Here is a 60,442-nt window from a genome sequence, read left to right as displayed (position 1 = left end):
TAAACATTTAAAATATTTATGTATTTAGGCTTAAATTGGAATGGAATACCCCAGACACTTCTAGTTATTCACAGTGACTCCTGGGAGAAAGTGGGACCAAAAATGTCTTAAACAAATATACGTATCTCAAAAATTAATAAGAGTTTCCCATTTTGCATTATCTTACCTTTTGCTTTGGTTGTGTCTCAGATTCATACAAAAGAAAGACCCATAGATAACAGTGACAGGTAGGGGTGGAAGGATGGAAGAGCTACTGGTAACCATTCAGTGCACAAAATGAATTACAAATATCATCTAGTAATCAAAATGAACCAATGCATCAATTGGTTTTCAAAATGCATTGATTGGCATTCAACCTTTGCATTCCGTCAGATCCAGCCAGCTTTTTCACTCGGACATGCCCAGTTTCCATTCTTATCATGTCACCCCTCCCACATGGCTGTTATCTGTATGGGTCTCATCATTTTCAGTATAGCCTTTTTCACCAGGGGACAAACTGACTGGATCTAAGCCATTGGGTGCTGCCCTCTTGCATGCTGATATGGGGATGAAGAAGCAGAACTAAGGAAGAGAAGATTTATCAGGAACCATTATATTCAGTTGTGCCAGTGCCTCAGTAGAAAAAAAAAGAAAGGAAATTAAGCGATACCCTGGGGATCCTACATGACTTCAAAGGAAGCCTAATCCCAGCAGAAAACATGATAAAGAAGCAGAGGTAGATTTTCTTTTTATAAAATATAGTATTAGAGCCATAAGCGATTGGTTACAACAAGAAAGGTGGTTAAATGTTTAGCATATTAATGTTTTAGGACAGCCAAACATTTCTTTAGTGAATTTATTAAATGACCAATGGAAACACATTTGTCTATTAACTTAAAATCAAATCCTACTAGGACAACTGAAGAGCTGTAAAATGAGCTCTCCTTTAAAAGCTCCCATCCATTGTTAGGAATGGGGAAAAATAATATCAACAAGACAAGACCCAGCTGAAATGTTATGGGAGAGATCCTAAGCAGGTCTGCTCAAAGGTCAGTCCTATTTTATTCAATAGGGTATAGACACCAGACAAGGAACGTGCTTTTAGATGTGAAGTGTGCATGTGCCACTAGGCATTTATATACTTATTTGTTAGACTTATATCATACTACTCCCAGAACAGTTTGTGGTGGGTAACAAAGGTCACATAAAATTCCCAATAAAACCCACATTAAAATCAAGCATATAAAAACTGCAAGATCGGTGGTGAAAAATAAACTTTCCCCCACCCCAGTCCAGCACTCTGCCACTTGTCATGGGGAAGGTGTGGCAACTTGCCTGATGGACTGACATAGTCTGTTGGACTAGTCCACCCTGAGGAGGGACCTCTGATTTCACTTTATCTGGCCTCAACTAAAGATACAGCGGATGAGCTCCATCTTACAGGCCCTACAGAAATGTGCAAGCTCTATCAGGGCCTTCAGCTCACCTGGGAGCTCGTTCCACCAGGTCAGGGCCTTTTTGTTCAAGGCCAGGCAAACAACTCTGGGGCCAGGGATTTCCATCAAATTAGCATCCACAGTATCATCCCTGTGGGGGGGGGGGCTTAAAGAGGCAAGCAGTCCCTCAGATAAGTGAAGCCCAATTCATGGATGGCCTTAAAGGTTATTACCAGAACTTTGAACCTGATCCGTGCAGTAACCACCAATGCAACTATCTCAGCACTGGCTGTATATGAGCCCTCCAAGGTGTACCTGTGAGGCTCCTAGCAGCTGCATTCCTCACTAGCTACTGTTTCCAGCTGAAGGACAAGGGTTGGCCTGTGTAGAGCACATTACAGAAATACAGTCTGGAGGTGATTGTTGCTTTAATAACTATAGCCAAGCAGCCCAAGGACAGATTGGTTGCTAGTAGCCTCGCCAGACAAAGATGGTAAAATGCCATGCAGGTTACTCCCCTAACCTGAGCCTCCATTGAAAGGGAAAAAATCCAAGAACATGCCAAGATTCTTGGCTGAGGCCAAGGTGGCAGGCATGCTTCCTAATCTGCCACTTTTCTGCCTAGCCACAGGACTTGCATCTTGGAAGGGTTGAGTTTCAAATGACTCTGTTCTAATCACCCAGCAAATGATTTGAAACATCTGGCAATTGTATTTGGGTAGAGATAGAGCTGTGTGTCTCTACACATATTGGTGACAGCCCATGCTCATTTGTCCCATGATCATGTGATAAGGCTGAGAACAAGGGAAAGAGAGACTTGCCAAAAGTCTATAAACAAAATGGCTCATTTATTTATTTATATTTTATTTTATTACATTTTTATACTTCCCTTCCTTGCAGCTCTGTTGGACATAACTTGTGGGGAAAGCTTCTGGTGCTGTACTTGTTTCATTGGCCTCAACCAAAAGCCTGGTGGAAGAGCTGCATTTTGCAGATCCTGCAGGATTGTTTTAACTCTGGCAGGGCCCTGATCTCTCTTAGGAACTCATTCCATCAATTGGGGGCCACACCCGAGAATAGCCCAGCTCTGGTCAAGAGAAGATGAGCCTATCCTAACCATGTTAACAATAAAGAAATGTTTTTTTTCAAAACTTGCAATATCCTTATTCAATGTCCATATTTATTATATATAATAATGGACTCAGCCAAAATGGTGTCCATGTAAATATCATTTTCAAACAAGACTTTTAATCAGTGGCGAGTGTTACCCGAATCACATACTACAACACGTGCATTAAGCCCTCTAAGTAGCAAGAGCTTTTACAGCAGTTGTTTTGGTTTCCGGAGATAAGAGCTGTGATTGGGAAGATCTCGGGAGAACTCTACTCCAGGATGAAACTATTGACTTCACTGACTTCAAAACATCATTTAATGGTGACAGGAAATTCTGATATGCAACCAGCTCTTAAAGGACACCTTTTTTGGCTATACTAAATTCACCTTGCTGAAAAGTTTCTGTTCAAGTGCTTTAGTTCTGAACTGCCCTGTTTTTAATCTTTGTGCTGTTTTTTGGTCTTCTGTTTGTTTTTCATTCTACACTGAAGAACATTGGAGGACTAAACAGACTTTAACTTTTGCCTAGGACTGTATAGGACTTCTCCTGGCTATTTGCAATATTGTCTGAGCTTGGCTGCTGACTTATAAGCCTAAAACATGTCTATGTTTTAAAAAAATGCCCCATCTAATAGAGAAACAAACCCAAGATTTTAAAGCATTTACAGAAGGTTTGCTTAAGAATATTTTCAAGGAGATCCAAGATGGCAAGGAAGAAGTTTTTAACAGGATTGATGGACCGATAACAGTGGCTGATGACAGCTCTAAACAAGGTTGGAAATCATCAGCAGAAGAGAAATCTGAAATTTTGGAGATGGAAAAGGGGGTGTTGGAGCCTCGCAGAAAACATGACTTCCCAGATAAGGACAGCCTTTTTAAAAAGGCATACAGCTATTTCAAAGCAACAGTACACAAGAATCAACCAAAAGATACATGGATCTGTTTTGAAAGTAATCAATTTAAAGGAGCTTCTCAGGAAAAAAAAGGTGCAACTGCTTCAAGATCCATCGGTCAATATTCTGCAGAAAAGAGTACAATTGCACTTTCTATGCCAAAGCCTAACTGGACAGAATATAAGTCTATGAGAACAACAAGGTGCAGTAAGCCTTGATATGAGACCCCCTTAAGAAGATTGGGGAAGGGAAAGGAGAAGCAAAGAGAAGGGGGAACAAGGTGTTTGAAATCTTTTCTTTATTCTTCTTCTGTACACTTTTAAAGCAATATAATTGTAAGTGCTGGAAATGTCATGATAAAGTGGGGCTCCCCCCCTCTCTTTTTTCTTTATTAGTGTATTGTTATAGGGCCAAAGTTCATACTGTTCTACAAGAAATGTTCAATGTTAAGTATTTAATTCAAACCTGAAAATATGGTGTTGAATACCTGTCTTCTACTGTGTTAAAAACCTAATTTTCTATGCAATCACTACAAAAAGGTTACATTTATAGCCAACAGAAAATTAGTTGAAGAATCCCAAGAACTGTGGAAGTATAAAATGTTTTATAGGTGGTATGTGACACCAAAAGTTATTGCTAAAATTGCTAAAAACTATGATCAAAATGTTGGAAATGTGGTGATAAGGTAGGTTTCTTTTTTCATATGTGGTGGAAACGTGAAAAGTTTATAAGTTTTGGGCAAAAGTTCATACCATTGTGCAGTAAATGTGGGGTCTTAGATTTCCTATGTAAGCTGAGTCTACGTTATTAAGTATATCTCTGCAGTGCCTCCCAGCCCAAACTCAAAGCTTAACTAAAAGGGGACACTTAATGGAGGGGGTTTAAGTGTAACAAATGAAGACTATATTTTATTGTTCTTTGTATTAACAACTTATACTCTGTCTTATTTCTATATTTCTATCTTTACGAAATAGATAGATAGATAGATAGATAGATAGATAGATAGATAGATAGATAGATAGATAGATAGATAGATAGATAGATAGATAGATAGATAGATAGATAGATAGATAGATAGATAGATAGATAGATAGATAGATAGATAGATAGATAGATAGATAGATAGATATGGAAGCATCTAAATAGAACAAAACATGACTTTCAGTAGTTGTAAAGTACTTGGTAAATGTAAACAGAAATTAACAGAAAAACATAAGGTCACCACAACATTAATATCTCATCCCCTGGTTAGCAACAAAGCATTCTGTGCCTTATATTCATTGGAACAGACACATTTATCCAAAGCCCTTTTTATAGAGTCCTTCACTTCTTTGTTTCTCAGACTGTATATAAGGGGATTCACCATGGGGGTCAGAACTGTGTATGGGACAGAAAACACCTTTTTAAGGTCTCTGAGTGTGCTGGTGTTTGGCAAGATATAGACAATCATTAGTGTTCCGTAGAAAATGGTGACCACTATTAAGTGAGAGGAGCAAGTGGCAAACGCTTTTTCTCTGCCAGTAGTGGATGAAATTCTAAAGATGGCCCTGATTATGAACAAATAAGAGGTGATGGTCAGTATGAATGGGGGTAAGATATCAATTGACCCAAATATGAGAGCAGATATTGTGATGTGGCTTGTGTCACTGCAGGAGAGCTGAAGCAATGGGCTGAAATCACAAAAGAAGTGGTCAATTTCATTGGGGCCACAGAACGATAACTGTGAAACCATAGATATGATAATAATTAATATGGATGCCGCACACAGCCAAGACACTACTACCAGGTGCAGGATGACCCTGCCATTCATAATAGTTGCATAATGAAGTGGTTTACATATGGCGACATACCTATCGAGAGACATCACTGAGAGGAGGTAGCATTCCACAATGACAAGACAACCAAAGCAAAACAGTTGTGTGAAACAGCCTGAGACAGAAATGGATTTGTCCCCAGTTTGGAAACCTGCCAGCATCTTAGGTAGAATGGTTGAGCTATAGCAGACCTCCAAGAAGGATAAATTCCCCAGGAAATAGTACATGGGAGTGTGAAGGTGCTGATCTGACACAACCAAAATGACAATGAGGATATTCCCTGTCATGGTAAGAATATAGTTCACCCCAAACACCAGGAAAAGAAGAATACGGAACTCTTCAGCTTCTCCAAATCCCAACAGAATGAATCCTGTGTGATTCCATTGCTTAGAAGTGGTGATCTCCATCTGGGAGGAAAGGAATTAAATTAATGTATTAACATGGAAAAAGTGATCTTTTGAAAGCAAGTGAGACCATTATGATATTTGATACTCCAGGTGAGCTACGTGGAAGAATGATTGCATGCAAGAGTGACCAAAACAATTAATAAAGATTAGAGCATGCTGGACCCCTTTCAAGAAATCATTGAATTAACTTAAAAAAAATATCTTGACTACCCTTAGCAGATCCATTCAGAATCCCAGTATTCTCAATGGGGCCTACAGTAAATGTTCTAAGGATTGTGTTCCCAGAGTCTTGGAGACAATTCTGTAGTCTACTGAAGCTACTCTGTACATATTCCTTCTTCCAATAAAAGAAATTATTTAGAAGCCTCTTGAGTTTACATAAACTACATCATTCATGGGGTTTTTGCAAGTATTAGGCACGGTGGCTTAGATCAGTATGTAGAGGTTGAAGTCTAATGTGTGAAGAATTTAAAAGGGGTAAAATCCTGCAGAGAAATCTTGCTTAGTGAGGAACTATTTATTTTCTGGCCAGCAAACATGGCATCAACTCCAGATTTGTTCTTTGGACCAGGCTCCTCCCTTGTTCATTGATCAGATTATAGTACAGCTATAGCCTGAAAATGGGGTGGATGTTGCTGACTCATATCTCTGCAAAACTCCTGTAATACTGCTGAGGCTCAATAGTACTGGTGTGATAATCTGTCATTAAGAATGAAGTCACACTTCTTTCCTTATACTGCAGTGAACTCTCTTTGGTCTATAAACATTGCCTGATACTACTTCTCATTTCATCCTGCAGGGAGAAAAACAGAAAACCAATCAATGGTCAAGAATAGATTTACCTTAAGCAAAGAATCCTCAGGATTTTAGCCTCTTTGACCAGAGTTGCTAACGCTGCTAGGTTTTTTCATTAGCCTCATTTCCAGCTTAGAGACTCTGAACCATTCAACAAGTTTTTCAACATAGTGAATCTGCTCTGCTCTCAGTCTTGCAAACATGTTGCCCGCCAAATTGAAGCAGCTAAGATCCCCAACCTGGAATGAGCATTTACAATGAACAAGAATTCATTTTTATATTAAGAGTTCAGCTTTCCCCTGTGACTTTTCTTTTTAATATTGTGGCCTTCCTAAATGAGAGCTGCTAAGAACTTTAGGGCATTTTTAATGGCATGTCCCTCTTCTCAAAATAAAAAAAAAATAAACCAAGAGAAAAACGCCTAAACTCCTGAGATTAATTACCAGAGAAGCAATATGTTGCTCAATTTCTCTTGAAAGGAAAAGGAAGGAACAGCATGTTATGGTGATGCAGAGCTGAATGGGCCTTTTTTTCCTAATTTGCAGGATGGTGGGATTGCAATCCTGCAAAAAAAATATATCAGCCCACCACGCACGGCAGAACTATTCCACCTCAGCTGCTTTGTAGGGACACACAAATCCAGGGCACACTGAGTGTGCCACAAAAACTTGTTCCCCAGGGGGCACAGAAAGTGGCAGAGCATGCAGCTCCACGGCAGCATACCAGAGGCAGCTTGGAGTGGCACTGCTGGTGTGGAAACACCTTGCGCTATATTTTATTGTGCGAAATTCTTGTGAATGTGTGTTAGAAGGAAGAAGTGTAAGCTGATGACCAAGGTTATAGCACTATGGACTGTTCAGTTCCAGTATGACAGCCACGATGGGCTAGGTGACCTCTTGATGCCAGTAATCCAACCATCACCACTACCAGCACTACAAGATAAGGGGAAGCATTAGAAGTGATTGGGGCCTCGTCAGCTTGGCCTGAATGCATAAGGCTGCCGACAAGACATATCTGGGTGCTAGAGTTATCAAACACGGCATGGCAAGTGGTAGAGAGATTAAATTGTTGTGGGGACCCTTCCTATTACTATGCACTGAATCACTCTTGTGTACTTGGAAATGACATCACCATTTCGCAGAGTTCCTCTACTAGCGTGTCAGCAGAGTCCCCCATGCTGACATCTTTTCTGGTGCACAGAGAATGATGTCATGACCCACACCATTTCCTGCAAGTTTTTCTTCCATTGGCCAGCTGAGCAGAAATGGAGAAGTGCTTACTGGGGGTGGGAGTAGTTCACCTGCCTTTGGAGGCTGAGGGGAAAGAGTAAAGATAAAGGTAAAGGTATCCCCTGTGCAAGCACCGAGTCATGTCTGACCCTTGGGGTGACGCCCTCTAGCGTTTTCATGGCAGACTCAATACGGGGTGGTTTGCCAGTGCCTTCCCCAGTCATTACCGTTTACCCCCCAGCAATCTAGGTACTCATTTTACCGACCTCGGAAGGATGGAATGCTGAGTCAACCTTGAGCCGACTGCTGGGATTGAACTCCCAGCCTCATGGGCAAAGCTTTCAGACAGCTGCCTTGCCACTCTGCGCCACAAGAGGCTCTAGGGGAAAGAGTATAAAGAGGTAAAGAAAAGGCAGAGAAAGTCCTAGCATACCATGATATCATCAGCTCTTCAAAGGAGGGGGCAAAGACAGGCTGGGTCAAAGTTCTACTTTCCATCATGAACTGAGGGGTCCTGCTTCATCAGCCAGTACATCCCATTGACAATGGAAGCAGACTCTGATAGGCATGATGTAAGAATTTCTCTGCCCTCTGATACTGGTGTAGTGCTGAAAGGCCACGGGTAGAACTGGGGCAAACATTGATGAATTATATAACACGTCTCCAACACATTGCACTCATGTATTAATCCAACTTGAATTAGGAGAAACGCAGCAATATCTTACACTGTTGTGTAAGAACACAGCAGTGTTGTGTAATCATATACCCTAATAACCTGAAACTTTTTTTATCAGTAATTTGTTTTATTTAATTCATTTATAATCCATTTTCATCACTGAGACTCAAGGTGGATTATATACTATAAAATGGAGGGGGTGTTGACTTGCAGGAGGGCATTATATGTTGGAATAAGTTGCGACACCAATGTTGGGATAAACAAGGCCACAGCTTTATTATCTCCCCATGGGAGGGTTGGCACAGCATGGGAGAGAGAGCCTGACCTAGCAGTCAGCAGACCGCACCAACAACCCACGGAGTCCAGAGGCGCCCTGGGGACCCACACCGTTCCCCGCTGGGAGAGCAGATCCCCTTGCCTACTGAAGTCCACCACTAAGGGATTGTGACCTATGCGGGGGAGCCACCAGGTACCAACCTGCTTTGAATGCCCCCAGGCCACCTGGCAAACGAGCTCCTGGCCTCCCAGCTGGGTAAGCCGCGCTCGTATACGCGCCACCTCAAGAGAGGCCCCAAACCCCAGGGAGTCCAATCGCACACCGGAGTCCCTGCCAACATAGTATTGGTAAATATATTGGTAAATATATTGCAGTATAATGTCTTGTGGCTATGAGCCCATCTTGTCAGAGGCAGTGGGTTGTATTGATGCTCTGAGGTCTGACTTACATCGAATAGCAAAGACAGTTGTTCTTATTTAGACCATAGAATCATAGAGCTCTAAGTGACCTCTATCTCAGTTTCTGAGAGCAGAAATGTTCAGGACACATGCTGTAGTCTCATGCCCTTATGTGTGGCCATGGGGTAATCAGTTACCAAAAATGGCACTTCAGCTATCACATTTATTAGACTAAAAGGCCTGCTGGAAAATGAAAGTCTTATTTTTTACTCCCTCCTCCTTCAACCTTCAATACTCCCATGAGAAGAAGCCAGTAAAGCAGATATCTCTTGGAAGAACTAAATATTGTCTTCTTTGTGTTCACTTCGTCATGGGAATTTGCATGGGTTTTAGTAGATGAAACTGCTTATATAAACAATCCCTAAATGGTCTGCTGAGTATTGTTGAACAGGAGGTACCCTCTCAGTTTCTAAGAGCAAGAATGTTTAGGTATCTGAACTGAGATTTTTAGCTAGAAAATCTTATTAATAATGGGACATTGAAAGTATGGGGGAAATCATGGCAGCAATGGTGCAGTGGAAACCTGAAAATTCATTTTATGTGAGCCTTTTGATACAACATTTTCTTGAGAAATGCCAAAACAAAACATCAGATGTTAATGTATTCAGGATATAAGGTAAGGATACTTGTTTATTGGCAATTTAGTTTATTTAGTTTATTGATAGCCAGACTTCATCACTGAAATGCAAGTGGGACTGGAGTGTACGGAACAAAAAATGTAATCATCAAAAAACATGTAATCATCCAATAGATAATGTAACAGGACTAGAAAATAAAATGGAATGATGATGTCTACAGCATACAGTACCCATTCCCATTTCAAGGTGCTCTAAACCAGGCAAACAATACGGTGTCACAGTTATGGTGATTCTAATCCTACTCTGAATCTGGGCAAATCACCCTCCATTAAATCTGTCTCTCCTTTCTTCCCCCATCTGACACACATTCCATCCCAAGAACAGGAGCTGCTGTGTTTGTCCTTGGCAACAATAATGGAAGAAAAGACCTGCATGACACCATGACAACTAGCAAACTAGCTGTAATGTAAGATTTTGTGGAATTGACCTGAAGCAGTGGAACATATGAATGCAGTGAGTTCTGAGCTCTGTTGAATAGCAAAGTCGGATTGTTCTCAAACCCTCTCAGTTTCTAAGAGCAAGAATGTTTAGGTATCTGAACTGATTTCTTTCTGATGATAGCATGTCTTACTTCCGGGGTCTCATGGTTCTTGTGCTGTACTTAAGCCAAAAGTGAACCAGAGTCCCGAGAGCTTCTGGTCCTCTTCTACTCTCTCATTCCCCCATTCACTTTGTCCTTCCTGTTGGGTTCTTGGCCTGCCCATAGCCTGTTCCCGGGATATGCAGAGTATCATTCACAGTGCTATCTGGAGTTGACATGTTTTGTCTCTGATGCTTAGGCCTGAGCACCTTTTGGCCATTGGTGTAAAAACTGTAACTTTCATTTGTTCTAACTGTCCTTTGAAGATAAAAGCCTTTCAGCTGTGGAAAGTATAAATGGTAGGAATTTGAAATGCAAATGGAGGCTGCAGAATGCCTATATCTAGCCTTGTAGTGGATTAGCTACCCAATCTCAGCAAAATATCTTTTCCTATCATGAGATTTCCAGAAGTACTTAATAAAACTCTGATCCTTTTTCTATGAAGAACATCTCATTTTTTGACTTGTCCTCCAAAAGGAGTAGCTTTGGGTCATCACAATTCATCACAAAACAGCCCTCTCTCCTCCCACAGAGCATGTATAAATGAAACAGCTCTGACTTTATCTTCATCTTGGCATATTTTTTAATGTATGGGGAGATCTTTCAAAATAAAAAGTACAGGAAACATTCAAACATTTACTTCTTCATCTGAAGACAGAAATGACAGCAGCCCAACAAAAGAATTAGGAATGTTCTTTTCTGTCCTTCGTCCTCTCCCTCTGTATGAAAGTGGTTTTATTCTCACCTTTGACCAGAGAAAGGGTTGGATCGACCCAATCAGAATTGTTAATCCTTTTGATGTTTTCAATTAAAGTTATACCAGCATTATGGAAAATCTAATCCAATACTTCCTAATTTTTCCTTTTATTCCAGAGGAACTTGAGCATGAATTCAGAAGAAGGAAACCAAACAACCCCTGTAGAATTCATCCTCCTAGATTTCAATATTAAAGAGCTACAAATTCTACTTTTTATGCTGTTCCTCCCTATCTATCTTTCAACCATGATGGGAAACATCCTTCTTGTGGTGCTTGTGTCCATGGATCAGCACCTTCACACCCCCATGTACTTCTTCCTGGGCAATTTGTCCTTCTTAGAGACCTGTTACAGCTCAACCATTCTGCCGAGAATGCTGATCAGATTTTTAACTGGGATTCAAAGCATTTCTATAAGTGGGTGCATTGCCCAAATGTATTTCTTTGGGTTTCTTGCAACCACTGAATGTTACCTTCTAGCAGTAATGTCTTATGACCGTTATTTGGCAATATGCAGACCATTGTATTATGCAATACTCATGAATGACAGAATTTGTGTCCTCTTGATTGCTGTTTCCTGGATACTTGGAGCACTGAAACTGGGTTTTGTAATATTTTTGGTGTCTCAGTTGACTTTCTGCGGACCCAACCAAATTAATCATTTCTTCTGTGATTTCACTCCAGTGGTAAGACTCTCTTGTGATGATACCTATTTAGTCAAAATGGCAGTCATGATATTGTCCTCTATAGGTACTCTGGTCCCACTGTTTATAATTGTAACATCTTACTTTAGCATCATTAAGAGTATATGGAGAATCCCATCCACTATCGGGAAACAGAAGGCCTTCTCCACTTGCTCATCGCACATCATTGTGGTGTCTTGTTTCTATGGGTCTTTGATGATAGTCTATGTCTTACCAAACAACAACTCCATGAGAGAGGTGAAGAAAGTATTCTCTATGTTCTACACACTTCTTACCCCACTGGTCAATCCACTTATATATAGCTTGAGGAACAAAGAAGTAAAGGAAGCCATGCAGAAAACTTTCAAGATTCTTCCTATCAGAAAATGAAATGCAGGAGGGAATTTGATTTTCCCCAAGTGTCCGTAATGGAGTCACGAAATTAGAATGCTTTCTGCCATGCTATAAATCAGGACTGTTCATTCCAGGCAATCCAGTTAGAGGGATTTCGAAAAACAATACAACTATCAGTAGACATTTCTCCTAACTACATACATGCTGTGTAATAGAACACACATGTGTGAAAGCTGAGCTTGGATGCAGGCCAAGGCCCTGTCCATCCAGTGCATCCGGCCCTGTCCGTCCGGTACGTCCCTCCTGATTAGCCAGCGATCATATGGCCCACCCCCCACAAAGTCCACAAGGCCAGTAGCCACCATTTGGCCACTGGACATCACCAGAGACAGAGGTCACAGTCAGGGGCACTGGTCTGGAGAGTCGGTGACTGAGGGGCCTTCCTGCTGTTGCCCATAAAACCTCTGCTGCTTGGGAGTGGGTGCTGAGGCAATGACTGCTGCTCTGGGTCGGGGGCCGAGTGACTGCTTGCTGCCCCTCAGAGCTCTCACCCCACTTCTCTCACAGGGTGTCTGTTATGGGGAGAGGAAGGGAAGGCAATTTTAAACTGCTTAGAGACACCTGAGGCCAGCTGGGTGATTGTGGGCCATTCCTGTTTTCTCGGAGCTCTCAGCCCCACTTCTCTCATGGGGTGCCTGTTATGGGGAAAGGGAGAAAAGGTGATTTTAAACTGCTTAGAGACACCTGAGGCCTGCTGGGTGACTGTGGGCCATTCCAGTTCCCACAGACCTCTCAGCCCCACTTCTCTCATGGGGTGCCTGTTATGGGGAAAGGGAGAAAAGGTGATTTTAAACTGCTTAGAGACACCTGAGGCCTGCTGGGTGACTGTGGGCCATTCCAGTCCTCACAGACCTCTCAGCCCCACTTCTCTCATGGGGTGTCTGTTATGGGGAGAGGAAGAACAGGCGATTTTAAACTGCTTACAGACACCTGAGGTCTGCTGGGTGACTTTGGGCTATTCCAGTTGTCTCAGGACTCTCAGCCCCACTTCTTTTATAGGGTGTATGTTATGGGGAGAGGAAGAAAAGGTGATTTAAAACTGTTTAGAGACATCTGAGGCCTGTTGGGTGACTCAGGGCCATTCCCAATTCTCTCAGAGCTCTCACAGCCCCACATTCCTCACAGGTTGTCTATTGTGGGGAGATGAAGGGAAAATGTATTTGTAAACTGCTTTGTGATTCCTTTTGGTAGTAAACAACAGTGTACACAAATCTATCTTCAAAGGGGCAACAGTGAAAGAAGCATGTGGGGACAGAACATTACATCAACAGTAAAAAAAAATGCAGACACAAGGAGTAGGGCCACAGAACTGGGAGGAATTGGTTGCTATGTAATATCCCCCTAAGAAGAGTCTCCAGTCTGATTTTCCCTTCACATATCTGAAGACATGGCTCTTGAAAGCTAATCTTTAACCACTATGCTACAATTCCCAAAGGTCAGTCCTCTCTCAAACTAACATTCCAAACCACAGGTTCTTGACACCAATATCTGCACACCCACACCCTCATTTGTCACCGCACCATCACAACCCTCCACACTATGCATATATTCAGCTTCATGCCCTTACAGACTGGACAACCCCTCCTCTTCCTCTTCCCAATGCCAAGCTCTCTCTATCTTAATCACTCTACCCTCTCTCTCTTTGCTATTTCACCCCCCCTTCTAGCACCCGTTGTATCCGCTACAATGGGCTTTTATTCTAGTTTATTAATAATACAATATAAATAAAAAACACCCAAAGGTGTTATATGCAGCCTTAGAGAAAATCTGATCCTATGAATATACTGGTGCCTCAAGGCCACTGACCGAAGGCATTTCAGCTATGTATAATGCCTTTGTGTATTTTTAATTTATATTTTATTATTAATAAATAACTACATATTTTTGAAACACTATGGGGCACCTTCAGTAGACCTACTGTTTGTTAACTTTTTTTGGTTCCTGAACTCTAGTTTGAGTTAAGAGTTTTCTCCTTTTTGTTGTGAAAAATAAAATGGTAACCAACAACTCTAAACCAAAATCCTTGGCTTCAGGAGGCTGGAACTGTTGGCAGATTTTGAATATGCAAGAGAGGATACAAAGCACCAAGGTGCTTAAATGAATCAAATAGTTTTATTAGAAAGTGAAACAACTTTGCATAGAAATAGGGGGAGAGGGAGAGAGAGTCCTCATAGTCTAAATATCTGTTGTCTTCAGAAGAAAAGTCAGTTCTTATATGCCGCTTTTCTCTACCTGAACGTTTCTCAAAGCAGCTTAAATTTGCCTTCACTTTCCTCTCCCCACAACAGACACCCTGTGAGGTAGGTAAGGCTGAGAGAATCCTGATATTACTGCTCAGTCAGAACAGCTTTATCAGTGCTGTGGCGAGCCCAAGGTCACCCAGCTGGCTGCATGTGAGGGAGTGCGGAATCAAACCCAGCTTTCCAGATTAGAAGTCTTCATTCCTAACCACTACACCAAGCTGGCTCTGTCTGTTCAGGAAGCAAGCAGGGAAATTTGCAGTGACTGTAAACTACTTTGAGACTTCTTTGGATAGAGATAAGCAGCATGTAAGAACCAAATCTTCTTCTTCTCTGTCTATATGCACTGAATAGGTCAGATGCTTTCATTCTTCCTGCTCATTAGCTGCTCCTTTTTATTCAGTTCAGGCTTCAATAGGATAATATAGCATTTGGGATAAAAGATACAAGCCAGTAACCCGGCACTGGAGGCCAATATTGAGAAGATCTCCACAGCTACCATGTGTTTCCCTTTGGCGCTCAGGTAGGTTGGAAGAAAAGACAACCAAACACTGCAAAACACAAGCATGCTGAAGGTAATAAACTTGGCCTCATTGAAACTGTCTGGCAACTTCCTTGCAATGAAAGCTACCATCAAGCTTATGAGGGACAGAAATCCCATGTAGCCCAGGACAATATAAAACATGATGGTAGACCCTTCATTGCATTCTGCCACAATCTCAGTAGTCAGTGTCTGCAAGTCAAAATCTGGAAAGGGGGGAGAGGTTCCTAGCCAAAATACACAAACTGTTGCTTGAACAAAAGAGGAAGAGATGACAATGGAGTTGGCAAGTTTTTTCCCCACCCACTTCCTTATGCTGGACCCTGGTTTGGTGGCCATGAAGGCTACAACCACAGTGATGGTCTTGGCCAAAACACAAGAAACAGCCACTGAGAAGATGATGCCAAAAGCAGACTGGCGAAGGAGGCAGGTGACATCCCTTGGTTGTCCAAGGAACAGCAAAGAACTGAGGAAGCAGTGGAAAAGTGATATGAGGAGAGCAAAGGAGATATCCTGGTTGTTAGCTTTGACAATGGGTGTGTGTCTGTGTTTAATGAAAACCCCTAGCACAAAAGCTGCAGTCAGGGATAAAGAAACAGCCACAGATGCCAAGCTAATTCCCAACAATTCTCCAAAACAAAGGAATGTTATCACTTTGAGGACACATCCATCTTGGTTCTTGCTTGGATAGTGATCTTCTGGGCATTTGATACAATAATCCATGTCTGAAGGGGAAAGTGTGGGGGGAAGGTCATCAATATAGTAAATCAGGTGACTTTTTCCCTAGCACCAAAACTACAATCAGGGATAAAGAAGCAGCCACAGAAGCCAAGCTGATTCCCAACAGTTCTCCAAAACACAGGAATGTTATCACCTTGAGGACACATCCATCAAATTTATTGCTTTGATAGTTCTCTTCTGGGCATTTGTTGCAATCATCCATGTCTGAGGGAGAAAGGTGGGGAAGGTCATCAATGTGCTAAATCAGGTGACTTTTTCTGATTGCCTATGATGGATTTGGGGGATTTTATTTCTGATGAATGTTTCCCTCTAGTTATGTGTGTGGAGTATAGATTTAGTATTTCAGAAATATTGAAACATTGTGAGATAGCTGTCTTGTGCAGGAATACTTCTTCAGATACATTCCTAAAGATGAGAGGGTTGATTGAGGACCAAAAGCTATATATATGTATGAGAAACTTGTAAATACTCTTTCTGAATACTTTCTTAAGGTTAATATTAGCAAGAATGAATTAATTGTTTAAATCTATATAGATATTTCAAGTATAGATGACAGTGTATACACTTGTAAGATTTATGAGTTTTTCAAGATAGTGTGAGATAGTCAGTTGTTGTTAGGAGATAATTTAAAAATCCTGTATCTATGAGAAGCTGTACTGATATTTTCCTCAGGAAGGGATCCTTGCCTATGACCTTATTTTTGGGGTAGGAGACTTTTGTAAACAGACGTAATCACTCTCCTTTTTATCTCTATAAAAATCATTGATGAATGTGTGGTATTGATTGTATCTGTACTAGAGATGCAATGATGATGTTTTGAAAGGGTTTAAAATGGAAGCAAAGATATTCTAATACCATTTACTTATGCATTTTATAATGAACCTAGAGTGTTACTGAAACATATCTCTGACTGAGAGAAATGTCCTGATATAGCTTAGCAACACTTGACAGACACCTAGGTTTTCTTAATTACATGTCTATATCTGAATCAGGACTGAGTCCTGAGTCAACCAGAAAAGGATAAAACATTTAAATAAAAAATCAAAACCATGACTTTTTGGTGAATTCCCTACCTTAAGAATTCATAAAGTGACTTACAATCACCCTCCCTTCCTTTGCCCACAATGGGCACTTCGTGAAGCAGGAGGAATGAATAACTTTCTGAAAAATAATTAATGGTGTCATGTGGAGAAGAGGGAAAACAAACCCAGTTCTCCACATTACAATTTACTTCTCTTAACCACTACAGTACACTGCCCCAAAAGCCTTTGACATACAAGATCACTCTATTCTAGTAGGATTTGGGCATTACCTACCCTCCTGATGTGAAATCTTTCCTTCTGGGCATGGAACACAATCATAGCAGCAAAACTTTGCTCCTTCCTTCTGTTTCTTCCGATAACCAGGAAGGCAGTAATCATTACACATGGAAAGAGGCAGGGCCTGTTCAGAGATTGGAAACACATGGAAATTATTTCATTTTCCATTATCTGTTGTATAAAACAAAAATGTGAACATTTAAAATGGAATAACGGTAAATATTGCAAGGTGGAGCAAGGTGGCTGACCATTGGGATGGCCAAAAGTCTTCCTCTTACACTGGATTTGGGCCAATCATCTTCAGTGACTGATAGTAAAGGGGGAATCATGTTAGATCCCCCATGCCTACTCTGATAACTCCATAGGTACTAAGGAGATAAAGAAGGATGTTCCAAAGTATAAAAAATAATTATCTGCATGTATTGCTGATTTGAAGAAGAGTGTGGTTGCAAATGCACAACAGATTGATGAGATACAAATTCAATTTAAGGAAACAGCTAAAGTAATAAAAAATATAGAATTCTATGGAATAAAAACTGGAATTATTGGATGTACAAGGAAGAAATTGCAACCTCAGGCTCTGTGGGGTTCCAGAAGAGTCTGGTAAATAAGATCTGGAACAAGAGTTCAAGAAATCAATAAAAATATATAGAGAAAACAAATTTGGAATTGAGAAGATTTTTAGAATTAATTCTAAGATAGCTGAAAGGATAAAGCAACCAAGGGACATCTGAAGAAGTTCTGACAACAAGAAAGTCAGAGATTTCATTTTATGATGAAGGATTCAAAGATAAGTAACAAGAATTTTTCAGGATTTGTCTGCTGACTTATTGTGCAAAAGGCCTGCTTTCTACTACCTACAAGAAATATTAATCCAAAAAGAAATCAGCTCTTATGGGAAAATTACATTCACATTGGAGATTATTTCTTCTTTAGAAGCTTAATTTTTAACAACAAAACATTTATGAATTATCTAATAAACCTGGAAAATAATGAATCAAAAAATTATAATACAAGAAGTTAATGATTCTAGATATAAATGTAAATTTTCACTGGATCCAAAATACATGTTGTTGAGTATTTTGCCTAAAGGTCTATCAAAACAAAGAAAAGAGAAAAACAATTCTCTCATACAACAACCACGGCAAGACATATTACATCATTTTGGAAGTACATGAAGATTCATGGATTAAAAAAAAAACGTAGAGAATTTGCTGTCATGACTAAATTGGCAAACTTGGTTAATCATAGTCCATTAGAAGAATTTCAAGAACATTGGGATGAGTACCTGAATCTTTTGAAACTTTTCATTCTTTGTAATTTCTACTACACTGAAAAAAAAACAACCTTTATAATGGCAAAAAAAAATATTGCAAAACACAAGTGCAGCTCTTTGGTTTTGTTATTTTCTTTCTGTGATAAGGAAGAATTAGGGACAAACTGGATATTTGGAACAGTATTTCATTCCAAAATATACTTATTTTACAAGAATCCCTTACAAACTTACCTAAACCCAAATTAAGGCATGCATGATGATTCACAAGACCTATAAAATAAAGTTAGACCTAGATCCAAAATTGCTATTCTTGGACTTATTTGGCACTTTATTGTGTCATTTTTTCAATGAATGAGAAAACGGGTCCTGTTTTAATTTTGAAGCCAGAGCAAACTCAAAAGGATCAAAATGTATCAACAAGCCAGAGAATTGAGTGGCCTCTAGATAGATCCATGATTACAAACCTGGTTAAAAATGAATTGCCATGTGATCAGGTCATCATCGATGGAGAATTCTTTTCCTTCCTCAGCATTGGGATCCACCTTTCCAACTTTCACCCTGAGGAAGGATTTGTTAGGGAATGTGACCAGGTTCCTTATTTCAAAGCCAGACTCCAATTCACCACGAGTATTAAAAGACACACTTTCTCCAGCTGAGTTGTTAAATGAAATGTCCTGAAGAAATGGGTGGATCTATTTGAAAGAGGGAAGAGACACTGACATGTAGACCTAGCCAAATAATTCAGTTCTTTTGTAATAGGATCTAATATTCCCCCCTCCCAAGATTCAAATAAAGGGGTAGATGAGAATACATGAAACTAGGTGGACGTACATGATCTACCCAGTTATTAATGGTGTCTGGTCTTGAATGATTGTGTTCAGGCCAAAAAAGACATTTCAATGAAAGATCAATACCTGCCAAGGCTGGACATCTCGAATTTCAAATCTTTTGCCACCTATTGTTCTGTGCCTGGATCTTGATGACTGCAGGGCGTGCAAAGCATGTGCTACGGCATAGACAGCATTGTAAATGCTATAGCTGTGGCCACTCATGTGCATTTCAAAAAAAGGATCTGGAAGGCTCTCTAGCTTTTCCTCCCCAGTACAGGCTTCTTCAGGATCTATAAGCTGTAACGGATTTGGCAATATACAGTCAAATGCTTGCTCCCAGAAGTCCCAAAGAAAACCATCTCCTTCTGTCCCAGCAGGCCTCATGTGCTGAAGAAATTTCTGGAATTTTAGAAATTCCTTTGTGTGAATTGTGAAGGAAATAGCACCATGAAAGAACTGAAAATCAAAGCCCTTTTGATGGCCTGACAATACAAAATCAATTTGGGCTGTCATAATCCACACCTTTCTGAATGCTGAATCATCCTTATATTCAGGAATTCCAAAGCATAAAAATGGCATGACTGTTATTAGGGCCATTGAGTCTCCATAGAAGATAAACGTGTTGCTTTGCTTATCTGCAAATGATCGATAAAAACTGAAGCCAAAACCATTAAGGTCACCCAAAGTGTCCCAAACGAATCGTTTATGGATGCGTTCTGTGAAGGCCAAACAGATGGCATTCTGGGAGACCAAGGATTCCATAGCCTTTATGAAATGTTCACCACTCTCATCATTCACAGCAAGAAGTCCAACCCATGTCCATTTGAAGTGGAGAAGCAACCGAACAATCCCCATGTACTGATGGTCTTCATTTGGAACCAGGCGGTAAAAGTCAGAGAATTTTCTTGCATCTGCATTCTCATGGGCAAAAGACCCATATGTGAGCTAAAAAAGGACAAACATTTCAGAAAAGAGATGCAAAGATCTCATGGCCATCACTCACCATACTAGTTTAAGTCCCTGACATCTTCCCTTAAGAGATGCCAAGAAGCATGTCCTGATAGAATTCCCCTCAGCCTGAGACCCTGGAAATCCAATTAGCTCATGGATGGCTTGATGGCCTAATCTGAGCCCATTCCATGCATGTTGGACTGTGCTTTTGGTGCACTTTAAAAGTAGCTTTTTTTCTGTTTCACACAGGAAAATCCAGCTGCAAAAATGTATTGAGAATGAATTATCCAACATGACGCAGAATGGGCCTTATAAGGACTTCTGACACGTTTAGTTTATGCAGTTGCTATTTGCTGAGGGACTTCAAAGCTTTGGCATTAAGTGAATGCCACAATTTTATCCCATAAAATAAGTAAGAGTCTCTTTTAGATGTTAGACTTCTGAGCCACTGTGTTCGAAATCCCAGCCTCATGGGCAGAGCTTCAGACAGCATGTCGCCTGTTTTACCACCCTTCACCACAAGAGGTGCAGAGTCTAATCAAAGAGTATAATCACTCTAATGCACACTTCCTACCTGTGGAATCTTGTAAAGACTTACAAAGTCTGCAATAAGGAAGGAAGTCTCGGAATCAAGCCCCCCAATGACAGCAATAAGGTTTTCCCATCTGTCACACTTATAGTTAGGGACAAATCTCTGAGATTTGAAGAGCAGGTCCAGGGTAGTACGATAGATCATTTTCACATCGTAGTAGCTGTCATAGATGTGGGAACCCAGAGTGACATTCGGCAAGATCTTGGGATTCTCGTTGATCTCATTGATGGCAAAAACCAAAGCAAGAATATGCTGGTAAAACTTTGTCACAACTCTGTAAATAAATTTAAATATCATTTAATGGGAGAAATCTACAGTTACCACTTTTCTGAACTATAATTCAAACTTATTTTCATTAGGTTCTGCTTGACTAATCATGATTCAAATGGGCAGCCATGTTGTTCTGAAATAGCACAATAAAATCGGAGTCCAGTAGCACCTTTAAGACCAACAAAGATTTATTCAAGGAGTGAGCTTTCAAGTGCAAGCAATCTTCCTCAGACTACGAACTCCCACCCTAGATGATGTACATCCTAGATGTCTGAGGAAGAGCGCTTGCACTCGAAAGCTCACACCTTGAATAAATCTTTCTTGGTCTTAAAGGTGCTACTGGACTCTGATTTTATTGTGCTAATCATTATTCATCATTGATACATCTCAGCTAATAGGTATCAATGACAAATAAGGACATTCTTTCGATTAAGTAGCAATGGTGATCCATTACAACATTTGTCATACATGGAATACTGGCATCTGAGCTGCTGGATATACTCCCATATCATGATTAGAAGAAGAAGAAGAGTTGTTTCTTATATGCCGCTTTTCTGTACCCGAAGGAGTCTCAAAGTGCCTTACAATTGCTGTCCCTTCCTCTCCTGATGACACCCTGTGAGGCTGAGAGAGCTCTGAGAGGACTGCTTGATCAGAACAGCTCTATCAGGGCAGTGACAAGTTCAAGGTTACGTAGTTGGCTGCATATGGAGAAGTGGGGAATCAAACTTGCCTCACCAGATTAGAAGCTGACAGTCTTAACTACTATACCACCATGGCTCTCAACATAAAGAATCCTTACTTGACAGTACCTGCAGTTGTCATATCTCAGAGTTGTATACTCATGGGGGAAAACATGTGATTCAATAAATCTTAAACAGATTTAAGATCTGTCTTCCTGCTAGAGGTTATATTAAACACAAAGAGAACTCCTTGTCTTCAGTGTCTTTAATATCATCAAAACAATAACAGACTCCCAGGTAATGCCTAATTTCATTGTGAAAATTCTTCAGCTTTGTAATAATGATTGCACATGACCAAAACATTCAAACAGAGCACACTGTCTTTTGGAAATAGAATAGAGGTCTAGCATTCTCTTCCCAGATTTGGAAACAGGATCCCTCAATGAGAGAATAACCTGCTCTTTGTTGTACACTCATACGGTGGCAGTAAGAAGAACACTCTGCAGACATGGAAAGTACAGATTCTATGGAAATATAATGTGAGCATGAGATAATATGTTTCCCAGTGAAAAATGAAATCTGTCCTCCTTCCGTTGCTTTTCTAAACACAAAGGTCTGCAACTGTGGGATGAGCATTCCCTCGCTGGATAAAAAGAATGATTCAGAAAGTGACTGGAAAGGAAGGATGCTCAGATGAACCTAGCCCAGATATGGTCTTTGAGGGTTCTCTGACATGTACATATCTAGTGCTGTCTACTCAATGCTCATCCAGTCCTGCATCAGTGATGGGGCATGGAATTCTTCCATCCCTATTGTATCCTGATAAAATCCCATGGATCAGGCTAAGCAGGAAAATTGTTCCAGACTCCTCCAGGGGTCTTCCTGACTGAGGGTAGAACAGGGACCGATTCCCACCCTTTTAAAATTCTCTAGTCTAATTACAACAAAGTATGTCTCAACGGAGAGAGCATAAATAATATCTGTTAGAGATACTGCCTGGCCAAGCTGATATGATATAAAATGAAAGGGCTTACACTGGAACTCCAAAGTGTTGCTCTGAAGGATGCTCCCGAAAAGACAAGAGGTGAAGATTGTAGGTGATCAAGGAGGTGATACCACCTAGGAGGACGTCCCCAGGCTGATACTGCTCATGTGGAATTGAGAAGGTATCAGGCTTTGAGCACTTCACACTCTGTGCTCTCCACTCTATGGGAGAACACAGCATAATCAGCTCTACCACGCTCAGCATCCTGGCAATGCATCCCTCCAGAGCCATCTTGGGCCCACAGGTTATTGAGAAGAGTGGCTGCCAGGGACAATATCCTTCTGAAAGGAATGCACAATTGCTTTATTTCTACCATCCATATAGCTACAAATGTTGCCTCACATTCTAGCTCAGTTTGCAAGGCATCCAATTTCAGTAGGTGCATGAGATCAGATCCTTGGGTTCTGTCATCCCATCTCTCGGCATTAAGTGTGTCGATGAAGGGGTTGGTCATCCATTTCATAGCGGCTGATGGGTTGTCTGCAGAACCTTGTAGAAAGCCACTGAGCCTTTTGATCAGGGCAAAGAAATTGCACCACTGTGGCTAATTGCAGGGAGGATAATGACATGGTAGTTCAGATTGTTAGTGTCATCTTTGGCGCTGACCATTATTCCCCCCCCCCAATCCCATTGTGCAGGTGTTTCTGCTTCTTTATAGTTAATTAGTAGTCATGAAATGCTGCCCAGCTTTGTATAATGATTAATTGCTAACAGAACTATCAGGCCATGCAAAGAAACCCTTGACATGATACAGCATGGTCCCTTTTGTGACACTGATATTCTGCCCTTTCACTCCTGCTGAAGTCAGTTCATGATATCAAGAGAGAAAAGGATGCATCATCAAGGAAGCCATGTTAGGGAGATAAATTCCAGATAGGAGAAATTATATTCCTGATGTGATCAACCCTACATGAATTTTTAAAATATTATTAGGCAACTTCTATACCGCCATCTTGCGATTGGTGACCTGACAATTTGTTGCAATCTTTTTTTTTTTAATTATAAGAAGCAAGAACCTGTGACTGGTTTTAAATGATAAGGAGCAATATTGTATACCTATACCTCTGTAGCCCATGCAAACCTGATCCCATCTGATCCCAGAAGCTAAGCTGGGCTGGCCCTGGCTAGCATTTTAATGGGAGACCTCTTTAGCTTGCTAATTTTTATTAATGTGCCTACTGTGTTTATTAATGATTGCTGACTATAGCCTTACGGTGTGTAATTTCATAATCCAATGTCCCTCATAAGCTTGATGGTGGCGGGATTAGTTGATTGATATTAGCCAGGGTCAACCCTGCTTCTGGGATTTGTTAGGATCAGGCTTGCTTCAGCTACCTAGGGCAGGTTCTTCGACTGATTATGCTCCTTTTTTGTTGAGGAAAATAAAAAGGTGACCAATGACAATCCTCAAGCACAAATCCTTGTATTCAGGATGCTTGAACTGGTGCCAGAGTTTGAATATGCAAGAAAGGAGATGAGGAACCAAACCGCTTAAATGAATCAAATAGTTTTATTAGGAAGAGAAACCATGTTTTATAGAAACAGGAGAGAGAGATTCCTCTTAGTCTATCTGTTGATCTCATTCTGTCTGTTTGTTCAGGAGGCAAGCAGCAGGGAACTAGGCTCGAAGGAGCAGAAATTCCCCAATAAGCCAATCAGGATACTGGAGGAGAAAAATTTGAAAAATTACTGGAGGTTCCTAATGCTTCACCAAAACAACTTAACTCTTCCAGGCAGGCCCTTCCATCAGTGCATACCTGCAAATGAGCACAATCAACACTTGCCTATACATGTGCCTTCTCTGTTGTGGCCCCCATCTTGTGGAACAGCCTAAGTGAGAAGGTCAGGAAGTCTTCAGCCAAGAACATAGCACAGTGAGAAGGCTTTAAAAAGAAGGAAACAACTTTTTGGGTACCCTACTTTTTACTACCTGATGGAGTCTCAAAGTTGCTTTGAATCTTGTGGACTGTATTGAGGCACTCTGGGTAATCTGATCACCAAATAAAAAACAAACGTTGAAGACATAAATTAGTATAGCAGATTTGATTAGCTAAACTTTCCTTTAACCAGAAATGAAAAAGTAATATTTTGCTACATCATTTCAGATGGACTTAATTCTGTCTCCCAATAGAAATGTCCCAAAACGCCCCTCCTCATGTTTTAAATAACTTTCCAAAGGCTTGAAGCAGGACAGAGCAGAGATTATTAGTTTTTCCTTCATCCTTATATAGTGTACAATGTAGCAGAATATGGGATGTTGTCTCCACAGCATTCTAACATAAACACAGTCTCAAGTGTAGAGGTTGCCACTGATTCATCTCAAATAGTAATGCTGAAGGAAATGTGTCCATCCATGCTCTGAAAAAGGCCTCTCTATGATTGGGATTATTGATGTTTGCAAGATAAAAGTCTATGACAATATTTGTCCATGATTTTAACCTAGAGTAGGAGGCAGGTAATAAAAAGTCACCTTTTGAAGTGACCTGAAGACCCTTCCATCAGTGTTCTGCCCAGAATCCTTCTTTGGCAGGCAGGCAACCCTGGCTCCAAGAAAGATGCTTTGATTTATTGGCATTACCTGGCTACAGCTTTATTAAAACCAACCTAGGAGAGAACCCAGGGTGGGAGGGTGGGATAACTGTCTGTCTAAGCAACTTGGGGAAAAGAGGCTGGGACAGCGCACAGGGTGCTATTTAAGGCCTGGTCTCAGCACCCATCCTGACACGCTTGCATCAGGGTGCCCTCTCGGTATGCCACTGACACATCTCCTTCCTTGTGCCTTTCTTCACGCACCTGTGCCACTGCCCAGCAATGGAGCAGCTCTTGGTAAGTCAGTTGCTTATTCTCATGACAAGAAGCAAAAAAAAAAAAATTCTTACTCACTCATTCACTCTGCATACAACAATTCTCAACCTCCAGATGAGGTTATGATCTTCATCAGTGTCCTATCCAGAATGCTTCTATGGGCAGTATGGTAAAAATAAGCAAAAAACAAACAAACAAAAAAACACCCCTCTATCTAAATGCACATAATGGTCACAAAATAGACACAGAATAGACACAAAAGACACAACCCCCAGTTTGGTGTAGTGGTTAGGAATGCAGACTTCTAATCTGGCAAGCCAGGTTCTGTTCTGCACACCCCCACATGCAGCCAGCTGGGTGACCTTGGGCTCTCTACAGCACTGATAAAGCTTTTCAGACTGAGCAGTGATATCAGGGCTCTCTCAGCCTCGCCCACCTAAAAGGGCGTCTGTTGTGGGGAGAGGAAAGGGAAGGCAACTGTAAGCCCCTTTGAGACACCTTCGGGTAGAGAAAAGTGTCATATAAGAACCAACTCTTCTTCTTCTCTCTATATATGCACTGAATAGGTCAGGGGCTTTCATTCTTCCTGCTCATTAGCTGTTTCTTTTTATTCAGTTCAGGCTTCAATAGGATAATATAGCATTTGGGAGAAAAGATACAAGCCAGTAACCCAGCACTGGAAGCCAATATTGAGAAGATCTCCACGGCTACCATGTGTTTCCCTTTGGTGCTCAGGTAGGTTGGAAGAAAAGACAACCAAACACTGCAAAACACAAGCATGCTGAAGGTAATAAACTTGGCCTCATTGAAACTGTCTGGCAGCTTCCTTGCAATGAAAGCCACCATCAAGCTTATGAGGGACAGAAGTCCCATGTAGCCTAGGACAATATAAAACATGATGGTAGATCCTTCATTGCATTCTGCCACAATCTCAGTAGTCAGTGTCTGCAAGTCAAAATCTGGAAAGGGGGGAGAGGTTCCTAGCCAAAATACACAAATTGTTGCTTGAACAAAAGTGGAAGAGATGACAATGGAGTTGGCCAGTTTTTTCCCCACCCACTTCTTCATGCTGGACCCTGGTTTGGTGGCCATGAAGGCTACAATCACAGTGATGGTCTTGGCCATAACACAAGAAACAGCCACTGAGAAGATGATGCCAAAAGCAGAATGGCGAAGGAGGCAGGTGACATCCCTTGGTTGTCCAAGGAACAGCAAAGAACTGAGGAAGCAGAAGAAAAGTGAGATGAGGAGAGCAAAGGAGATGTCCTGGTTGTTAGCTTTGACAATGGGGGTGTGTCTGTGTTTAATGAAAACCCCTAGCACAAAAACTGTAGTCAAGGATAAAGAAACAGCTACAGAAGCCAAGCTAATTCCCAAGGGTTCTCCAAAACATAGGAATGTTATCTCCTTGAGGATACATCCATCACGTTTCTTGCTTGGATAGTGATCTTCTGGACATTTGATGCAATCATCCATGTCTGAGAGAAAAGGGGGGAGTAAAAGTCATCAATTTGCTAAATCTGGTTACTTTTACTGATTGACTTTGATGCAGGACTATTGTGGGGAATTTTACTCCTAATAAATATTTCCCTCTGGTTCTGTGTGTGGAGTACAGATGTAAAATTCCAAAAATGTCGAAACAATAAGAGAGAGCTTTCCTTGGCACAAACAAGTCTTCAGACACATTCACAGAAGTTAAAATATGGTTCAACAGTGGGAGAGTTGATTGAGGCCCAAAATATATTTATATGCATGAGAAACTTGTGACCACTGTTTTCAAAAGGACTTTCTTAAGCTCAAAAATAGCAAGAATGAACCAGGTTTTTTTTCTAAGTAGACATCTGAAATATATACAATAGGGTATGGTGTGTGAAGTTGAAGGATTTATGAGTTGCCAAGATGTTTTAGGATAGTCAACCATTCTTAGGAGATCCTGCACCTATGGGAAGCTGTACTGATCAAGAACTTCTTCTTGGGAGGGCCCCCTTGCCTCTAACCTTCTTACTTTTGCAGTAGGAAACTTATGGACACACAATTATTCTCCTTTTATTCTCTAGGTTAAACTGATGGGTGGATGTGCTGATTTAGCCTATGTTAAGAATGCAATAGTTATGTTTTGAAGGAGTTTAAAATGAAAGCAGAGATTTTCTAATACCATTTACTTGTGTTCTTTAGAATGAACCTGTATTGTTCCTGAAATGTATCTCTGGCTGAGAGTTAAATGAGTGGGAGGCAAGTGCAACAGCGGGACAAAACAGGCAACTTTAAGCTGTTTGAGCCTCTAAACCTTCCTTCTAAGAGTCTCTTGTGGCACAGAGTGGTAAGGCAGCAGACATGCAGTCTGAAAGCTCTGCCCATGAGGCTGGGAGTTCGATCCCAGCAGCTGGCTCAAGGTTGACTCAACCTTCCATCCTTCTGAGGTTGGTAAAATGAGTACCCAGCTTGCTGGGGGGTAAACGGTAATGACTGGGGAAGGCACTGGCAAACCACCCCGTATTGAGTCTGCCATGAAAACGCTTAGAAGGTGTCACCCCAAGGGTCAGACATGACCTAGTGCTTGCACAGGGGATACCTTTACCTTTATCTTCTTTCTGCTGGTTGCTCTCCAGTAGCTAGTGCTTTTTAGGTTGGTGAATCCACTTTATGCAATTCCCAAAGAAGCACTATATAATGGAGAATGTAGCAAGCTGTCAGCTGGATGTGGTTGACGTTATGGGCAGGGGCTAGAATATTCAGCTTGCAATTGATGGGTATGACGCTACATTTAATGGGTGAAGAAATACCCTATGATTTACTTGAGAAGAGTTGGCTTTAATTTCCCACTTTATCTACCCTAAGAATTCACAAAGCAACTTACAGTCATCTTCCCTTCCTCTCCCCATAACTGGTGCCTTATGTAGTAGGAAGAACTGAGAAAGTTCTGAGAGAATATTGACTGTTCCAAGTTAGGCTTGATGCAGAGGAGAGGTGAAATGAACCCAGTTCTCCAAATTACAATTCACTTCTCTTAACCACTACTCTACACTGGCTCTGAAAACCTTTTACATATAAGAACACACAATTCTAGTACGATATGAGCATTACTTACCCTCCTGATGTGAAATCTTCCCTTCTGGGCATGGAGAACAATCGTAGCAGCAAAATTTTGCTCCCTCCTTCTGTTTCTTCTGATAACCAGGAGGGCAGTAATCATTGCATATGGAAAGGGGTAGGGCCTGTTCAGAGATGGGAAAAATATGGAAATTATTTCATTCTCAACTATCTGTAGTATAAAACAAAACAATGAACAGTTCGAATGGAATAACAATAAACATTGCAAAGCACAATTGTGACACTTCATTGTTGTTATTTTGTTTCTTTGATTAAAAAAAAAACCTTTGAGAGAAACTGACTACTTGGTCCAGTACTTCATCCCAACATACAATTATTTTATATGACTCCCTTACGAGCTTACCCAATGCTAATGAAGCCATGCATAGTGATAAAGTCAGAGATCCCAAAAAGCTATTATTGGATGAGATTTAATTAATGAGAAAACTGGTCCTGTTTTCATTATGAAGCAAGAGCAAAACAAAAGGATCAAAGTGAATGAACAGTCCAGAGAATGGAGTGGACTCTAGAAATATCCTGGATTCCAAACCTGGTTAAAACTGAATTGCCATACAATCATGTCATCATCGATGGAGAATTCTTTTCCTTCCTCAGCATTGGGATCCACATTTCCAACTTTCACCCTGAGGAAGGATTTGTTAGGGAATGTGACCAGGTTCCTTATTTCAAAGCCAGCATCCAATTCACCACGAGTATTAAAAGACACACTTTCTCCAACTGAGTTGTTAAACGAAATGTCCTGAAGAAATGGGTGGATCTATTTGAAAGAGGCAAGAGACACTGACATGTAGACCTAGCCAAATAATTCAGTTCTTTTGTAATAGGATCTAATATTCCCCCCTCCCAAGATTCAAATAAAGGGGTAGATGAGAATGCATGAAACTAGGTGGACGTACATGATCTACCCAGTTATTAATGGCATCTGGTCTTGAATGATTGTGTTCAGACCAAAAAGACATTTCAATGAAAGCGCAGTACCTGCCAAGGTTGGACATCTCGAATTTCAAATCTTTTGCCACCTGTCATTGTGCTGTGCCTGGATCTTGATGACTGCAGGGCGTGCAAAGCATGTGCTACAGCATAGACGGCATTGTAAATGCTATAGCTGTGGCCACGCATATGCATTTCAAAAAAAGGATCTGGAAGGCTCTCTAGCTTTTCCTCCCCAGTACAGGCTTCTTCAGGATTTATAGGCTGTAACGGATTTGGCAGTATACAGTCAAATGCTTGCTCCCAGAAGTCCCGAAGAAAAGTATCTCCTTCTGCTCCAGCAGACCTCATGTGCTGAAGAAATTTCTGGAATTTTAGAAATTCCTTTGTGTGAATTGTGAAGGAAATGGCACCATGAAAGAACTGAAAATCGGAGCCCTTTTGATGGCCTGATAACGCAAAATCAATTTGGGCTGTCATAATCCACACCTTTCTGAATGCTGTATTATCCTTATATCCAGGATCTCCAAAAAATAAATATGGCATGACTGTTATTAGGGCCAAGGATTCTCCATAGAAGATAAGTGTCTTACTTTTCTTATCTGCAAATGACTGATAATAACTGAAGGTAAAAGCATTAAGGTCACCCACAGTGTTCCAAAAGAATTGTTTCTGGACATGTTCTGTGAAGGCCAAACAGATGGCATTCTGGGAGAGCAAGGATTCCATAGCCTTTATGAAAAGTTCACCACTCTCATCATTCACAGCAAGAAGTCCAACCCATGTCCATCTGAAGTGGAGAAGCAACCGAACAATCCCCATGTACTGATGGTCTTCATTTGGAACCAGACGGTAAAAGGAAGTGAATTTTCTTGCATCTATATCCTCACGGGCAAAAGACCCATAAGTGAGCTAAAGAAGATGTTTCAGAAGACAGATGCAACAAATAACCATCATTCATGGTCTCAGGTTAGGTCCCTGACATCTTTACTTAAGGGATGCCAAGAAGAAAGTCCTGAGAGAATTTCTCTGGAAATACATGGCTTGATAGCCTGACCTGAGACCATTCCACACATATTGCATAATGCACTTCAAAAGTAGATTTTCCTATTTTACATAGGAAAATCCAAACAGTAAAACTCATTGAACGTGCATTATCCAACATGATGCTGAATGGTTCCCAGTCTGACATGCTGGGTTTGATTCTGCACTCCCCCACATGCAGCCATGGGCTCGCCACGGCCCTGATAAAGCTGTTCTGACCGAGCAGTATCAGCGCTCTCTCAGCCTAACCCACCCAGCCTAACTCAGCCTAGACTACCCTAGAGAAAACTGCTGTATTCTGTTGTTGTACCTCATAATCCTACAGTAATACATACCTGTGAAAGAATACTAAGCCTATGCTTTTTCAGAACATATGAGAAGATTGTATTTTCAGGAAATTAAAATCCCCCTCTTTAAAGCTGCACAATCACTTTCAGATAGATACAGTAAAAAGGAAATGTATAAAAAGTGTAAGATCGCTTTAATGCACACATCCTACCTGTGGAAGCTTGTAAAGACTTACAAAATCTGCAATAAGGAAGGAAGTCTCAGAATCAAGCCCCCCTATGACAGCAATAAGGTTTTTCCATTTGTCACACTTATAGTTAGGGACAAATCTCTGAGATTTGAAGAGCAAGTCCAGCGTAGTCCGATAGATCATTTTCACATCGTAGTAGCTGTCATAGATGTGGCAACCCAGAGTAATATTGGGAAGGATCTTGGGATTCTCATTGATCTCGTTGATGGCAAAAACCAAAGCAAGAATATGCTGGTAAAACTTTGTCACAACTCTGTGAACAAATGTAAATATCTTTTAGTGGGGGAATTCTACAATCACCAATTTCCTGGACTCTGATTTGGACCTATTTCCATTCAGATTGACATGGCTAATTATCATTTGCCATTGATCCGTCTTTGCTAATAACCATCTTCATATTAAGTAGCAATGATGACGCATTCGTTCAACCAGGGGGGAAAAGCATGAGGCTCAATAAATCTTACAGTTAACAGAAGAATTACTATGTTCCTACTAGAGGTTACTATTCCATCAGGTGTTTGGTGAAAGCCAAGGACCACCATCACCATCTAACTAGGCCCCTAGCTGAACCCCCATAAGCCTCTACTCCATTCCTGGCCAGTGTCACAACCCTGGAGTGCAGTCCCAACAACCCCTCAATACAGACATACAGGGAAACCTAAGGCAGTCTTTATTTAGAAGAAGGTAGCATCAACACTTGTATCATGGGTAGGCAAACATTGTTGAAGCCAAGATACAAAAAGAGGCCAGGCTATTCATACTTTTGGACCCCATGGCCCTCTTGACAAGTGTTTGGATGCAAAAACACTTTCCCGCATGGCCAGTGTTTGGTCTCCCAACATGTGAGAATACAGGACATGTTGTCTAGCTTGAGGACAGGTGCAAAAACGCAAATAGGATTGTTATGCATACTATTCAGGCAATGAGGTAAGACATTTACATTACAGAGAGCCTCTGCAGTCCAGAGTGTAAGAAAGGCTGGATGTGGTATGAGGGGGAGCACCTCAAAGGAGTGCAAGTCCATACCCAGAGAAAAACATTAAAGTGCCCAATTAACATGAGCCAGACGTAGCACTTGACAGCCAGCCACTGTGGGCATCTCAATTGCCAGGTTTATAGGGGCACTGGAGACAGGAATATGAGTAGGTTTTAATGTATTTTAAACTTGTACATTCTGTCTGGGCATTTAATTTATTGATGCGACCAGCTGGAGATGGGCAGTATATAAATCAAAGTATAAATAAATAAATATTAAACATGAAGGTAAGTCCTTGTCTTCATAGTACTTAATATTTTCAGAACATGACTAGACTCCCAGGTAATGTCTAGGATCATTGTGTAACCTCTTTGAGTTTGCAAAGATGAATACAAGTGACCAAAAAAATTGAAGCAGAGCACAAGGTCTCTTGGAAACAGAATAGAGGTAGAACATTCACTTCCCAGGTTTGAAAACAGGATCCCTAAATAGTCTTGTGGGTATTCATATGGTCATAGAATCATAGAGTTGGAAGGGGCCATACAGGCCATCTAGTCCAACTCCCTGCTCAACACAGGATCAGCCCAAAGCATCCTAAAGCATCCAAGAAAAGTGTGTATCCAACCTTTGCTTGAAGACTGCCAGTGAGGGGGAGCTCACCACCTCCTTAGGCAGCCTATTCCACTGCTGAACGACTCTGACTGTGAAATATTTTTTCCTGATATCTAGCCTATATCGTTGTATGGTGGCACAAACATGAACACAATGCAGTCATGGAAAGCACAGATTCGGTGGAGGTAAACGTGACCATGAGATAACACATTTCATGATAAAAATTAAATCTCCATTGCTTAAGCACAAAGAGCTGTCCCTGTGGGATGAGCATTCACTGGTTGAAAGGAATGATTCAGAAAGTGACTGGATAGGAAGGATAGATTCAAATGGGTAGCTGTGTTGATCTGAAGTAGCACAATAGAATCAGAGTCCCGTAGCACCTTTAAGACCAACAAAGATTTATTCAGGGTGTGAGCTTTCGAGTGCAAGCACTCTTTGTCAGACTCTTCTTCAGACTGTCTGACGAAGAGTGCTTGCACTCGAAAGCGCACACCCTGAATAAATCTTTGTTGGTCTTAAAGGTGCTACGGGACTCTGATTTTATTTGGATAGGAAGGATGTGAGGATGAAACTAGCTCAGAGATGCTTTTGTGAAGGTCCTCTGGCCTGTATATATCTAGTAATGTCTATTACATGCTCATCCAGTCCTGCATCAGAGATGGCGTATGTACTTCTTCCATCCCTATTGTATCCTGATAAAATCCTGCAGATTAGGTTAGTCTGGGGAAAAAAGGATGGTTCCAGAGTCATCCAGAGATCTTCCTGACTGAGGATAAAACAGTGACCATTTTCCACCCTTCTGAAATTCAGGTCTCCCTCATCTAACTACAATAGAATGGATCTCAACAGGGCCCATTATGCAAGGAGTGGAAAGTCCACATTCGGGGTGGAATGGAGGCGGCTAAAATCACCAATTATGCACACCGCGGGCAGCAACCGGGCGCAGAGTCAGTGTATGCCTCCGAAAAATACACGTTAGCGAGATGTGGAAGAAAGTGGAGCTTCCTGGGACCAGGGCGCAACCAGAAGTGGCTCTGGAGTATCCGTGTGCATAATCGGATACTCTGGGTTTTGCCACTGTTGTGTTCCGTCCCGTGCGTAATCGGTTTGCTTCACTTCTTCCTCCTCCTCGTTCTCCATGCCACCGTTTCAGCGGCCGTGCATAATAGGCCCAAGAGAGAGCTTAAATAATAGCTGTTAGAGATACTGCCTGGCCAGTCTGATATGGTAGAAAATAAAATGGCTTACACTGGAACCCCAAAGAGCTGCTCTGAAGGATGTTCCCCAAAAGACAAGGTGTGAAGATTGTAGGTGATCAAGGAGGTGATCCCACCTAGGAGGACATCCCCAGGCTGATATTGCTCGTGTGGAATTGGGAAAGTTTCAGTCTTTGAGCACTTCACACTATGTGTTCTCCACTCCCTGGGAGAAAGCAGCATAAGCATTGCCACCAGGCACAGCATCCTGGCTCCCTCCAGAGCTGGCTCACAGTCTTCTTAGAGGAGAAGCTGCCGGTGACAATATCCTTTAAGAAGCAATACATGTCTGATGTATTTCTGCCATCCATACAATTACGCATGCATGCCTCAATGCATGGTGTCCAATCTAAGCAGGTGCCAGAGATCAGATCCCTGGGTTCTATCATCCCATCTCTCAGCATTTAGTGTGTTGATGAGGAGGTTTATGATCTCTTTCATACTGGCTAATTGAATGTCTGCCAGAACATTGTGAAAAGCTGCTGAGCTTTTGTGTCAGGAAAAACAAATCACACAGATTTGGCTAATTGCAGGGGAAGATAATGACATGGTGGTAGTTCAGACTGTTAGTGTCATCTTTGGCACTGGCCATTATTTCACCCCAATCCCATTGTGCAGTTGCTTCTGCCCCTTAGTAGCCATGAATTGCTGTTCATCTTTGCAGAATGATTCATCACCAACAGGAAAATCAGGCCATGCATGGAAACCATGTTCTTGATTGCACCCACAGCACAGTATGTTTTCTGACACTGATATTCTGCCCTTACACTCCTGTTGAGGGCAATTCATGTTATCAAGAGAGAAATGATGCATTATCAAGGAAGCCATGTTCTAAGATAAATTCCAGAAAGGAGAATTTCTTGATACCATGGACCTGTAAGGTTTCTATAGATTGCCCCCCAAAATGACAAATCTTTGACTTGCTGCAAAAGATCGATTTAATTGAAAGCAAGAAAGTACACCAGAACAAGACCTTTGCTAGAACTGATTTGAAATTATACAGGTTCAGTATCTATCACCAGGATGCCCCACCCCTCCCATGGGAATCCGGGATTTGGTGGAGATACTTCAAAGTCTCAACAAAAGGCATGGTGTAATTCTAGACAAGGGCACTTACTGATACTCCCAGAATTCAAGCATGATATATAAATCATAGAATCATAGAATTATAGAGTTGGAAGGGGCCATACAGGCCATCTAGTCCAACCCCCTGCTCAACGCAGGATCAGCCCTAAGCATCCTAAAGCATCCAAGAAAAGTGTGTATCCAACCTTTGCTTGAAGACTTCCAGTGAGGGGGAGCTCACCACCTCCTTAGGCAGCCTATTCCACTGCTGAACGACTCTGACTGTGAAATATTTTTTCCTGATATCTAGCCTATGTCGTTGTACTTGAAGTTTAAACCCATTACTGAGTGTCCTCTCCTCTGCAGCCAACAGAAACAGCATCCTGCCCTCCTCCAAGTGACAACCTTTCAAATACTTAAAGAGGGCTATCATGTCCCCTCTAAAGGGGGACATGGAAGGATGCAAGGAAGACAAGAACCAGAGTAGGCAATTCATGCAAAAAACAAACAAACAAACAATCCATATTGACAGGCCATCATTAGATCTACATTCTCTACGTTCTATCAAAATATATGGCAGAGATCCCGACACTTACATGAACCCACATTGTTAATTATTATGCAACTTCTATATCGCCACCTTGCGATTGGAGGCCTCTCAATTTCTTGCTTTCTTTTTTATAATAATAGGACGCAAGAACCTGTGATTGGTTTTAATCAAAATAAGCCAGGTTGTATGTCCATACCAGGGTAACCCAAGCAAGCCTGGGTTGACCCTGGCTAACATTTGCATGGGAGACCTCTTCTTGTGAGAGTAGGGTATCATTTCATCTTGTTTCTTTCTTCATTGTTTTCTCCTTTCAAAAAAATAATTATGTTATGATCTACTAATGTTTTTGGTAGTATTTCTGGCTTGATTTTTGAAAGAATTTTTTTAGAAACCCAACACATATCCATTCTTGAATATGAATGATTTCTATCAGAATTATAAAAGAATAATCTATTTTGTTTGGATGATACGTTCTCCAAGTAAATTCTGTATTTTCATATATTGTGGACAATTTTCCACTAGTATTTTAAATCTAAAGAGAATCCATTGTTATATGTAGTGAATTTAACCTCTTATGATCTCTATTCCATATTATAGCATGTAACTACATGTAACTGAAAAAATTAGCTTCTTGTACTTGTTCTCCTGATTAGCTGTTTCTTCTTGTTGAGTCCAGGCCTCAATAGAATAATGTAGCATTTGGGAGTAAAGATACAGCACAGTAATCCAGCACTGGAAGTTAAGATGGAGAAGATCTCCACAGCCACCATATATTTCCCCTTTGTGCTCACATAGGTTGGAACAAAACAGAACCAAACACTGCAAAACATCAGCATGCTGAAGGTGATAAACTTGGCTTCATTAAAACTGTCTGGTAACTTCCTGGCAAAGAAAGCCACACTCAAGCTTATGATAGACAGAAGCCCCATGTAGCCCAACACAATATAAAACATAACAGACCCTTCATTACATTCTGCTATGATTTCTTCTACCATGGACTGCATATCAAAATCCAGGCAAGGGGGAGATGTTCCTAACCATATGGTACAAATGACTACCTGAACAAGAGAACCAAAAAGGACAATAGAGTTTGCTAGTCTCTTTCCCACCCACTTCCTCATGCTGGAGCCTGGTTTAGTGGCCATAAAAGCAACCATGACTGTGATGGTTTTGGCTAAGATGCAAGAAACAACTGCTGAGAAGATGATGCCAAAGCAAGATTGACGGAAGGCGCAGGTCACCCGACTTGGTTGTCCTAGAAATAGGAAACAGGAGAGAAAGCAAAGGAGAAGGAAGATGAGGAAAATGTAAGTGATATCCCTGTTGTTGGCTTTGACTACTGGTGTATCTTTGTGCATAGTAAAGATTCCTAGAACAAAAGCTGTGATGATAGATAAAAAAACTACTGCCAACGTGAAACCAATCCCTAGAGGTTCTCCATAAGATAAAAAGATATTCTTGGGAATACATTGATCTTGATCCTTGCTTGGATATTGATCTTCTGGGCATTTGAAGCAGTCATCCATGTCTGAAAACCAAAGGAAGAAAGTCAATCTGAGTGCCAGGCCAACTTAGAGCCAGTTTTCATGACGACCTTTCATAACAGAGCAATATGTAGGATTATTCTCAGTGTTGACTTCTGATTGCTTGTTCAATATGTCACATTTATTTTAATGTGCTAATTATTGTTCTCTCTGCTTTGTGTCGTTACCCAGTCTGAACAAAGAAGGACTATTTAATTAACTTGTTTTTTAAAAAATTGCTATGCTATCCTTCCTCAAAGGCTCAGAGCGGCTCACAACATTATAAATAAACAAGAGTTAAAACATTATGACCAATTAACATAAAACCAGGACCCATTTGCTTTCTCTCCAATAGGAAGGAGGGGGAAACAAAGTCCTACAGTAGGTGGTATCCAGAGCTCGTCTGTGTAGGGAGACCATTAATTGGTGATATTCTTACAGCTCAACCATAGGCCTGGTAGAACAGCTGTCATGCCCCCGCCATCGCCTCGAGCCTCTGACACATTGCCACAGCAACCAGAAACAGCTGGGCCATGAATCAACCAGATAGGCCATCAGTGCAGGCAGAAGAGAGAGATTCCTCTGAGTCCACAGAGAGTCTGGCAGAGAGCAACAGAGAGCAGCTGGTCACTTTCCCAGATCGCAAAGGCGATCAGATTTCACTGAATGGTGGAGGAGTGCCCGGCTTCAGGCTCGTTGTCAAAATAGATGGAGTACAGCTGAAACTGCTTCTAGGGAGAGTGAGTGAGGTGTAGTTGATTAGCTCAGGTGTAGTTGATTAGGTGTAGTTGATTAGCTCATTAGCCAGGCTGCTTTTAGGCAAGGCAACAGCAGCTCCTCAGAATGGGTGCAGAAAAGTGTGCAAAAAACCTCCCATCAGGTCCTGATCCACCGCTGCCCCAGCAAATCTCTGTCTGGACTGACCTCTGACTTCCTTGACTCTGGCAAATGGCTTATTGACTACACTCCTGGTATTTGCACTCTGGTTTTGGCTATGAACTCCACTTATCTGGCTTCCGACCTTGGGTTGTTTCTGGACTTCAATTTGGCTCTCCCTGGACTTTATTTACATGTTAAGACCCAGACTGGACTTTGACTCTGCTTTTTCAACTGGTGATTCAGGCTTGGCTTCCTGGCCAAGTAACCTTCCTCTGCTCATCTCGGCCCCCCCCCCGCCCGTTTGCTTACCTGCTCTCAGGCTCATGCAGATGGGTTTCTGTTTCAAGTGGGGAGGGGAGCACCAAGACTTGGGTTCAAATCGATCAGAATTCAGCAGGATTGAAAGTGGGGGGGGGGGGGGAGCTCCGTGCAGATCCAACCCTAGTTTTACACTGGCTGACAATATTATTTTTTTTCTCATTGAAAATTCTGACTTAACCCCTTTTCTTCATTGTAGCCTGTGGTCTGTTTTATTTCACAAAATGGGGAATGAGGGACTCACAGTGACTGAAGTGGCTTTTTTCAAGCAAATGGCATCAAAATTGCATCATGTTTCCTCAGCCTCTAGATCCTGAAACAGTAATATAGTGACTGAATATGGTAATATTAGTTCTCCTGAACCTATGATGTGAAATTATAATTTTTTTTTGCATATCTCTAGTGTCCACTCAGAAAATTTGCTATATTCAGTGGCACTTACTCCCAGAAACACGAACATAGGATTTCATCCTAAACCACCTACTCTTACTTTTTGCCTTAAAAGTGTGAACTGATTACTTCCATTCCATGATGTTGTATCTGAAGAAGTGTGCATGCACACAAAAGCTCGTGCTTTGAATAAAACTTTGTTGTTCTTAAAGGTGCCATGGGACTCAAAATTTGTTCCAACTACCCTTTTGATCTGAAATTTTCCCTTCTGGACAAGGAGTACAATCATAGCAGCAAAACTGCTCCCCTTACTTCTTTTTCTTCAGAGAACCAGGGTGGCAGTAATCATTGCATACGGAAAGAAGCAGCACCTGTCCACACATTAAAGGAGATTGGGAAAGGATAATTCAGGCATTCTTTATGTTACAAAAGGTGTTATTTGTAGTCAATTAAGAAAATTTATTAGGCTCCATAAGAAATATCTATACAAAAGAATGCATGGAAAATAAGTCCTAACCGAAATGGCCAAGGTTAGCCCAATCTCATCTGATCTTGGAAGCTATGTAGGTTTGGCCCTGTTCAGTATTTGGATGGAAATATCAAGGAATTACCAGAGTTGCTACATAGAGCCAGAAATATTACCAAAACCACCTATGAACTTCTCTAGCCTTGCAAACCCTACAGGATAACTTTAAGTCCACTGCAACTTGGTGGTTAAAAACAAGAGGTAATAGTAAACCTTTGTTTTGTGTATACAGTTATTTTAAAAATGTGTTCAGATGTTAAGAAGAATAGATGAATTTGCCATTTTAATTTCATACTTTAAATGTCTGGGATTTGGGTAGTAGCCAAATCAAGACACAGTGAAATATGTTCCCATAAACCCAACCACTAGAAGGTTATCTTATGGCCTCTGAGACAATAATAAATAATATATATATATATGAGATCCTCATGGATAATTAATGTCCAACTTTTACATGAAGAAATGATTTGTTTGGGAATGTGACCAGGTTCATTACATCAAACCCAGATTCCATTTCCATGTTATCATTGAAAGACACATGTTCTCCAACTGAGTTATTAAATGAAATGCCTTGAAGAAATGTGTGGAGCTAATTTAAAGGGGGAAGGATAACATATTGGTGTTTAATTGACCCAGTGCTTCCTACTTCCATACAAAGCAATCTAACCACTCCTGCTTTTGTTGAAGGTCCACTTTGGGAGCTGCCATTTTCTGTGATATATGAGTAACAACCTACAAAAAGGACATTTCAGTGGTGGTGTTGACCTTTTGGACCGTATCACCTGATAAATGTTTTAAAAAAATAAAAGACATATAAAAATTAATTTATCCTGACCTCCAGTGCTCGAATACTGGCTTGTAGCTTTTTCCTAGCTGCTATATTATTCTTCTGAGGCCAGAGTTAAATAAGAGGAAGCAATTCATAAGGAGAAAGAATTAATTGTCCTACATTCCTTCTATACTACCTATAGATTTAATATGGCCGTACCATTGTAGAGATCAATATTATGTGGGAAGGGAGGTAAGCTTTGGAGAGCCAACATGCTGTCTGAAGCTCTGACCACGAGGCTGGGAATTCGATGCCAGCAGCCGGCTCAAGGTTGATTCGGCCTTCCATCCTTCCGAGGTCGGTAAAATGAGTACCCAGCTTGCTTGCTGGGGGGTCAAATGATAATGACTGGGTAAGGGAATGGCAAACCACCCTGTAATGAGTCTGCCAAGAAAACACTAGAGGGCATCACCATAAGGGTCAGACATGACCCGGTGCTTGCACAGGGGATACCTTAACCTTTACCTTTGCCTTTTATTGATCAGTAAAAAAGAACTTGACAATGACACCTCACAAAATTATTATTTGTTCATCTCTAACACTTAGTGGGACCTCTTAGAGAATACAATACTTATAATCAAATGGACACAGTTCACCCAGTTTTCCCAAGTTTACCCATCAATGAGAAACAATGACAACATAAAAATGCAAGAGATTAAAGAAAAATCAATTTGTAACACCAGATAATAAGCTGAAACAGTAGGTATCATGGTAGCAGTCACCTAAATTTGTCAAAAAGAGGTTTAAAAATGTGATACTCAAGAATAACTGCTCATAATCATTAGTTGTATTAATCATTTTCACTAAGGTTTTATTCCACTTATTTTTCACATTTGATGTGTTGGGAATCTAACTACTACATTGCATAGAGATAAACAACTATAGCATAGAATTTCCTTCCCTTTTTTCTCCTCACAACAGACACTCTGTGAGCTGGGTGAGGCTGAGAGAGCCCTGATATTACTGCTCAGTCAGAACAGCTTTTTCAGTGCTGTGGTGAGCCCAAGATCACCCAGCTGGTTGCATGTGGGGGGTAACAGAATCAAACCCAGCTCGTCAGATTAGAAATACGCACTCCTAACCATGACACCAAGATGGCTATATTGCTATAATAGGCCCACTCACTACTTTCACCATCCATCAGAAATACAACTTGCAGGGCAATATTTATTTTCAATTCCTTCTACTAATTAGGTGTTTTTTCTTGTTCAGCTCTGGCTTCAGCAGAATAATATAACATTTAGGGAGAAAGATGCAGCCTAATAACCCAGCACTGGAGGCCAGGATAGAGAAGATCTCCACAGCTACCACATATTTCCCTTTGGTACTCAGGTAGGTTGGAACAAAAGACAGCCAAACACTGCAAAATATCACCATACTGAAGGTGATGAACTTGGCTTCGTTAAAACTGGCTGGCAACTTTCTGGCCATGAAAGCTACAGTTAAGCTGATAAGGGACAGAAGTCCCATGTACCCCAAGACAATATAAAACATGACAATTGAGCCTTCATTGCATCCTGCTACAATCTCAGTATACATTGATTGAATGTCAAAATCTGGGAAGGGAGGGGAAGTTCCGAGCCATACCATGCAAATGCCTGCTTGAATGAGGGAACAAAAAAGAAGAATAGAATTGGTTGTTCTTTTTCCCACCCATTTCTTCATGCTGGATCCAGGTTTGGTAGCCATGAAAGCTACAACGACTGTAATGGTTTTGGCCAAGACACAAGAAACAGCCACTGAGAAGATGATTCCAAAAGCAGCTTGACGGAGGAAACAAGTCACCTTCTTAGGCCGATCAAGGAACAAGAAGGAACAGAGGAAGCAGAGAAGCAGAGAAACAAGGAGAATATAGGTAATATCCCGGTTGTTGGCCTTGACTATGGGGGTATCTTTGTGCTTAATAAATGTTCCTAGCATTAAAGTTGTAATCAGGGACAAGGACACCGATAGTAAAGCTGATGTGATCCCTAAAGGTTCTTCAAACGAAAGGAAAATTACAATTTTGTTGATGCACTGGTCATGACCATTGCTTGGATACTGATCTTCAGGGCATCTGAAACACTGGACCATATCTGAAGGAAAAAGGGGGAGATAAACCATTACTCTGTCAGTAGATATAAGATTATAGGCCGATTTTTAATGACACCATTTAATGTGGGAAATATTTTCATGGTATCTTTCAACAGCTACTATGTGAAGATGGCAGTTCAGAAAACTTTTAGTCTGATAAGTACTTGTTTTATAGAGGCTGTCAGTAAAGTCAGCTTTAGCAAGTATTGAAATTGAAAACATCAAGCTACAGAGGATCAAGCTACAGAGGATCACAAGAGCTTCCAAGGAAACATCTCATTTTCCCTGCCCTGGCTATTTCCTGTTCCCCTTCCCTGAAAGAACCCATAGCCTTTTCCTCTTTTCCTGCTTCATTCTGTCCTTCATGGTCCACAGTTTATCTTTATATGCTTCTTGTTTTTAGCTTTCCCTGCTTCTCTTCTCCAGACAGCCTCATGCTGTATCCAGGAAAACTCTTGAAAGTTTCAGAGCGTTGCCTGATCTAAGCCCAATTTATGTGGTTGCAGAGGGTATCTCATTTTCCCATGTATCCTCCTTTCCCTTTTTTTGGCAGCCCACATATCCTACCCTTTTCCTGCTTCCTTCTCTCCTTGCTACCCAAGAACCAAATGATATTTTGCTGCCCATCTTCAGCTGTATTTATTTAATGTTATGGATATTTATGCTGCCCTTCCCTGAGGGCTCAGGCAGCCCACAATACAATCAATACAATGGGAGGATAAAAACATTCAAATACTAATGCCCTGTTTGCATTAAAGCCCACGTGCTTACCACCTTATGATTTACTTTTCATCTTTTCCCCCAATGGAAACCCAAAGCAGCTTAGAGAATATTCCTCCACTCCATTTTGTTATCACAACAACAGTGTGAAGTAGGTTAGGTTGAGTGTGTATGACTGGCCCAAAGTGATCCAATGATTTTCTATATCAGAAGGGGCTTTCCTAACCTGAAACTCTGAACACAATACCCCAATGGCTTTTGTGGGGTGGCTGCTGATGAAACCAGGGCTTGAGGCTAGCAACAATGTTTTGGTTGCCTAGCAGCAGCCACTGAGGTTTCTTAAAGGCACATGTGCTCCTTTTATCACTCTGGGAGGTTTTAACTGCTTCAATGCATTAAAAAAATCCAGATTTTCCTGTAAACCTGGGCTTCTCTCTAGTTTATAGAAAGATCTGTGTTGTCTGTCTGTGTCCCCAGTCTGTATAATTATATATCCACAGATGAGGCAACATTAGCAATTAATTAACTTAAAGGCAGAGATAGTCTGCATGCCATTCCTAGCAGCTATTCATCCAACTATTTCTGCCATGACACTGGGGCCTAGAAGTGTATGTCAATAACTCATTTTTTGAAGAGGCTAGAATTTTTCCTATAGCATGGTATCAATCTAAAGAAATGGCAAATACACAATCCTGACTCATGGATCAGTACTCAAACAGAATTATTTCCGAGGCTGGTCAAGTAGAGATCATTTGACACATTTGTTCATTTGTTTGTTATTTTTATATCACCCATCCCTGCAAACATGTGTATCAAAGTTTGTCGGCACTTATGGTCTACAAAGCAATATGTGAACTGACAACATCGATATGGATTCGGGTTGGATTTCTTTTGCTATGCAGAAATTTCCTAATATTTGACAAGACGGCACCATCCAATTCATTAGAAAGTAGTAACTTTAAGGCCTTCTTAAGGAAATGATAACGTGAATTCACATTAAAACCTTGGGTACATGATGCAATATATTGCCTACCCTTTTGATCAGAAATCTCTCCTTCTGGACAGGAGTCACACATGTAGCAACAAATTATTTCCCCTTCCATCTCCTTCTTATAATAACCAGGGTTGCAGTGGTCATTGCATTCTGAAAGAGGCAACACCTATGAAATACAAAAAGGAAGGAGTTGAGCAAAGTTTGCATTTTTTCATTGTATATAAAATGAGCAGCCTCTTAACTGGATGGGGAATGTTTGGGGTCCAATGAAAAGAACATGGGTGTCCAACCCAGTCTCCTCATTTCCGTCTTTCAGTTGTATGGATAAAAATGTTTCAAATAGCATGTAGTGTTTTGTTTTAATTCAGTTGAGCTTAGTCTACCCGAGAGGGATTTTCCAAGCTTCAACTTTCAGCTCCATCCCAGATAACAGCATGGATTCTGTTGAGTGGTGGAAAGGTGATCAAATAACAGCTAATTAATAGTGAACCCACAGGGTTTTCAACGCAAAAGTCATTCAGAGGAGGTTTGCCATTGCAGGCCTCTCCATCATGACCCTTGACCTCCTTGATGGTCTCCCATCCAAATACTGGCTAGGACTGGCCCTGTTTAGTTTCCAAAATCTGACAAGCCTGGACTATCCATACCTGATTAAAATTTCTGTGCCAAACAATCATATCTTCGTGAATGACAAATTGGTTGCCTTCAGAAGTATCAGCATCCACCCTTCCAACTTTCACTCTTTGAAAGGACTTGTTTGGGAATATGATCAGGTTTGTTATATCAAATCCAACTCCCATTTCCTTGTACTTATTAAAAGATATGGTTTCCCCAGCAGAATTATTGAAGGAAAGGTCTTGAAGAAATGTATGTAGCTAATCAGAGAAAAAAAAACAAAGATTGTGTTTACACCAAGACCCTGAAGGTCTTTTGACGAGTTATCTGAGTTGGAAGTTCTACATATCTACATTGCTAATATAATTCCATGGTGCTTCTCTGAGTGGCTTCTCTGTTGCAATGGAAATTATATGTTTACTTCAGGCAACTAAACATTTTGCCATTTCTGTACCAATGTCAATCCCCTTGTTTCTGTGATATTATTTTCCATCTAAAGGAACTTTAAGGAACCCCTACATGACCTGTAAGTGCACCTGGTCAGAATCAAGCAGGTATGTAAGTATTCAGAAGAGCTTTGACTTCCAAATGTTCATACCCCTCCCCCAGTCCTGTTGCTCTCTAAGGGGCTACTGGACTCAAATATAGCTGTTTCACTGCAGAGAAAAAATAGCTACCCTCTGAAAAATAAAACCCCCCAATTACGCATAGAAAACACATCTGGAGGTTTCCTCTCCATGACTCTAAACACTTGTGGCAATATGGGTCTTACCTGCCAAGGCTGGAGATGTTGTGATTGCACAGTTTCACCACCCCAAATTGCTCTGTGATTGGATCTACCTGTGGATATGGCATGCAAAACATGTGCCACAGCATAGACAGCATTGTAAATACTGTAGCTATGGCCGGTCATATGCATTTCAAAAAAGAACCCAGGAAGATTCTCCAAGCTTTCTTCCCCAGTACATGTCCCATTGTCCTTCATTTTCTCCTCAGGCTCTGGAAATGAACAGTCAAACGCTTGGCCCCAGAAATCCTTGAGAAAACCATCTCCCTCTGTCCAGTTAGGTTTGATGGTTTGAAGAAATTCCTGGAAGCCAAGGACCTCATGAGATTGAATTGTAAAGGAAAGAGCACCTTGAAAGAAGTCATAATTCAAACCCCTTTGTAGGCCAGATAGCGTAATATCTATTTGGGCTGTCAAAATCCACACTTTTGTCAATGAGACAGTTTCCCAACATCCAACAACCCCAAAATTAATCAAAGCATTCAGTGTTAACAAGGTCATAGATTCTCCATAAAAAATAAATGTATTGGATTTGCTATCTGTGAAAGATTTGCATGTTTTTGATACTATAGCATCAATGTCCCCATATTGATCCCACTCGATTTGATTTGGAATTCTTCCTGTGGAGGACAAACAGATTCCGTTCTTGAAAAGCAATGGCTCCAAGATCTTGGCAAAATGTTCTCCGCTGTCATCGTCCACAATAAAAAGTCCAACCCATGTCCAACCAAAGTGGAGAAGCAATGAGACAATTCCTGTTGTCTGAAGATCTTCATTGCTGGCCATACGGTAAAAAGGAGGGAACTCTGTGGTGCTCCTGTCCTCTGAGGCAAATGAGCCATACGTGAGCTAAAAGAGAACATAAGAAAAAGGCTTAGAGATTCAGCAACACTTTATTTACAGTCATTTAGACCAGTACAAAGAGCCTCCTGTGGCGCAGAGTGGTAAGGCAGCTGCCTGAAAGCTTTGCCCATGAGGCTGGGAGTTCGATCCCAGCAGCCGGCTCAAGGTTGACTCAGCCTTCCATCCTTCCGAGGTTGGTAAAATGAGTACCCAGCTTGCTGGGGGGTAAAGGGTAATGACTGGGGAAGGCACTGGCAAACCACCCCGTATTGAGTCTGCCATGAAAACGCTAGAGGGCGTCACCCCAAGGGTCAGACATGACTTGGTGCTTGCACAGGGGATACCTTTACCTTTACCTTTAGACCAGTACAAAGGCTTAGAGATTAAAGGACAGCATCTACATAGAAGTAGAGTTCAGAAGTAATTCTGAATGGAAATAAAAAAAGGAATAAAAATCACGACCTGCAAGACAGAGCTCTTCTGCCATGTCTATGGTTGAGGCCAGTCTAGGAAGAAGATCTGATTACCCTCCTCCCCTTAGGAAGTATGACACCCTTTGACCACATGACTTGCTGACATAGCCCTCTGCTGCCCAATGGCAGGTGTCCCATTCTGGGAAAGGACTGTTTTCCACCATGCTGGGGTTTTGTACTATTTTGTTTTAATGTGGTTTTATTGTTGTGGAAATTTTATGTCGTAACCCGCCACGAGCTGGCATGCTGAGAGTGGCGGGTAAGAAATGTAATAAAAACAATAATCAATGAATCAGTTTGGATGAGAAAGCTAGCGCTAACATCTTGAGGGCATGCAGACACATTTCTGATTGTAAAGAGGAGGGGGAAAAGCCTGAGGACAAACAGTCATATGGATCCTGCTGATGTAATTAAGGTAAAGGTAAAGGTAAAGGTATCCCCTGTGCAAGCACCGAGTCATGTCTGACCCTTGGGGTGACGCCCTCTAGCGTTTTCATGGCAGACTCAATACGGGGTGGTTTGCCAGTACCTTCCCCAGTCATTACCGTTTACCCCCCAGCAAGCTGGGTACTCATTTTACCGACCTCGGAAGGATGGAAGGCTGAGTCAACCTTGAGCCGGCTGCTGGGATTGAACTCCCAACCTCATGGGCAAAGCTTTCAGGTGGCTGCCTTACCACTCTGCGCCACAAGAGGCTCATGCTGATGTAATTACTCTTTGCTAAAGGCAGTTTAAAGGCCTGGAAGTGGAAAGATGCAATTGACTGATGGTGACCCAGTAAGGTTTTCAAGGCAAGAATTGTTCAGAGGTGGTCTGCCATTTCTTGTCTCTGTGTATCAACCTTGGATTTCCTTGGTGTCTGTCATACAAATCCTAACAAATCCTGCTTAGCTTCCAAGATCATCTAGGCCATCTGTGTCAGGGCAGTTACACCTTGGAGAGAATTAAAATTCACAATCCATATTTTTCTTGTCAGAGCCAGCTTTGTGTAGTGGTTGAGAGAGGCAGCTTCTAATCTCATGCGCCATGTTTGATTCCCCACTCCTTCACATGCAGACAGGTGGGTGACCTTGGACTAGTCACAATCCTGTTAGAGATGTTCTCACAGGGTACTTCTCTCAGAGCTCTCTCAGCCTCACCTACCTCACAGGATGCCTGTTGTGCGGAGAGGAAGGAAAAGCAATTGTAAGGTGCTTTGAGACTCCTTTGGGTAGTGAAAAGCACGGTATAAAAAACAACTCTTCTTATTTTTCATGTCATAGGAGCATTTTTTTTTCATCTTATAGGAATATATTGAAATGTCTTCAAAATGCAGGAACCAGATTCTATTACAATAAGCATTTCTGTGTGTAAAACCTAGGTTTTATCTTTTTGCTCTTGTTCATTAAACATCTTTAACCCTCCCCCCGCTCCGGAGGAGCGGGAGGAATAAAGGAGTAAGGGCAAGTGGGGAGGAGTTAGGGCGGGCCCTGTCCGGGATAAAAACTCGGAGGGCCCAATCAGGAGCCGCGAAGCGGCTCCTGATTGGGCCCTCCGAGTGTCACTCGAGGGCCAAGCAGCCAATGGGGAGCCGCGCAAAGCGCGGCTCCCCATTGGCTGGTTGGCCCAGCCTCGCCTGGGCCGGCCGGGGAGTTGCCGCTCAGAGGAAGAAGCCTTCCCCAGCGGTAAGTCCTCCGGCCGGCTTCCCCTCGCCCAGGGAGCCTTCTGCCGGGCCCTGGGGCAGGCTCACCTGCCCTTGGGCCCGCCAGAAGGCCACAAAGCCCACTCCCAAAGTCCCGAGCCTTCTGCCGGGCCCTGGGGCAGCCGAGCCTGCTCCTAGGCCGGGCAGTAGGCCGCAAAGCCCGCCGCCCCCGTCCCGAGCCTTCTGCCGGGCCCTGGGGCAGCCGAGCCTGCCCCTGGGCCCGGCAGTAGGCCGCAAAGCCCGCCGCCCCCGTCCCGAGCCTTCTGCCGGGCCCTGGGGCAGCCGAGCCTGCCCCTGGGCCCGGCAGTAGGCCGCAAAGCCTCCCGCCCCCGTCCAGAGCCTTCTGCCGGGCCCTGGGGCAGCCGAGCCTGCCCCTGGGCCCGGCAGTAGGCCGCAAAGCCTCCCGCCCCCGTCCCGAGCCTTCTGCCGGGCCCTGGGGCAGCCGAGCCTGCCCCTGGGCCCGGCAGTAGGCCGCAAAGCCTCCCGCCCCCGTCCCGAGCCTTCTGCCGGGCCCTGGGGCAGCCGAGCCTGCCCCTGGGCCCGGCAGTAGGCCGCAAAGCCTCCCGCCCCCGTCCAGAGCCTTCTGCCGGGCCCTGGGGCAGCCGAGCCTGCCCCTGGGCCCGGCAGTAGGCCGCAAAGCCTCCCGCCCCCGTCCCGAGCCTTCTGCCGGGCCCTGGGGCAGCCGAGCCTGCCCCTGGGCCCGGCAGTAGGCCGCAAAGCCTCCCGCCCCCGTCCCGAGCCTTCTGCCGGGCCCTGGGGCAGCCGAGCCTGCCCCTGGGCCCGGCAGTAGGCCGCAAAGCCTCCCGCCCCCGTCCAGAGCCTTCTGCCGGGCCCTGGGGCAGCCGAGCCTGCCCCTGGGCCCGGCAGTAGGCCGCAAAGCCTGCCGCCCCCGTCCCGAGCCTTCTGCCGGGTCCTGGGGCAGCCGAGCCTGCCCCTGGGCCCGGCAGTAGGCCGCAAAGCCTCCCGCCCCCGTCCAGAGCCTTCTGCCGGGCCCTGGGGCAGCCGAGCCTGCCCCTGGGCCCGGCAGTAGGCCGCAAAGCCTCCCGCCCCCGTCCAGAGCCTTCTGCCGGGCCCTGGGGCAGCCGAGCCTGCCCCTGGGCCCGGCAGTAGGCCGCAAAGCCTCCCGCCCCCGTCCCGAGCCTTCTGCCGGGCCCTGGGGCAGCCGAGCCTGCCCCTGGGCCCGGCAGTAGGCCGCAAAGCCTGCCGCCCCCGTCCCGAGCCTTCTGCTGGGCCCTGGAGCAGCCAAGCCTGCCCCTGGGCCCAGCAGAAGGTCCCAAGGCCACCTACCTTACTCTGTTCCTCCCTTCCTCCCAGCATTCCCTTTCTCCTTCCCTTCCTCCCAGCATTCCCTTTCTCCTTCCCTTCCTCCCAGCATTCCCTTTCTTCCTCCCAGCATTCCCTTTCTCCTTCCCTTCCTCCCAGCATTCCTTTTGTTTTTCCCTTTCTCCCTTCTTCCCTCTCTTCCATCTGCCTCTTTCTGGCTACCTGTTTCTCTCCCTCTTCTTCTGTCTCTATCTTCCTCCCTTTCTTTATGTCTTTCTGTCTCTCTTTCTCCTTTTCCTCCTTCCTTCACCCCATCCCTCCACCCATCCATCATGCTAGGGCCCGCTGTATTTTGCCCACAGCGGGCTTAATATCTAGTTATGTAATAATCCATCCTTATCCCATCACATAATAACTCGTAGAAATAAAGAACAGCAATGTGTCAGATCATTCATCCTTCCATATATGGATCTCACCTGGGGAATTTTGTAGAGACCTAAGATGTCTGCCATATGGAAAGAGATATCCCCATCAAGTCCCCCAATGACAGCTATCAGGTTTTTCTGGGTATCACAATTATAATTGGGAACTGATTTGCGTGATTTGAAGATCAAGTCCATGGTGCTGTGATATGTCATCTTTGCATTGTGGTAAGTATCACTGATGTGGAAACCCAGCGTAGCATTGGGCAAAATGTGGACATTCTCGTTGGTCTCTTTCACAGCAAACACCAAGGCCAGGGCATGCTGATAGAACTTGATCACCATTCTTTAAAAAAGAGATAAATACTCTTTGTACAAGAAAATTCTGCAAGGCTATGAAATATTTTTGGGGTGTATATATCCACAGAGCAGTCACTAGCCCAATAAACATGGGTGAAATAAAATGAACGCTTCCCTATGAAGCCCTATTTAGGTGTCACAAAGTTATTTATTCATTTTATTACATTGAGAAGGCAATCTTTCCTTCCTTCTCAGAAAACGTAAGACTGAGTCCTGTCATGTTTCCTTCCATAGTGTATCTGTAGCCTGCTTTTTTACTTCCCAAAAGAGTCTCAAAGTGTTTTACAATTGCATTCCCTCTCCCCACAACAGAGAACCTGTGAGGTAGGTGGGGTTGAGAGAACTCTGAGAGAATTGTGACTGGTGCAAGGTCTCCCAGCTGGCTGCATGTAGGGGAGGAGAGGGGAATTGAACCCCATTCTTCAGATTAGAAGCTGCTGCTCTTCATCATGACACCAACCTCAAGGATAGAATAAATAATTGAATTGACTGGAGAATCCTGCATATGTTTGGGGGACTGAGGCCAATAGATTCTAGACTAGACTTTGCCCATCCCTGCTCCCAAGGTCAACTTGGGAAATGCCCAGCCCCATCCCAAAATGTCTAGCATATTACCAATGCAAATACTAAGACAAAACTGGACAAAATACTACTTAATTATAAGTCACCAATACTAGTTGAGGGAACAAAGATAAGGACAGGAATCCTGGAAACCTTCCTAATTACTTCAGTTTTGTGTTGTTAGGACTGATGTTTGGGTGCATGAATGTTAATAGCAGCTGTTGGGAAAGGACTGTGCAGCTGTTGCCAGTTATAAGGAACTATACTGTGGAAGTGAAAAGCACCATCAAGTCATGGCTGACTTATGGTGACCCGTAAGTTTTTCAAAGCAAGAGATGCCCAGAAGTGGTTTGTCATTGCCTGACTCCATGTCAAGACATTGATATTCCTTGGTGATCTCTCATCCAAATATTAGCCGGGACTGTCCCTACTTAGCTTCTGAGATCTCAGGAGACCAAGCTAGCCTGGGCCCATTCTGCACATGTTGGATAATGCACTTTCAATGCACTTTAAAAGTAGATTATACTGTTCTGCACAGGAAAATCCAGCTGCAAAAGCAGTTTGAAATTGCATTATCCAATGTGTGCAGAATAGGGCCTGGACTGCCCCAGTCAGAGCATATATACCTCCCACATCATTATTACTGTTGGTTTTGCTTTGAAGAAAATAAGCATGTAATAACAAGTGTATTAATTTGTGCAGATGGTTAGCCATTTGTATTGGTTGATCTTTTCTTCTACTTCATCAACAGTTAACTCAATAAAAATAAATCTTTCTCCCCTCTCCCATTTTTCCAAATGAGGGATTGCTTACATTCTGCATAAGCAATGCCATAGGAGGAAACTTATGGTAGCCCAAGATGACATATTTCTTTGACCATCCTGTCAACCATGAGTTGAGAGGAACTGGCCAAGCACACATAGTTCCATTGGAAAAACAATCCTTACTCTGGAGCGTACGACAAATCCCAGGAAGGCTGCTGGTCAAAATCAAAAGTGTGAAGATGAAAACAGATCTGAGATGTGATCTCACCAATGTGGTAATCCCCAGGCTGGTACCACTGATGGGGAACAAGGAGGGGATCATTTCCAGGACATTTCAGAGTGTCCACTTGGCACACCAGAAGAAACAAGAGAAGAAACAACAGCCCCAGCCTCACCATCGTAGAAGCAAGATCTAGAGACAGATTCTTCTGTGCCTATCTAAGACATATTAGGCTAGATTTGTTGTATGGTGCCTGTGACAGTGTTCTTCTCAATGTAAAATATGCCAGGTCTCTTTTCTGCCACTAGCAAATGAATGACTTAAACAGTAGCCAAAGTGGCACACACTGCAACTTAAGGTCTAGTTTATTACAGCAAAACACGAGAAATCAAAGTAATGGAGTTCTTCCTTCCCTCCTCCCCTCTTTCCAAGCAAAGGATGTTTCTTATAAACTCTTACAGGCTTGTTTATGATATGTTTTCAGGCACCTTTGGGAAAGTCACTGAAACTTTGGCTCAGGTGGACAAAACAGGAGATAATTACCTGGGAAGATCATTACCTTAGATGGAGACTGGATTTGCCATATGGGTGCTCAATCAAAAGTAGCATCTTTCTTTAAACTATTTAAAAAAGACCACCATAGATCCCCACACTTAGCTAATATGACAACTATCACATTAAGGATGAAGAAGACCCTGACACACCCCCCCATGCACAGAGAAAATCATAGAATTAAAGGCCATCTAGTCTAGCCCCCTGTTCAATGTGGGATCAGCCTAAAACATCCATGATAAGTATTAGTCCACCTGCTGCTTAAAGACTGCCAGTGACAGGAGCTCAGTACTTCCTTAGGCAACCAAATCCATTGCTGTTCTACTCTTGACTGGAATTCCCCCCCCCTGATATTTAATCATGTGTGGATTTTGTATAACTGCAAAAGGCAATAAATGTTTACTACAAGTAGTTAGCTTTGATGAGTTTGTACTTTGAGCAGAAATATTGTTAAACATTTCCCACCCTGTTCCTCATACTGATTTTTTTTTGGGGGGGAGGGGTGGAGGGAGTAAGTCCTAAGTTACAGGGGCTCTTTACAGAAACTGATTCTCTACATCAGGCTTTCTCAACCAGGGCTTTCTCAACCAGGGTTTCATGAAATTCTGTGGTATCTTGACAATCCTCCTGGAAGGGTTTCCTGAATGAGTGGAAGTTGACCTGCCTCCCTCCCCAAATGGCCAATGATGGGCCTGGAGGGGGTGGGAAGTGGAGGTGCCCCAGGTGAGCATGTATACAGCATGTATACAGCTATACAACCATATTCTGCATGATTGTACCACTTCTGAGGGTTCTTGAAGCCTGAAGAATATTTCAGGGGGTTCTTAATGGTAAAAAAAGTCTAGAAAAGCTATTCTACACACTTGGCGTTGCTTACTTCTGAAGCTCCCAAGTCTAACTAAGAGGGAAACCTGCTAGTTGTTTTCCAGTTTTTAGGAAAGATCGACCAAGAAGTGGCATAAGTAAGGCACAGATAAGGTATCCACTCTGCCATCTTGGACATGGATAGATGCATATATTAAGCCCACAGTGATGGTTTTGGCCAATAGAAAAGAAACAAAATGGGTCATATTTTAATGTAATAGATTAAAGGAATTTCTCATTAAATTTGCAGATGACACCAAATTGGGAGCAGTAGCTGATTTGAGCAGTAGGACAGAAGTCCTATAGACTTGGCCAGATTTTGCAAAGTAAAGGCTTTGGCTATAACTGCTTCAGATCCATATCTGCTATAATTCCATAAGGAATTTTTGACTTCCAAAGTAACCTACTTTACTTTGACAATTAGCCCATTCTCTCATTTCCATAGACATAATCTAACACATTCATCTTGAAGATAGTCTTTATTTTCTTCTACTAACTATGAGCTCCTTCTTATTTAACTCTGGTTTTAGAATAATAATGTAGCATTTGGGCAAAAAGATACAAGCCATTAACCCACAGGTTGAGGCTAAGATAGAGAAGATCTCCATAGCTACCATGTATTTCCCTGTGGTGCTCAAGTAGGCTGGGACAAAACATATCCAGACACTGCAAACAATGAGCATGCTGAAGGTAATGAATTTGGCCTCATTAAAACTATCTGGCAACTTCCTGGCTATGAAAGCCACAATCAAGCTGATGACAGATAGAAGCCCCAAGTAGCCCAGGGCAATAGAAAACATTACAACAGACCCTTCATTACATTCTGCCACAATCTCTATTGTCAGTGTCTGTCTATCAAAATCTGGGAAAGGGGGTGAGGTTGCTAGCCACACAGTACATATGGCAGCTTGAATGACAAAACAAGAAAGAACTATGGCATTGGTCAGTCTTTTCCCCAACCATTTTCTCATGCTAGACCCTGGTTTGGTGACCATGAAAGCTCCAAACACGGTGATGGTTTTGGCCAAGATGGAAGAAACAGACACTGTGAAGAGGATGGTGAAAGCAGATTGTCTGAAGAGGCAGGTCACCTTCATTGGTTTCCCCAGAAATAGCAAAGGACAGAGGAAGGAGAGTAGGAGAGAGACAAGGATTGTATAGGTGATGTCCCGATTGTTGGCTTTGACAATGGGGGTGTCTCTATGCTTCACAAATGTGCCTAGAATTAAAGCTGCAATCAGGGACAATGAAATAGCTAGAACAGATGCAATGATTCCTAAATGTTCTCCAAAAGATATGAAAGTTATTATTTTGTTGATGCACTTATCCTTATCCTTGGCTGGAAATTGATCTCTGGGACATTTGATACAGTCAGCCATATCTGAAAAATAAGAGAAGGAAAGGGGTCATCCCTAGTATGGGACTTCGGGGCTTGCCTTCATCTTGGAGGCATTATTCATAGATTTTTCTGTTAGCCAGATGTCTCAAGATTTCTGGATGTCAGTACATAGGAAGGATATCACTGATACATGGTTTCACTTACCCTTCCTGTCTGAAATTTTTCCTTCTGGGCAGGGGACACAATCATAGCAACAGAATTTTTCCCGTTCTTTCTTCTTCTTGTAATAACCAGGGTAGCAGTAGTCATTGCAAACAGACGTAGGCAATTTCTATTTAAGGGGGGGGGGGGAAACTTGAACAGGGGTAAAGTTTAGGCGATCAAAATACCATTGTTCTCGTTCATAAAAAAATGAACTAATGAGCAATTGAAATGAACCATTTTATCCCCTGATCTTATCTATGTTGATGGCTCTGATCTGTTACAGGAATCATCCAATGCTAAAAAAAAGCACAATTCCCACCACCACCATACTATCGTATTGATACCTGGTCAAAACTTCTCCGCCAGTCAATCAAGTCATCATGAATAATAAATTGTTTTCCTTCAACAGCATAAGGATCCACCCTTCCAACTTTCACTCTTTGAATTGAGTTGTTTTGCAAAATGATCAGCTGATCTATATCAAATCCAGCACCCATTTCCTTGTTCATATTAAAAGACACTGTTTCTCCAGCTGAATTGTTGAATGAAATATCTTTGAGAAATGTGTGGAACTATGGAAAGAAAAAGAAATCATGGTTGTTCCCCCAAGATTGACCTGAAGGTGTTTGAAAAGGAATCCCTTTCCCATATGCATGAGGCCATGCAATTTCTATACAAGAAACCAAGTTAGGAATCATAATTCCAGAACAGACTATTATTATTATTTTAAATGTTTTATTATTTTTCAAAGGTTATATAATAGAGATAAGAAAAAAAAATAGGAAATTACATTTTACAAACATTTTCAGAAATGCATCCCAGTGTATTTGGAATTCTTCAGCCAGTCTTTGATTTACCATAGCTGTTAATTTGGCCATCAAAGCCAGCTATCTGATTTTCTCACACCATAAGGTCATCTGCGGTTCTTGTTGCTGTTTCCATCCAAAAGCAATAATTAATGTTGCCACTGTTGTTGCATAAAAGAATTCTGCAAAGTCTTTTGATATAGTTGTTAGTGTAGTGGTTAGGATTGAGGACTTCTAATCTGGTGAGCCAGGTTTGATTCCGCACTCCCCCACATGCAACCAGCTGGGGGACCTTGGGCTCACCACAGCACTAATAAAGCTATTCTGACCAGGCAGTACTATTAGGGCTCTCTCAGCTTCACCTACCTCACCTACTGTTGTGGGGAGAGGAGCGGTGAATGTAAGCCACTTTGGGACACCTTCAGGTAGACAAAAGCAGCATATAAGAACCAACTCTTCTTCTGTGGGAAAAACACTCAATAGCATATATTTTGGTTCACAAGCAAATTTACATTTCAACATAGTTTGCAGCTTAGCATGTACCTTTATCCAATTTTTTTTACCGAGTTTACAATTCCACCACATGTGGAAGAAATACCCTACTGTTTAATAACATTTCCAGCATTTACCATCAATTTGATTAGACATTTAACGTCACCTTCTCTTGGGTCAGCTCTAGTTTTTTGTCTGTCTTCTTGTTTTTGTTTAACCTCTTCAACTTCTTTTGCTGTTTCTTCTGGTCCTTTTTTATATTTCATAAATCTGCTTGGCATTCTCCACTATGCTTTTCTGCGGCGAGTTCTTTCTGACAAGTATTAACCTCTTTCCTTATTTCTTTCACTAATTCATCTCTTGTGCTGCTTAAATCTTTATTTAGTACACTTATAGTTTTAAGTACCACTGCAATATCTCCACCACTCTCATCTTCTTCACCATCTTTGACTTTCTTAAGAGGCACCTCTTGTTTGTGCATTCTTAAATGTTGTAAGAGTTCAGATAAGCTCCTGTACTTTTTGGGTGACTTAAAAAATATCTAGACTTAATATTGTACATATATGTTTATTACTTTTAATCCTTATCTAACTCAAGCTCAATTTATATGTACAAGCCGAAAGGCTTCTACTCATACAATAATTATCAATATAATCAGTATAAAGAGTTGCTGGGCCTCCTTTAAATTATAATACAACCTATTTTATCACATAGATTAATTAGTAGTCAGAGGGTGGTTTCTATTGGGTTCAATTCATTAAAAGCGGGAAAAAGTGATAATCAATTTAACAATCAAGACATAAATCATTGTCATTCATTCTTTTCTCTTTTTTGGCTATGCTAAAAAAATCAGTTCTTTTTATCAGCAGAATGCTCAATTCATTAATTGGACAATAATAATAATAATATTTAATTTTTCCACCGCTGTTACCTGATCCCACAGTTAATATGTAAATCATAAATTTCTTAAATTTACTTATTGCCACTACATAATTTAATGTTAAGTATTAATCATAGAATGTAGGAGGCTTTGACTGTACTTGCTGTTTTCCAAGTCTCTTTTTAAAAAATCCCACACTGTTCACTGCTGCCAATTTGCTGCCAATCTCTCATCCCTTGATCTTCCTTTCTTGGTGCTGACGGACTGCTATTCCAGTGACTTAGAGATGCTTGGTCACTCCGTATTGTAATACACAGCAGGGTTTAAATACTGTCAGAATAGCTATGAAGGTTTCTATTGCAATTTCTTCTATCCTGTTGTTTGATGTTGTGAAATGGCCCACACTGGACTTCAGAGGTTGCACAAAGCACTCCTAATGCCCCATCATCTTGCCCAGCCTCTGACTAGACTATCGTTATTGAAGAGTTTAAAGCAGATGTCATGGATATTCCATCCACTAGACATAACCTGAAGGGGAATTGACCAGATCACTCTCTTTGCCAGGAAATATTCCATACCCATCACATTCCTCTCAGTCCACACCCTTCCCTGACCCTGCCATTGCTGATGCCCTGAAGTAATTAAATGTCAATGTTATCTGTATCTTTTTTCCTGTTCCCTGTAAACCGCCCTGAGCCTTCGGGGAGGGCAGTGGATGGATGGATGGATGGATGGATGGATGGATGGATGGATGGATGGATGGATGGATGGATGGATGGATGGATGGATGGATGGATAGATAGATAGATAGATCCTTCCTGTAGTTCTTGGAAGAAATAGAAGACTTAAGCCTGAAAGTTCCACAGAAATATTGGTGTTTTATCTGGGGATTCCCCTTGTACAAAGAGACTTGAGAGAATTTTTTTCCTCATAGTCTTGTGTCAATGCAGAAGAGTAACTGTAGGAACATAATGCTGTGTTTCTATGAAACTTAACGTGAATCTCCTTCTGAAAAGTAGAAGGCAATAGATATTCAGGGCGGTATCCTGTTACCTTTTCTACTTGTGAAGGAATGAGAGCTGGACCCTTTCTGTCCATTTTATATCAAGCAGTTATGAGATCCATGTGGAAAAGAGCTATAATGGGAAAGGGAAAGGAAGGATACAATCCTATGTCCAGGTCCAATATGAGCAAGAGGTAAGAAAAAACAAATAAAAAAAGAACATAAATCACTATTTTCACACATTTGCATGGAGAAAAAAGCTGATTTCCTAAGCATGTGCCAACATGTTAATGATAATACAGGTGACTTTACCTGCCAAGGCTGGAGATTTTGAGGGCTGATGATTTTGCCACTCACAATTTTTCTGTGATTGGATTTAGATGCAGACAAGGCATGCAAAGCATGAACAGTAGCATAGACAGCATTATAGATGCTGTAGCTATGGCCAGTCATGGGCATTTCAAAAAATGGCCCGGGGATTGTCTCAAGACTCTCCTCCCCAGTACATATCATGCTGTCCGTCACTGACTCTTGGTCATTTTGCAATAAACAATCGAATGCCTGCTCCCAGAAGTCCTTGAGAAACCCATTTTCCTCTTTCCAGTTAGGTTTCAGGTTGTCAAGAAATGTCTGGAACTCAGGGACCTCAAGAGAATGAATTGTGAAAGAAAGGGCACCTTGATACAAATCACAACTCAAACTCCTTGTTAAACTTGATAATGTGATATCCACCTGACCTGTCATAATCCACACTCTTTTCATGTATTCATTTGTCTCGTATAGATAATATCCTGCAAATATCCAAGTGTTCATTATGAACATAGTCACAGCTTCTCCATAGAATAAGACTGCATTGGCTTTGCTGTCTGTCAGAGGTAGATATATATCTGATACTAAGTGATAAAGATCTATTATGGTATCCCATTTGCATTCTTTTTTAATTCGTCCCATGGATGCCAAACAGATCCCATTCCTCGACAGCAATGGCTCCAGGGTCTTCAAGAAGTTTTCTCCACTGTCATCATCTAGAAAAAGAAGCCCGACCCATGTCCAACAAAAATGGAGAAGCAAGTTGACAATACCCAGATACTGATGGGCTTCATTTGGGGATAAACGGTAAAATTGGAATTGTGTGGCATCCCACTCATCAAGTGCAAATAAACCATACGTGAGCTAAAATTGTTTAGAGGAGATTTATTACAATCATTTGTATAAATGTGCTCCTCATACAGACATGGACATATGAAACAATTCCCTCAAAACAGACCTCAGAAAAGAGCAGGCCTATATTATGATGATCTGGGACCATAAACCAGAGGTGCCAGAACTGTGGCTCTCCAAAAGTCTATGGACTACTATTACCATGAGCTCCTGCCAATTGGCATGCTGGCAGGAGCTCATGATAACTGTAGTCCATAGACATCTTGAAAGCTACAGTTTGGGCACCCCTGACCTAAAGTCTCTCAAGTTTAAGACATCTTACAGCAAGACACCAATAGTGAATAAGTATTTTTTTTAAATGGAACAAACAAACAAACAAAAAACAAGGCTTACTTGTCCCCCCCCCCCTCCAGTAAATCCAACTCTGAAAGGAAGTCTGCGAAATGTACTTTAAACTACTTTTTATCCTGTTCCGTATTTCCCTTGCATGGATCACCATTCTTCAATGATTTCATTCTAATGATCATATAATCATTCATAATTACCCACATCTAAACCACACCATCCTGATAAATGGTCACAAGATCCTCATAAATGGAAGTGGGGCAAGACACCAAGAGGAGGCTGATAGCTGTTTGTAACAGTTTTAAGTTACTTTAGTATGGTTTTATCTTGCTGTAAACTGCCCAGAGACAGTTGTACCAAGAGGGGAGGTTTATAAACCAAATAAATCAAATCAAACCATACTTATACTAGAAATAAAAGAGTACAGTTTGTCCATTCATCATTCTTCAATGCATTGATCTTACCTGAGGAATTTTGTAGAGACCTAAGATGTCCGCCATGTGGAAGGAGCTATCTCCATCCCCCCCACCAATGACGGCTAGGAGATTATTCATTCTATCACAACTGTAATTAGGGACAGAGTCCCGCGATTTGAAGAGCAGGTCCATGGTGCTGCGATATGTCACCTTTGCATTGTGGTAGCTGTCGTAGATGTGGAAACCAAGTGTAGCATTGGGCAAAAGGTCTTGATTTTCATTGATCTCTCGCACAGCAAACGACAAGGCCAGGATGTGCTGGTAGAATTTTGTCACCATTCTTTAGAAAGAGATAGATACTCTTACATAGAAGAAACCTTCAGAGCACAAGCTTATTTTACAGTATGGCTGTCTCCTCTGTGTTTTTCAGTTATAATTAACAATGCAATTAGTACACAGCCAAATACGAACCATCAATATGGCTCCATCAAGCCAATAAATATTTACACAACAAGTAATACAGTGGTAAACAACCCAGAAAAGGATAACAGAATCCTAACACTGTGACCACAGTTTGTCAGCCATATGCAATACACAAAAGATTGGCTCATCGCA

General features: G+C 41.9%; 4 protein-coding genes across 4 annotated transcripts; 1 reads left to right on the top strand and 3 right to left on the bottom strand.

Moving 5' to 3' along the window:
* Window positions 1–4,568: 4,568 nt before the first annotated feature.
* On the bottom strand, window positions 4,569–6,573 carry LOC143826496 (olfactory receptor 11A1-like). Its single transcript, XM_077315332.1, has 2 exons — window positions 6,485–6,573; window positions 4,569–5,642 (listed from the first exon to the last, which is right to left on the bottom strand). Exon 2 carries the CDS (start codon window positions 5,640–5,642, stop codon window positions 4,659–4,661), a length of 984 nt encoding a protein of 327 aa, XP_077171447.1. The 5' UTR covers window positions 6,485–6,573; the 3' UTR covers window positions 4,569–4,658.
* A 4,607-nt stretch (window positions 6,574–11,180) lies between these two features.
* Window positions 11,181–12,122, top strand: LOC143825374 (olfactory receptor 11L1-like). The gene has a single exon (XM_077313400.1). It carries the CDS (start codon window positions 11,181–11,183, stop codon window positions 12,120–12,122), a length of 942 nt encoding a protein of 313 aa, XP_077169515.1.
* Window positions 12,123–14,741: 2,619 nt separating this feature from the next.
* LOC143825373 (vomeronasal type-2 receptor 26-like) lies at window positions 14,742–22,865 on the bottom strand. Its single transcript, XM_077313399.1, has 6 exons — window positions 22,624–22,865; window positions 20,619–20,910; window positions 19,178–20,038; window positions 18,728–18,955; window positions 16,985–17,111; window positions 14,742–15,652 (listed from the first exon to the last, which is right to left on the bottom strand). Exons 1-6 carry the CDS (start codon window positions 22,863–22,865, stop codon window positions 14,742–14,744), a joined length of 2,661 nt encoding a protein of 886 aa, XP_077169514.1.
* Window positions 22,866–26,006: 3,141 nt separating this feature from the next.
* On the bottom strand, window positions 26,007–34,098 carry LOC143825372 (vomeronasal type-2 receptor 26-like). The gene is made up of 6 exons (XM_077313397.1): window positions 33,902–34,098; window positions 31,024–31,315; window positions 29,529–30,392; window positions 29,080–29,307; window positions 28,528–28,654; window positions 26,007–26,917 (listed from the first exon to the last, which is right to left on the bottom strand). The coding sequence occupies exons 1-6, from the start codon at window positions 34,096–34,098 to the stop codon at window positions 26,007–26,009; spliced, it is 2,619 nt and encodes an 872-aa protein (XP_077169512.1).
* Between the last annotated feature and the right edge of the window lie 26,344 nt (window positions 34,099–60,442).

The sequence above is a fragment of the Paroedura picta genome, chromosome 16 (assembly GCF_049243985.1).
Source record: "Paroedura picta isolate Pp20150507F chromosome 16, Ppicta_v3.0, whole genome shotgun sequence".
In the NCBI taxonomy this organism is placed as follows: domain Eukaryota; kingdom Metazoa; phylum Chordata; class Lepidosauria; order Squamata; family Gekkonidae; genus Paroedura; species Paroedura picta.
Note: the sequence above shows the minus strand (reverse complement) of the source record. Positions and strands in the feature narration are given on the sequence as shown.

Bases quoted from the DNA above. Each gene is read 5' to 3' on its own strand.
- LOC143825374 (XM_077313400.1), top strand. From the start codon at position 11,181: ATGAATTCAGAAGAAGGAAACCAAACAACCCCTGTAGAATTCATCCTC.
- LOC143825373 (XM_077313399.1), bottom strand. From the start codon at position 22,865: ATGGCTCTGGAGGGATGCATTGCCAGGATGCTGAGCGTGGTAGAGCTG. The intron at 20,911-22,623 runs GTAAGCCCTTTC...ATTTATTTACAG, and splicing joins CAACACTTTGGAGTTCCAGT to AGTTGTGACAAAGTTTTACC. The intron at 18,956-19,177 runs GTATTGATCTTT...TCTTTCAAATAG, and splicing joins GAGATGTCCAGCCTTGGCAG to ATCCACCCATTTCTTCAGGA.
- LOC143825372 (XM_077313397.1), bottom strand. From the start codon at position 34,098: ATGCTTATGCTGCTTTCTCCCAGGGAGTGGAGAACACATAGTGTGAAG. The intron at 30,393-31,023 runs GTAGGATGTGTG...CATCTTCTTTAG, and splicing joins GTCTTTACAAGCTTCCACAG to CTCACTTATGGGTCTTTTGC. The intron at 28,655-29,079 runs GTTTGGAATCCA...ATCTCTGAACAG, and splicing joins GGCAATTCAGTTTTAACCAG to GCCCTACCCCTTTCCATATG.
- LOC143826496 (XM_077315332.1), bottom strand. From the start codon at position 5,642: ATGGAGATCACCACTTCTAAGCAATGGAATCACACAGGATTCATTCTG.